General features: G+C 30.9%; 6 protein-coding genes, 1 non-coding gene and 1 pseudogene across 12 annotated transcripts in view; 6 read left to right on the forward strand and 2 right to left on the reverse strand.

Moving 5' to 3' along the window:
- Positions 1 to 5,684, forward strand: part of LOC129285620 (WAT1-related protein At1g25270-like) — a 7,409-nt gene extending 1,725 nt beyond the window's left edge. The window contains exons 3-9 of the mRNA XM_054921369.1: positions 3,032 to 3,082; positions 3,575 to 3,637; positions 3,782 to 3,898; positions 4,009 to 4,252; positions 4,350 to 4,508; positions 4,591 to 4,742; positions 5,525 to 5,684. Coding sequence (XP_054777344.1) covers positions 3,032 to 3,082; positions 3,575 to 3,637; positions 3,782 to 3,898; positions 4,009 to 4,252; positions 4,350 to 4,508; positions 4,591 to 4,742; positions 5,525 to 5,684 — 946 coding nt within the window. The remainder of the gene's footprint in view (positions 1 to 3,031; positions 3,083 to 3,574; positions 3,638 to 3,781; positions 3,899 to 4,008; positions 4,253 to 4,349; positions 4,509 to 4,590; positions 4,743 to 5,524) is intronic.
- Positions 5,685 to 11,385: 5,701 nt separating this feature from the next.
- LOC129285622 (WAT1-related protein At1g25270-like) lies at positions 11,386 to 31,242 on the forward strand (annotated as a pseudogene).
- On the forward strand, positions 21,181 to 21,253 carry TRNAV-CAC (transfer RNA valine (anticodon CAC)). The gene has a single exon. It is a non-coding gene; the product is annotated as a tRNA-Val (tRNA).
- On the forward strand, positions 30,701 to 34,822 carry LOC129286745 (tubby-like F-box protein 8). 2 transcript variants are annotated; one of them, XM_054922754.1, is made up of 6 exons: positions 30,701 to 30,926; positions 31,197 to 31,277; positions 31,846 to 32,279; positions 32,445 to 32,532; positions 33,168 to 33,300; positions 33,688 to 34,822. In XM_054922754.1, exons 3-6 carry the CDS (start codon positions 31,932 to 31,934, stop codon positions 34,403 to 34,405), a joined length of 1,287 nt encoding a protein of 428 aa, XP_054778729.1. In that variant the 5' UTR covers positions 30,701 to 30,926; positions 31,197 to 31,277; positions 31,846 to 31,931; the 3' UTR covers positions 34,406 to 34,822. The 2 variants fall into 2 exon arrangements, with proteins under 2 accessions (XP_054778729.1, XP_054778728.1); XM_054922753.1 differs by having other exon boundaries at positions 31,205 to 31,277.
- A 10,806-nt stretch (positions 34,823 to 45,628) lies between these two features.
- Positions 45,629 to 47,871, forward strand: LOC129285154 (protein ROH1-like). 3 transcript variants are annotated; one of them, XM_054920719.1, is made up of 3 exons: positions 45,630 to 45,864; positions 45,969 to 46,151; positions 46,367 to 47,871. In XM_054920719.1, exon 3 carries the CDS (start codon positions 46,409 to 46,411, stop codon positions 47,582 to 47,584), a length of 1,176 nt encoding a protein of 391 aa, XP_054776694.1. In that variant the 5' UTR covers positions 45,630 to 45,864; positions 45,969 to 46,151; positions 46,367 to 46,408; the 3' UTR covers positions 47,585 to 47,871. The 3 variants fall into 3 exon arrangements, with proteins under 3 accessions (XP_054776695.1, XP_054776694.1, XP_054776693.1); XM_054920718.1 differs by having other exon boundaries at positions 46,015 to 46,151; XM_054920720.1 differs by lacking the exon at positions 45,969 to 46,151 and having other exon boundaries at positions 45,629 to 45,864.
- A 689-nt stretch (positions 47,872 to 48,560) lies between these two features.
- On the reverse strand, positions 48,561 to 58,810 carry LOC129285863 (uncharacterized). Of its 3 annotated transcripts, none has more exons than XM_054921804.1 (15): positions 58,204 to 58,810; positions 58,018 to 58,103; positions 56,595 to 56,716; positions 55,913 to 55,974; positions 55,569 to 55,763; positions 55,380 to 55,434; positions 55,085 to 55,300; positions 54,874 to 54,962; positions 54,285 to 54,477; positions 54,082 to 54,141; positions 53,723 to 53,965; positions 50,933 to 51,191; positions 50,635 to 50,840; positions 50,286 to 50,336; positions 48,561 to 49,489 (listed from the first exon to the last, which is right to left on the reverse strand). In XM_054921804.1, exons 1-15 carry the CDS (start codon positions 58,386 to 58,388, stop codon positions 49,202 to 49,204), a joined length of 2,310 nt encoding a protein of 769 aa, XP_054777779.1. In that variant the 5' UTR covers positions 58,389 to 58,810; the 3' UTR covers positions 48,561 to 49,201. The 3 variants fall into 3 exon arrangements, with proteins under 3 accessions (XP_054777779.1, XP_054777778.1, XP_054777780.1); XM_054921803.1 differs by having other exon boundaries at positions 56,595 to 56,749; positions 58,204 to 58,801; XM_054921805.1 differs by having other exon boundaries at positions 56,595 to 56,749; positions 58,018 to 58,116; positions 58,204 to 58,313.
- A 4,112-nt stretch (positions 58,811 to 62,922) lies between these two features.
- On the forward strand, positions 62,923 to 63,663 carry LOC129285623 (putative F-box protein At1g67623). The gene has a single exon (XM_054921370.1). It carries the CDS (start codon positions 62,923 to 62,925, stop codon positions 63,661 to 63,663), a length of 741 nt encoding a protein of 246 aa, XP_054777345.1.
- A 602-nt stretch (positions 63,664 to 64,265) lies between these two features.
- LOC129286644 (bZIP transcription factor 12-like) lies at positions 64,266 to 68,945 on the reverse strand. Its single transcript, XM_054922618.1, has 4 exons — positions 67,992 to 68,945; positions 67,610 to 67,681; positions 67,122 to 67,151; positions 64,266 to 64,978 (listed from the first exon to the last, which is right to left on the reverse strand). The coding sequence occupies exons 1-4, from the start codon at positions 68,739 to 68,741 to the stop codon at positions 64,898 to 64,900; spliced, it is 933 nt and encodes a 310-aa protein (XP_054778593.1). The 5' UTR covers positions 68,742 to 68,945; the 3' UTR covers positions 64,266 to 64,897.
- Between the last annotated feature and the right edge of the window lie 3,144 nt (positions 68,946 to 72,089).

The raw sequence follows: 72,089 nt of genomic DNA on the forward strand, positions 1-72,089 counted from the left end.
GTCACCTTTCTTTCTCTTCTTGTTTTTTTAGCTCTCTTTGAATTTTGTTTATTTGAAGGTACTTTAAAAAAGACATTCTCAATAAATCAAGTTAATTATTAAGTAGGATTATACTCGTCTATTGTAAGAAAGTAATTAGTTGTTAGGAAGCTAATTAATTATTGTATATATAATAGGGATGTTTTTTGTTGTGAGTGGACTGTACATAATGTTATGGGGTAAAAGCAAAGAAGCAAACAAAGCATCGGAGCATTCAAGAGCTCTCTTCCATCTGAAGCCTTAACCCAGGATGATCAGTGAATATATTCAGTACTCTTCCAACATTATATTATTAATTTTATTACACACAAATAAATAAATCATAATCTCCATTATATTATCAAAACGTATTCTGACTTCTGTTGAAACGAAGATATATTATTACATTGACATCTCTTCATTATTTTATCTTCGAACGATTACTTTTGTTGCCCATCCTTGATTTCTAGCTTGTCTCATACAAGAGGGTATTGTTGAATCAATTCAATTTAATTTCGAGAAAATTAAAGTTGGCAAGAAATTCAACTTGTTTGAGAGTATTTAGGTCAATCCTCAGTCCTCATTCTAAACAAACTATCAATTATCATCGGACACTTGATTCAACTGATAACTGAATTGTATATATATCAGCTTGATCAAAGGTCTTGAATTCGAGCTATAAAAATACAATAATGTTGGTAATAAAGTTTCTACATACTCAAAAGGGTTCTATCCTGACTTAATTCGAATTAATCTGGATTCTCATGAAGCCCTACTCAACTTGATGTGGGATAGATCCAAGATGCAGGATACTTCACAAAAAATGTTTGATGTTCCTTCCAATTTTTAAAGGCACCACAAAATAATTGTTTGGCAAGTCTACTAGCTAAAACTAAATAATTTTCAACGTTGACTAGGGGAGAAAAGACTTTAATTTTTTAAAATCAATTGTTTAGGACAATTTAAATCGGTTTTTAGTCAACGGGATTTCAAGAAGTATACAAAGTTGAACCTTCTAGATCTCAGCCTTGTTATGGGAGACTAATTAAACATTTCTTTCTCATATTTTAATCATAATAACTGATATGTTATGCACAAGAAGCCGTTTTTCTTGGTATTTGATGCGATCAAAATATGTAATCATATAAATATATGACATATGTATGAACCGTAATTGTCAATATTAATTAGCAATTTATAATCTTAACGTAATATATTAATATAACAATATATATTAATTCTTACAGAGTTTCATCTAATATTTCAAATGGTCAATGTCATATTGTACTCTTGGGACAGAATTTTGTTGTCAAAACCGTAGCTTATAGAAATGATCTGATGTTCATATCTGATATATAAATTAAACGCAAAAACAAGGGGAAATCTGATTTAAACTTGCAATATTAATATATTTAACCCCACATCACATATTCATTTATGTCACTGTAAATAATCTTTTGGGGTCAAATATAATGCAGCAAAACAATGCGCTGTGTTGATATGTCAAAATTGATTGTGAACATTGAAAAAGCTCTTCAGCTCTGCCAATAAACTGTCAATCAATAAATTATTAATAACTAATGAAACATGGTTTCAACTTTCAATTAATGAGGTGAGCTTTTCTTCTTGGATTGGCTCATCTAAAACTCTTGAAGCACAAAGGATACATATGCTCATTTAAATTAATTATAGTATTTGATAAGGTCATCTATTAATCATTTTATTAGAGAGAATTTTAAGTCATCTTTATCTATGTTACACAAACCAAAACAAATAGTTTATGTCTTTAATTTAAAGAATTCCAATTTTTTTAGAATATCCCTTTATTATGATACATTTTACATTCTTAATTAAAAAAGAAAATTAATGGGGTCCAGTAATTTCTTTATTTAAGTTAAAGAAGCATGTTTGAGTGTTTGGGCTAAATATAAAACGTCGTTCAAATAAGTCATAGGGCTAGTTGGGCTAAATAATTGAAGCGTCAAGCCCAATATAAACAAAAGGGGCTGGCCTTCAGGCTCAATAAAGGCCACAATAAATAAACATGTTGAAATTCCATCAGCTACAAATATTAGACCATTGGCACAAAGATATGATCTTAAGTAATGTCGAAATCTACGCTCAAATATCTCGATAAAATGGGCTGGTTATCAAAATGAAGAGCATGGAATAAAGACCATGCCATGAGTTTCGTGAGATTCCTAATTCTTTGGCACAACCTCTAGTGGAATAATTAGTAAAATAGTGACGGTATTTGTTATTCACACACGAACATTGAAATAAACATAGTAATTATTCTTAACATTCCCTGAAATAACTTATGAAAGAGACATAAAATCCTTGTAAAAGATCACTTATATAATAGTAAACGCCTTAATGGTCGGATTATTATTATTCAATTTTTTTCGATGAAGGGGATTATTATGCAATTAATCAGATCCTTTTAACTTGATTTTCTCCTTTAAAAGATCTTGTCAGATATAACTATTAATTTGTGGATATTTTTATAGTTTAACTAATATTTTTTAATTGGTAGCTTAACTAAAAAAATAATATTAAGGGAGAGAAGAGAGAGAGAAAATGAAAGATATAAAGGATTAGAGAAGACAAAGCAAGCTTATACTATCTGCAAAAGTTAATTGATAACCATTTCTTCTTTTCAGTGGTAATGTTAAAAATTCAAGCCTTCCTGATAAACCAAAAGGACCCCAGTCAATATTTTTTATTCTTAAACAATTATGTACTTCCGCTGATTTCTATAGATATATATATATATATATATATAGCTAGTATATATTCATTGCCTACTTCTTCTTCTTCTTCATCTGATACAAGTGTGTGTGTGTGTGTGTACATATATGGATAGTTTAAGCCATGATAGATTTAAAGTGAGGGATGGTGTGAAGAGTGCAGTATTAATGGTGCTAGTTCAGATTATATATACTGGGACGAATGTATTGTATAAAATTGTGCAAAGTCATGGAATAAGCATGAGTGTTGTCGTTGCCTACAGATTTCTCTTTTCAACTTCCTTCATTGTTCCTCTTGCTCTCTTCTTTGAAAGGTAATCAATCACTCGCTTTCCTGCGCAACTGTCTCGTTTCTTGACTGTAATACTAGAATGTCTCTCCTTATATGTATATATATAGAAACTAATGATACAAAAGAAAAAACAAGCAAAATTGGGACAATGGTGTTGGGTCCGGAGAGCATCTTGAAGGGGGGAGAACACCAAACAGTTCTAAGAAGACGGAGTGAGTATACCATTATATTTTAACTCAACTTTAAAACATTAAATTTATGGGTTTTTTCACTTATATACCTTTTATCCAATCCCACTTTATTCCAAGTAGGACTTTTCTCTATATCTAGTCAACTTACACTTGACATTCCAAATAAATAGAGTATTGCAAGGGAAATTAGAGAGATTGGGCATTAATAAGGCTCTAAACCCTGCCTCATATAGATTTGGATATATATATGGATGAGAATTTTCTGAATCCTTTTTGTGGAATACTTCTATTATTTTGAATTCTAATGCTGCTGTTTTACACAGGGAAAGCCTCCAAGCAATTAATGGGACAGTTCTATTCCAAGTTTTCCTTTGTGGATTATTTGGGTATATATATCTTTGTTACACTTAACTATAACAAATGCTTTGGCTTGAATACATATTATAATTATTTGAGTAATTGATAACACATCGGTTCATTCATGTCTCTATAATTTCTAAACATTATTAAACATTGTCATTTCATTTTAGGGGATCCTTGCTACAAAATCTTTTTCTTCATTCCTTTTCCTTCGTATCAGTATCATATGCCACTGCTGTGATGAACGTCGTTCCTTTAGCTACCTACATCATAGCTGTCTTATTCAGGTAATTCCACTACTTAAACCGCATCTTTAATTCTCTCTCTAAATATGTATGTGTTGTATGATTGGATCACCAAAGTTGATATAAATTAATTAGCAATATTAATTTATCAGACTGGAGAGGATGAACTTAACAACAGCAGCAGGGAAGGCAAAGATATTAGGGACCCTCACAGGAATCAGTGGAGCCATGATACTTACTTTCTGCAAGGGCAAGAGAATCCAAATCTGGACAGCCCGTATTAATTTGACATGCCACGTGGCAGTATCGCATGCCACCTCCACTACTTCTAGCATTTGGGGCTGCATGATTGCTCTTGGTGCCTGCCTCAGTTACTCCTTGTGGTTGATAATCCAGGTCATTCCATTGGAAACACAAACTATTGGGGCTGCATTATAAATGATCATCTTCTTCATTGTAACATGTTGAGATGTTGGAAACCCAAACTAAACAGGCAAAGATGGCACAGAAATTTCCATGGCAATGCTCCAGCACAGCTTTAATGTCCATCATGAGCTCATTTCAAGGTGTCATATTTGCGTTTTGCATTGAGAGAGACTGGAATCAATGGAAGCTTGGCTGGGACCTTAGGCTTCTCACTGCAGTTTACACAGTAATTATATATATGATAGACCTAAAAATAAAGTTGATTGGTGGGTTTAATTAATTGATTTTGTGTTTTTTTACCCCTTTAGGGCATAATGTCATCTGGGGTGGCTTTTTCCATAGTAGCATGGTGTGTGATGAAGAAGGGACCTTTTTTTGTGGCCATTTTTAATCCTCTCATGCTCGCTCTGACCGTCCTTGCCGGCTCTTTACTACTTGATGAAACTCTATATATTGGAAGGTGAATCTCATATCGAAAATCTTTCTTCACTTATTCCATGTATTAGAGAATTATTAAAAGAAGCAAAAGAAGTGCTGATTATAATGAGATCTATCATCTATCTATACATAGATCTCAATCTATAAGCTTTGGATCTCTAATCCTCTTTGTAATGTTACAAAACCTTCTAATAATTTTTTCCTTTTTCTTTTGACCATAAAAATTAAATGACAAATATTTTGATAATTTATAGTAATGAAATGGTGCAGTTTCCATTTTTTTAACAATTTTCCAAAGAAAATAAATAAATAAATCCCAATTTTGGATATTTTTCTTTGAAAAATTGTTATAAATACTTTCCGTAATTTTCTATATATTTATATTCTACATAGATATAGATTGTTCATCTTAAAGCTTTTCTTGTAATATAGTAATCTCAATCACATACGTATATAAAAATTTTCATTTTTCCCAAAAAAAAATCATATATATCCTGTTGGAAATATGTTTATTATATGTTTTTGATTAATTCATCTTCCATCACAAATGTATATATAAATTGACCAAAACAATACTATTCTAATTAAAGTTAGGAATTGAACAATATAATGTGGTCCAATATTGAAGGCAGTGGAACAAGATCATGACCAGCGAAGATGCTTTTCTTTTCTTTTCCTTTTTTTAAAAAAGGACATTCTCAATTAATCAAATAAATTAATAATTAGGATTATTGTTAATTAAGTAAGTTCCAAGAGGTTAATTAATGTGTATATACTAATTGTTGCGGCCTGATGTGCATGCAGTCTGATAGGGATGATGTTGATTGTGAGTGGACTGTACATAGCGTTATGGGGTAAAAGTAAGGAAGCAAACAAAGCATCAGAGAATTCAAGAGCCTCTCTTCCATCTGAATCCTTTCAAATTTGTGAAACAAACTCAAGGCGGAGTCTTACAAAGGGATGATCACTCTTTCCAACTTTATAATATTATTCCTTCTTTTGCCCTTCTGGAGTGTTTTTCGGCCTGTGTAATATCCTTTACAAATATTATACATACGTGTGTGTGTGGGTGTATATATTAAATGATGGTAATATCAAATTGGGTCAAAGAAAATGTTGGATTATCCACCTTTAATAGATCAGGTCCAATGTAAGCTCATAGGGTTTTATCAGAATATAGGAAAGTCTGGGTCCATAAGTGTAACAAAACCAGGATCATAAGTGTAACATTCCCATTGTCATCTTGGAAATGAGTGGGAACAGTTTTTGGGTTGCATGCACGATCTCAATAACCATCGAGTGTGGTGGCATGTGAAATCAGTGTGGAAACAAGGATTTCTCTCTCTGCATTTCCCGATCGAAAACAGACTTCCTTTCTCTCTGTTCTCTTCTCTTAGTGTGTGCGCATTTGATGTAAACTTGAACCAAGTTTCTCTCGTGACTCCATTCCCACGTAATAGTAACTCATCCGATGTATGTTCTCCTCCTCCAATATACTCACATAAAATAATCTCCAAACCAACATTAACAGTTAACACTGACTGCTAGAAGGGGGGGGGGAGATAGTACTCTATCGATTTTAAAAGATTACATATTTCACTATTATTGCTCCAAACCAATTTTTAAAGGTGCTTGTAGCTTTTTTGAGAGTATTAACAGGATAAAAAGGCGCTTCAACCAATTTAATTTTGAAAAAATTACATCCAACCCCCTCCTAAAAAAATTAATCACAGAAAAGACCAATGGGAAATGGGTTGTTGTTAAAATAGAATCATGACTTGTTTGTTCTCGAATGGGACTTATTGTTAGTCCTTATCTATGATTAATTCTCTTGAGAAGGGGCTGGATGTGATTCTTCTTTTAATTTTCTACTAATATCTTACATTTTGAATGTGAACTTAATATTAATTTTATACATAGGGAATATATATGTGTGCATGCATATTTTGTTTATCATTTGTTATGTTAAATTTGTGTCTGACCCTTATGCACATGGGAATGACCATATTAATCAATTTACCGTTGTTAATGCATCACAATATGATTAAAATTTATGATATAATTAAATTGAAAATTTAAAAATACAAAATTTATAATGTATTTTTGAGAGAATGAAAATTTAGTCCCAAAAGAGATAATTAATGACACTTAGATCCCCGATAAATTTTTTTAAAAAATAAGTTATAAATATTGATTCAAATAATTATAAATTCAAAAGTTTCAACAACAAATAGGACATTTAAGTTCTAAATGCAATTATTTGTGTTAGTAGATTTTAACTAAACAGTGCTAGTAAATTTTAACAGTGTTACCCTTTTTTAAATAATAAGGACCAAATATTCCATAATTGAGGCAAGATTTTGGAACCAAATTGATAAATAAACTTTGGAGACCAAATTGATAATTAAGACAAATTTGAAGGACTAAAAGTTTCATTTCCCTAATGTTATATATTTTAACATTATAATTTTTTAGGGTTAAAGGGCAAAAATATTTCATAACTTTTTCTCCAAAGACACTAAGTATTTCAAATTTTTTGTGGGAATAATTTTGCTTAAAAACTTTAAAAGAGTAAGCAATTTTGTTCAACATTTAACCTAAAAAAATGTTAACCATTAAATTACCTAGTTTGACCAATAAATTAACACGTGGCATGTGACTCATACTCCACATTTATACCTACCTACGATTTTTGATCCCTTCCAACTCCAGACACTCCAAATCAGGATTTGCTTGCCGGAATTGTTCATCAAAGGTTACCATAGCCAACCCCCACTAGAGCAAATCCATCCATATTCAACTTATCATCCTCATCTTCAAGTGATTTAGCTTCCTACTCATCAAAATCCCAATAAAATTGATCTGTCTACCCCTCTTGGATTTCATGGAACTCATATTGCTTTCATCCAAAAACCCCCTTGTCGTCCCCATCATCTTTTTCAAATACACCCTTACCAAAGTTTTCAAGTTCACTATGAAGAACCGTAATAGAATAGCAGTGGAATCAATATGGTTGTTGGCGAGCAGGGAAAAAAAAAATGAAATCCAGAATCCAAACAAACACCCAAAACCTAGATAAGCTATAGCCACATCCACAGAGAAGAGATTGAAGAAATCAAAAAATTAAGCTAGGAAATCTCTTGATAAGTAAACCAACAAATGAAGAGAGAACAAAAATTTAAAAAAAAAAAAACAAATGAAGAAAGAACAAATATCAAGATCTGGCATATTCATCTTCTTTGCATGGCTATTGTCCACCAATAAACAAGCCCATTCCGCTATTGCATCCCTTCTCTGCCGACTTGAAGCGCTTTAATCTTCTCTCAAATGGATTTCTTCTCCTTTGCTTGGCCATCGTCCGTCTTCATATTATTCCCTTTAGGACACTGCAGCTCATGTTATTCAAGCCGACTTATGTGCCTTCCTTGTTCACAAATCAAGAACCCTTAAATTTTCTCTGATGTATTGATGCTTAGCAAAAGAAGAAAGCATACCAAATGAGAATTGATTATTACATATGGAGGGCAGATCGGAAGCGAGGAGGAAGAGGAGGGGTGCCTAAGCTCATGAGAGGAAGAGGAAGAAGAAGTAAAGGAGTTCTAGAGTGAAATGGCAGTGGAATTAGAGGAAAAAAGAGGTAGCATGTGGAGAAGAGAGGAGATTTGTTTTATATAATCACAGTGCACTAATGGTGAATTAAAATTGCTTACTTTTTTTAAAAGTTTTAAGAGTAAAATTATTCCAACAAAAAGTTAAGAATTACATACATTTTTGAAAAAAAAAATTAAAACATTTTTTCCCTTTAACATTTTTTTATTGCAGTTCATGTATTTCAATAGGAAATGTCATATTCTCCATTATTATGACAGGAATATTCTTGTCAAAACCTAAGCATAAAAAAAATGTCATATTCATCTTTGGCATGTAAATCACACAAAAAAAAGGAAGAAAATCTTATTTAAACTTTATCCATTCAATATTATATGACACTTTTAATTAAATTATATTTCTCTAGTTTTATTTATAGGATAGAGGAGGAGATTAATTTTGGTCCTATTTACAGGACAATTAATTATTTTATATATTCATCTTTACATTTTTACTCTCATTAACTGCTAGGAAAAATTATTAAAAATTATTGTTTTTGTCTTTATTAAAAGTAGAGATGAAACTTACTCCCTCTGTCCCTATATATAAATTGTCTTCCAGAATCTTTTTTGTCCTTAAATATAAGAGGTTGTTAGTATATTTTTTAATAAATAGACCATTATATTCTTATTAAATGAAAAAAATACTCTCAATAATTTATTTTGGAAGAAAAGATTCATTTTTTATTTACAATAATTATGGACAAATTTGGAATATTACTGTAGTTTTAATTAGATAACCAATTTTTATTGGTGTGTGTGATCTGGTTACAAACATCTTATATATAAGGATGGAGGGAGTCTTAAATTTTAAGATAAAGTTAATGAGATTTAAGGTTGTTTTTAGTTTCAATAAAATATACTGAAAATAATTTAAAATTGGATCAAAGGGTGTACATATATAAATTCAATGAATTAGTTAATTATTTTTAAAATTACACACTCTTTTTATATTTGCCCTTATTTAATAGGATATCTTAATTAGATAACCTTATCAATTACAATCTTAATTAAGGATATTTTTGGGAAAAAATTCATTAATTACACCTTAAAATCGACTTACATTTTTTAATATCTTATCTCATAAAAAATACCTTATATTTTGTAGTTAAGGCAGGGAGTATATTGATATTAATCTCTGCTTTGCCAGTGAATATTGAAAAAAAAAATTTGGTAAGATGAAAAGTTCTTTAACTATGTCAATAAAATGTTCACAAAAAAAAACTATGTCAATAAATTAATAACCAAAGAAACATGGCTTCAATTAGATAAGGAATTTTTTTAATTGCCTGATTTAAAAAAAAATTAAAATAATTTGAATATTTCATACGTTCATGTTTTAATTATTATATTGCAGAGAACGAGACCGGCAATAGTTAATCTTTTAATCAGTTCCTTTTTCATTTTGCTTCAGGATAAAAAACTCTTGTTGTATATAACTATTAATAATATTCCATTAAATATCTTCTATAATTTAATAATATTAGACCATTTTCATATGATTTCCTTTATAGCTAGGCAACTAACATTGCAATCAACCTCTTTTTTTATTATCAATTAATCCACTATCCTAGAAACTTATCATTGATTCATGTCAACTTGCAATACAATACGTTTTGAAAATAAATAAAAATAACAACATTAAAGAAATAGAATGAAAGAAAAGGATTATTGTATAAAGACAAAGGAAGCTTATACTAACTCCAAATGGTAAATACTCCCCCAAAAAACTTAAAGCCATTATATCTCCTTATCAGAGCTAAGGTTTCATATATATGCCTTCCCGATGAACCCAAAGGACCTTAACCATTTTTTTTCCTTCAACAATTATGTATAATTTCTACACTATTATTGTACATATAACAATATTTTTCGTTTGAGAAAAAAAAAACTTTGGAAGAATGATACAAAAGTTTCAAAAGAAAGAATTAATGACAATTAGGTCTTTGATAATTTTTTTTTTTAAAATGAGTTGTAAATATAATTTAAATAGTTGTAAACAAAAATCCCACTTATAAACTGAAAGTTACATTTAGAACTAAATATCTTATTTTTAATTGAAACTCCTAAACCATATTGGCAACTTATTTTTAAGAAAATTTTATCAAGGACCTAGGTATCATTAATTTTTTCTTTTGGTACTTAACTGTCATTTTCCCAAAATCTTAAGAAATATACACACTAGGGCTGTGCAAAAGTCTCCCAGTCCTGTCTGGTCCAGTCCAACCCGAGATGGTCTCAGTCTTGTTCGGTCTGTATAGTCACTGGTCCTTCAGGACCAAAAGGACTAAAAAGACCAGACTATTTTTTCGGGTTGGACTGGACAAGAGACCAGGCATCCGGACCACTTGGTCCAGTCCAGTCCTATTAATTTTTTTTATTATAATTATAATTAATTTATTTTTGACAAATGTTTAAAGTGTAATTGATGCTAAGGAGATGATTGCATAAAGATTTATTAAGTTTGTTTCTAAATTGTTATTGTAATATAGTGTTGTTGAATTTTTTGAGTACTGTTTTTATTAAAGTTTATAAATTTAAATAATTTAGACTATAACAAAAATATTTTTTTTCTTATTGTTAGAAATTATTATGGATTTATTATTATTATAAGTATTTTTACTATCTTAATTGAGTTTATTATGTTGGAATGGATTATTGCCTCTCATAGAATAAAAAGAGGGAAAAAAAGCTAAGTGAGTACTGGACTGACAGGACCAGTCTCCCAGTCCTATGGACCAAGTCCGGTCCTGTTAATCTTCGGGTTATTACTGGACAAGACTGGACTACGGGTTGCCTAACCCAGTCTTTTTCATGAAAGAGACCGGACTTCGGGTTAGGGTGAAGTCCAGTGCCGTCCAGTCTTTTGTGCAGCCCTAATACACACACATGTCAGAAGCAGAAGTTGAAGAGACAACATGAGAAGTTGAGGAGTTTTTCTCTCTATTCTATATATTGATCATTCCACCTTGATCTTAATCTTCTTCTTCTGGAATTCTTGTTGTTGGTGTTCTTGGTCCCCAAGTATAGTATGGATAGTTTAAGAGATAGAGATAAAGTGAGGGATGGTGTGAAGGGTACAGTGCTAATGGTGATAGTTCAGATTGTGTATGCTATGGCAAATATCTTGTTGAAGATGGCAGCAAATGATGGCATGAGCTTGACTGTTCTTGTTGCCTACAGATTCCTCTTTTTTACCTCCTTCATTGCTCCTCTTGCTCTCTTCTTTGAAAGGTCGATGCACATGCATGGTTCTACTTTTGAATGAATGAATATATATATATATATATATATATATGAATTGGAGATCAGATCAACTCTCTCTCTAGTTTTGAATTCTAAAGTTGGTGTTTTTGAACAGGGACAGCCTCCAAAAAGTTGATGGGATAGTTCTATTACAAGGTTTTCTTTGTGGGTTATTTGGGTAACTTTCTTCCATTACCCTTAACTCTTCTTAATTCATATATTTTATAAAGCATAACCAAATAATGTTGAAGAGAGATTCGATGTGTTTAGATCACAATGCACCAAAGTTATATGTCTGTGCTCTTGGACTTGAATACAGCATACTGAATTTCTGAATCTTGTTCTGATGATTCATTCTTAAACTTGCACATACTTAGCTTGGTGTGATGGCTCCAAACATTATGATTTTCGGGGGATCCTTAATGCATAATCTCTATGTTCAATCCTTGGCCTTAGTACCTGTAACATGTGTCACTGCTATGTTGAACCTTGTTCCTGCTATTACCTTCATCATGGCTGTCTTATTTAGGTAAGTCTCAATTCTCTCTCTCTCTCTCTCTCTCTCTCTACACCATTCGCTCACCAAAACTCATATTACCTACATCCAGTTAAGAAAAGATCTCCCTACACATACGTCAGATTTGGATCTCTCAGAATGCATTTTACCTTTCTCTATCTCTCTCTTCACTTCACACATGAAGTGCGCTTCAAGAAATTCATTTCCATGCATGTAATTTTTTTTTTTAAAATACAAGATCACGAAGAACTGAGCAAGAACACAAATCAGTTCATATCAGAATTCAAAAGTATTCTGTAACCTGTAGGTGGCTCCTCAAAACTATGTTGTCCAAATTATCAGTTGGCAACTTGGTGAGTGCGTGTGTTCTATCATTAATGACTCCCTAAATTAAGCATCATAATGAAAATCATGTGATCATAAAAAAAAAAAGTGGGGATTGTGTGTATATATATTAAATGATCAGGTTGGAGAGGATGAATTATAGAACAGCAAGAGGGAAGGCTAAGGTATTAGGAACCTTGATAGGAATCAGTGGGGCCATGATCTTTACTTTCTGCAAAGGCAAAAGAATCCAAATATGGACGACTCATATTGAATTGTCTCACCACGTGGCATCATCACATGGCTCCACTGCTTCTTCTTCTTCTTCTTCTAGCTTGTGGGGCTCTCTTCTTGCTCTTGGCACCTGCCTCAGTTACTCCTTGTGGCTGATAATCCAGGTAATAAGAATCTCGTACCTTAGATTTTTCTCTTGTTTCTTTTTCCTGGAATCTTCTTCATAGTACAAGATGTTGATATCTGCAAAACAAAAACATACATAACGGGCGAAGATGACGCAGAGATTTCCATGGCACCATTCAAGCACAGCTTTGATGTGCATAATGAGCTCGTTTCAATCTGTTGTGGCTGCACTGTGCATTGAGAGAGACTGGAATCAATGGAAGCTTGGCTGGAACATCAGGCTTCTCACTGCAGCTTTTACAGTAATGTCCTTAATTCTTGTCCCTGTTTGCTGCTAGAGATAAGACAACATGACTGAAAGAATTTAGGGGCAATGACATTATAGGACCAATATGTTAGTTTAATTTCATTTTGGGACTAAAAACTTTTAAAATTTCCATAAAGGACCTTTACTCCTTAGTAATCATATCAATTACATGATTATCCTTTCCCCTAAAATATTCCATGTTAAATTTTGAAACGTCACCAGTTTGCAAATTATTATAATCAATAGTAAATTATGAAAAATAAATGCCATGTTTGCAATAAACACTTTTAAAATTTTACATTGACTTTTCAAAATTTGACACTAATATGTGAAAAATTTGCAATTGATGTTTTAACTTTTAACATGGAAGATTATATATATATATATATATATATAATTAGTATGTGTTGATGTGATTTTATATATGTTTTTGTAGGGGATATTGACTTTTGGGGTGGCTTGTACCCTAATAGCTTGGTGTGTGATGAAGAAGGGACCATTGTTTGCAGCCATTTTCAATCCTCTCATGCTTGATGAGCCTTGGAGGTTCTTTTGTACTTGATGAGCCTCTTTACGTTGGAAGGTGAATTTGTTTAATCAATAACTAAATCAGGTTTTTAGATCTAATCAGTCATAAATAAAAAGATTAAAAAAAGATATTCAAAACAGATTTTGCCTAGAGAAATTGACAATTACATACTTTGTTAAGATATTAATGATAATTAAAGATCTAGAATTATTGAAATATCATGCAAGGACCATAGACTTTATTTAGAATTAAAAAATAAATAATTATTAAAATAATCAATGGAATATAACTCAAGAATTTAAATAAAATTAATTATAAATTTAAGTAATGTTACTTTTAAACCAATGAAAAATCAATTGTAAATGGACAGATAGTTTTATAAATTTATATATCATCACTTATAAATTCATAGTGCATTTAGATTAATAAGAATTTAGATTTGGATTTAGATTTCATCCAATTCTTCATTTGAATATATAAAAATTTTGATTTGGATTTTATTATATTTTTTTTATTACAATTCATTTGTAATTTTAAATTCCATCTTTACCCTAGTCATTTGAAATTAAATTCACTTCAAACATCTCATTCTTTTCATGTTTTACTATTGATATTTTTATAACTCTCCTATCTTTTATTATCTCTTATTCTCACCTCTCATCAATTAAAAATAGGAATAAACTCTTCATTTTTAATTTTTCATTTTCATCTCAAATCTCAATTCATCTATCTTCTTTATCTAAAATTTTTTAAACTACCCAAATAAAAATTCTAAATACATAAATTGTGAGCATTATATTTGAAATACAAGATTTCAAATATAAAATTAAAATTCAAACCTATCAATCCAAACACTACCTTAATAAATAGTCATTTGTGAATTTAGAAAGGTCACTAGTAAATTTACACAAATTTAACTATAAATGAATAGATGCTTTCATGAATTTATGCATTACTTGTGATTCAGAGATGAGCAATTATAAACTTAAGGAATGTCACTTATAAGTATATGGAATATAAATAGTCTTAATTGTAAGTCAAAGATTTAGGGACTTTTCATATTTCTAAATATCCTTTTACAACTGACTTTTCATAAATTAATAAATAACATTTTAAAAATTCATAAATGATTATTCTTAAATTCATAAGTAACGATATATATTTTCATAAAATTATTTATCCATTTATAATTAACTTTTCATATATATACAGGTGATCTTTCTTAAATTTACAAACAACTTTCCTTAAATTCACAAGTGGCCTTCTCTTAATTATTTTAATAATTAGAAGTACTTTAATTATAAATAAAGATCATAAGTTCTTCTCTGATGTTTCAATATTTCAAAGTCTTTAATTGTCGTTAATGTCTTTATAATGTCCCTAATTGTCATTTTCTCTTTTACATATTTTATAATCAATTTAAATTTTTGGATTTTGTTTTTTATGTATTTTTCCACATTTAACACCTTATATTGAATTAAGTGGAACAATAAAATAAAAAAAATGTGATTGTTGTTCAAATAAAATTAGATTGTAAACTCACAAAATATAAAGACTCTGAATCTAATAAAGTGTCAACTCTACATACATGTTTAGTTTTTTTTTTTTTTACTCTTTGGAATTTATTCCTTTGAAGTCAACCAAGGAAGTTCTGGTTCTCAGTCAATGGGATTATTATGGAAATATATAACTATTAATGTAAATAATTGTAAGATTAATTTAATTTTGCAGTGTTGTGGGGACAGTGTTGGTGGTGTGCGGACTGTACATGGTGTTGTGGGGCAAAAGAAAGGAAACAAACAAGGCATCCGAACAGCAAAGGTGTACTCTTCTTCCATGTGAGTCCTTCCAAATTGCCAACAATCTCATATCAATGCCATCCTCCCACAAAACAACACCTATTGATAAATTGTTATTTTCAATTTTAAAAATTGATAAATTTTTGGAAGAATAATAGCTAGGTCTCTAACAAATTTACTAAAATACACGACTAAAAAAATTAAAATTAGTGACAAAAATTTATTAACAAATCTTCATTCCATCACAAATTGTAGACATTAGTGAAAAAAAAAATTTGTGACAGATTTCTCACAAAAATTAATGATGGATATAGCATGTCATCACATTTTCAAATTTTATAAATTTAATGATAGATTTAAATTTGTCACTAATTTTTACCACTAAATTTTCATATTAATGATAGATTAGTGACTGGTATTTTTAAATAAAAAATTAGTAAAAGGTGCTTAAATATTTTATAAAAATAAAAATTGATAATATACATAGAGAGATTCACATAAAAAAATCTTCAAATTTACCAAAAATGATTTAGAAAAATAAAAAATAATTTTTATTTTATCATGTAAATTTAAATATAAAAATATTTTAATTACAACATATATAATATAAAATGATATGCAAAAATATTTATTTTTATAAATTAAATTAATTGAAGTTGAATAATATATTTATTAATGTTGACTTATATATTTATATGTGTTAATGCACATATACGATAATATTATTATCATCATATTTAAATAACAAGAACATATGAAATTTATAAAAATATATTAGGTTAATTATATGTACTCAATTAAGTAATATATATTAAATTTTTTATATTAAAATTAAAAAAAAAACGTTACAATTCAATTGACGAAAAGCACATACAAAAAAAGGGAGGTATTAAGTTCAAAAGGAGGCAATGTCCCTAGCAAAAAGAATTAAAATATATTGTTGATATGGCAGTGAAGTGGCATGGTAATTCAAGAGGCGATGATTTAGCAAGTGATAGGTGATATGTACTTAAGAGGTGACATGGCACACAAAAGTTTATCAGTTAGTGACATATTTTGTTAATTAGTGATTGATTAATTTTTTTTTTTTAGTAGTGAAATGAGCTGAGAAATCAATTCAAACATTTACAAATTTAAAATTTTCAGCTGCTGATAAGACATTTCAATTTTGAATGTAGCTATTATATCATAATTGAGATTTTGGTTTATAGTTATTTGAATTAATATTTACAATTTATTTTTTAAAAATATCAAGAATTTAATTGTTATTAATTCAAATTTTTAGAACTGGACTATCATTTTCTTTTAATTTTTAATTTAACATTTCAATCTGTATGATGCACAAACTTCGAGTCAATTTTGTCATTGGAAGTAATAATGGCATGATACTTTTTAAATTTTAAGAATTTATAGCTCTATCTTCCAAATTCATAATTTGGTCATCTTGAATGTATAACTTACTTTCTTAAAGAAAACAAAAATATTAATGATTAAATTAAAAAATAACATGTCATTATTTAAATACTTCCAAGAATTTACAACTTTTCCTCCCAAATTGTAATTTTATTTTGTTAAATTTGTAACTCATTTTTTCAATTTTAAAACTGAAAACAAATTGTATAATGGCTTCCATCATTAACTACACTTAACCATAACATCTAATCCAATTAAATAGATTAAGGAAGACACTAAAGGAAATTAGGATTCACCTTGATTATTTGAAAACTCCAAGGGTATAAATAGTATTTGAGAAAATGGGATCCTAAAATAATTCAGGTATGAAAACCATAAGTTAAAGCCCTTGAAACTATCAAAAGTCAGAGTACCCAAGGTTATGAAACTGTGAAAAATAGTTGAGTATTAAAAAAACTTAAACATGGGTAAAAGAATCTTTTTAGCATTACAAGACAATTTTGTCCCGACCAAGCACTTATTCGCCACAACTTGTGGCACAAAGGCCACTCATCGCAACCAATGTAGATGACAACATTAGTTTGTGGCCAATGAAGCATTTCAATGCGGCGCACCTATCAATACAATAAAAACAAACAGTTATTATAAATCTAAACTCCTACACACCTTACTATCAGCTCAAATTTTCAATTGAGGTTATCCCAGTATTCACACTTAGATAATTAAATACTTTAACTAATGGCTCCAATTTCATCTCTATCCGATACTAATGAGGATCCTTGAATACTTGGAACTATAACATACTAGACACCCTTACAACTTGTGAACCAAGTGTTTCCCTTTAAAACTAGCTACTAGCCAGCACGACCATAAATAAAAAAAATTACAATCAAACTGTGCATGCTTAACTTTTCAAATGACAATTCATTTGAAAATCACAATTTAATCACACAATTGCATGATTGCTTCCCCTTATAAAAAAGTAGTCGTGCCATGATAAGGATTGCCCAAGTTAACACGCTCATGCAATGCAATCGACCTCGTGACAATCACAAACCATAATGTTGGCAATAATAGATATTTAATTACACAAACTAAATAACTAGAGACTTTACTTATGGTTATGCATCTCTAGTCTTTACTACCTCCCCCTCAGCCTACACTTAGCGTTTCATGGAAAAATGTTGACAAACGAGAGTGAGATTTTACAGATGTTAGTAACCAAGGTATATAAATTTAAGTGCATAAAAGTGTGGCAAATACAAACATGCAAGGCGAAGATTCACATTTGACATTCCACAAAATAATCAACGTGTATCAAAATATTACTGCTATTAATCACATAACATGTATCTCAATGATAATAGTTATGTATAATCATATGCATTCCATCATTATTCCTCACCTTATATCTTCTGACTGAATTCATAAGCTATTTCAATATATAGGATTAACCTGTGTGACCAGGCTAAGCTCGCTCTCCAACTGTATACCTGGCCAAGATATCTGCTCCTCACCTTAGACCTAAATTTTCCCTTCTCGAATTACGGGGTGTCAAAATTGCTGACCTACACCATCCCTCATATCAAAAAATAATACTGATTTGACCCTCTAATTGAATTTAATTAATCCCATTTTAAATTTGGAATATTACAGATTGCATTATATAAAAATACCAATTAATGACTTAAGATACTTACTTTAAATTAAAACTCATTAGGATTTTACTTGAATAAAATCATCTCTTTGAAACTTAGAGAGTGCTAGTTGAGGGTATTGGAGGGGAGGGAGCCAAAATTTTCCCTCCCCTTATAATCACTCTATCATTGCTTATCCTTTCCTTTGTCAACCTGAGTTTGAATCCATGGGCTCTTCTATTCAAAAGGTTATGGCAAAATCTCAAATATTCCACCATTGCGGCAGCAACAATCAATGTTGTAACTAGGCACTTTCCCTCCGTTTAAATAGGAAGAAAAGTTAAGAGGAAAAAAAATAGGAACGAAAATGGGGAGAAAAGAAAATTAAAAGGAAAATGTTATCACTCCTCCTATTTGAGTGGATAGAAGAAAATGGAAACAAAAAAAATGAATATATATCATAGTGATTATATTGTCCTTATATTAAAATATATCATGTTTCATATAATTATTTTTGTAAAAATAAATTGAAATCCTTTCCTTTGTCAACCTGAGTTTGAATCCATGGGCTCTTCTATTCAAAAGGTTATGGCAATCTCAAATAATTTTCCACCATTGCGGCAGCAAAATCAATGTTGTAACTAGGCACTTTCCCCCTCCGTTTAAATAGGAAGAAAAGTTAAGAGGAAAAAAAATAGGACGAAAATGGGGGAGAAAGAAAATTAAGGAAATGTTATCCCTTCTCCGCCTATTTGAGTGGATAGAAGAAAATGGAAACAAACAAAATGAAATATATCATAGTGCATTATTCTTGTCCTTATATTTAAATATCATGTTTCATATAATTATTTTTGTAAAACTAAATTGAAAGCAAGAATTATAATAAAATTACCAGAGTCAAATTAATTTAAAAAATGTATATTCATATTATTATGTTTTAAATCAAATAATTTATATCATTACACTAAATTAATCACAATTACCAAACAATTAAAAAAACACTCACTTATTATCCCAAAAAAAAAAACACTCATTGAAATTACATGTAAACTACATCCACCACACATTGAATTCCTTCAAGGTTGACCCAATCACATCATGGGCGATCCCTTCAACGCAATATGGAAGCTAGATTGGCACTTGGACGCAAAGGCATTGGTTCTTGTTGGATGGAAATGGTGAAAGAGGAGAAAAGAGTGAAAGAGGAGGAGGAGGCGGCAATGAGAGAGAGGAGAAATGATGGCAAAAACAAGAAAGAATTGGAGCGACAGGGGAATGGGAAGAACTAACCTTGGAAGAAGAAGAAGAAGAACTGACAACGGAGAAGATGTAAGAAGAGTGCAACAAAGAACATGGCAAAAAGAAGAAAACACTCCTATTAACCATGATGCCGTTGCCTAGGGCCAAGAGTGGAGGATAGATGTTGGAATAATTTTCCTGCCAAAATCTCTTTAAATTTTAAAGAGAAAAGTTGGGAGGAAATATAATCGGTCTTACATTTCATTTTTTTTTTTCTTACTTTTGTTATTTTCACTATTTCTTCCTCATTCACATAGAAAAAAAAAATTATTTTCTTTCATTTTTTTCTTTTCGCCTATGCTTTTTTTTCTTTCAATCCAAATAGACATTACATAGAAGATGGGAGATCATTCAAAGCTCCTTAGACATTGGATGTGCCGAATAAAAAAAAAAAAAAAAAAAAGGCTCATCAAGATTGAATGTCACTTTGCTTTAAGAACCGTCTTTAGTGCCAATAATTTGCTTCAGGTTTAGGGTCGGCTTGGAAACCCAAATTATCAATTTTTTAAATTAAAAATAAATTTTAATAATTTAATTTTTTAATTTAAAATTATTTTTTATTTATAAAAAATATAAAATATATTTTTTAAAATACTTAAATGATGTAAAAGACTCAAAAAATTTTTAAAAAATATGTGAGTCCTAAAATTAAAAATCAATATTAAAATATATTTAAATATTATTTTCAAATATTTTAAAGATTAAAAATAATAAAAATATTTTTATTTTTAAAAACAATCTATAATAATGTATGGCGAATATATGGTATCTTAATATAAATGATATAACAGTTAAAATTTATTATATCTAATATATATATTATATAATATATAGATATATATTATATATTATATTTGGATATTTGGGTGAAGCTCGAATCTGACCAAGTTTGGTTTAAATTTTTTTGAAAACTATTCAAGCAAACATTAAAAAAGCATAATTTCATTAAGCTTGACTTTAAAATTTTTTTTAAGCTTATTCCCGTTGGCCTAAGTTATTGTTTCTAGTTCCAACCAAACAGTAAACAAACTATCCTTGTTCTTTGTTTTATTTGATTAATTAATATTGATATATAACGGTAATTACTATAAAATTATAATAAATTTTAAAAAAATAACATAACACCCCATTAAAATTATTTAATTAATTAGGTGAAAAATTACTTTATATAAGAAACAATTTTAAAAAATAAACTAATTTATAAAAATAAATGATAATAAATTATTATCTTCTTCTTCAAGCCAAAACCACAACCGCATCCTTTCCCCCAAATTAAATGGAGTTCTGCGTACTTTGGGTCGTGGTCGCAAATCGTGAAGCTAGCCAATGGAAGTAAGACTTATTAATTATCTATATTATATATTGTGGCTACATCAGCCAAAGTCTGGGTGGTGTAGTTGGTTATCACGCTAGTCTCACACACTAGAGGTCCCCGGTTCGAACCCGGCTCAGACAATTCTTTTTCATTGTTTTTAAATAACTCAACTTGTTATGTCAATTAATATTAATTAAAAAATGAGGAAATGACATAAAAATACTCCAAAATATGTCACAATTAGGCATCACAAAATATGATGATTATTTTCTAAAGAACTCAACTTGTTAGGTAAATAAATAATCAATTCAAAAATGAAATAACTCAACTTGTTATGTAAAGAATAAATAATTAAAAAAAAATGAGAAAATGACATAAAAATACTCCGAAATATCTAAATCACAATTAGGCATCACAAGATATGAAGATTACTTTCTAGTTCAATATCTTTTTTTTTTAATGACATATTGATCTGCACTTTGAAATTTAAAATGAAATAGTAAATAAAAATGAGTTATTACTTTAGAGAGATGATTATTAGAATGTAATAGCAAAATTAAAAGTTGCTCTGCACCAACACATTTATCAACGAAATTCAACAATTCAAAATTATTTATACTTTCTTTAGAAAATGCTTTTTTTTCTGAGAAATTGACTGGAACGGAATAACAAATTAAAAGTTTCTCTATGCAAATTCTTTTATTAGAAGTCCAACAGTTAAAATAAAATACTACTTTTTTAAAAAATAATTAGTTTAAAAAAAACAACTAGAAATGAATAATAAATTACAAATACTTTTTGCAAATTTTTTTAAAAAGGTATTTTCACATTTAAAAATAATTAACAAACAAGTCTCTAAAAATTATTAAAAAAATAATAATCACAATTTATGATATTTAATTGTTATTTGTATATTTTTGAAAGCATTCTCCATTAAATAATGTATCAATTGTCAATAACTTTTAATAAAAAAGTTTAAAATTGTTATTGTTGAACGTAATTGGTTGCTAAATTTATTTATATTGCAAAGGAGCACTGTACAGAGAGTAGGGAGGAGAGGAGCAGGGAATCATAGGCTCAGAAGTAGGAGTTTCTAAGAAGGTTCAACTGTTCAAGAATGAAGCCGGACGTGTCGTCAAAGTCAGACTCTGACACGCTTGAAGGCAGGCAGGTACCATGCCTGCAAACTTTGACTGTGTTAAGAAAATTTAATATTTACAATTATAATTATTGCAGAAGTAATTATCTAATTAAAGTCTTACCATTTCAGACATATCTATTCAATTGAATAAATGCATTCATGTGAACCATCTCAATAATTGTTGACATTTAATTGAAGCATGAAACTAAATAGTTTTCCTTTTAATGGATTGAGTAAATTATAAGTAATTAAATTTATTAAGTATATCACTTAGGCATATTAAAAGATAAACCTTGCCCCGCACTTAATTATCACCCAATGATAAGATTACTTTCTGTTTAACCTATTGTATATATAATTCTTTTCTTTTTTTTTTTGTTGTTGTATTGTATGATCTGAAATCTAATACTTTGTTAGTATATGTTGTTGGGCTTCTTAATTATTACTGTGAGTTAGTAGAGTTCACCTACTTGTCTAATTTCTAGTTTTTTTTAAAAAGTAAAATAGCTGTTTCTATTGCTTCATAACGAGAAATTCATAAATATATAGATGGATAGGTTAGGTACATAACATTATTATGTTAGTAAACTCATTATAACAACATTTTTCACGTTTTTTTGTAAATAAAAAAATATAAGAACGAGATCCTCTATATTTTGCAAAAGTAAAAATATAACTTTAGGTTCTGGAATTTGTTCACATTTTATTATTAATGTTTATACTTTTGTTAATATTTTTTATTTTTATATTTTTATTTTTATTATTTTAAATTCCTTCAAAATTTTAATACTTTATTTATGAAAAGACTTAAAATAATAAAAATTAAAAATATAAGAATCTACCGAAAGTTATCGCATTGTCAAGAATGGACCATATAAACTTACACGTTACCCCTTTTTTGGTGATTACTTGAACGTTTTTTTCTTTTAAATGGACCCAACACCCAAACGCACCTACACACACACGCACACACAGGCATGCCTTTCTAATCAAGAAGGTTGACTTTTTCTCGAAGAAAAATAGTAACACACTCACAATGCTCACACATCCATTCCTTTAAGGCCTTAACCACGAGATATCGAACCTGCAGCCTTAATCTTTTAAGGGAATGTGGGGTGTCAGTGAGTCATGAAGTTCTTGGCATTACTTAAACGTTATCTAATGTGCATGGTAAGGAGCAATAGAAATAAAATAAATAAATTTTTATAAATAAAAATGTTTAATATGATTTTAATAACAATAATAAGAACATTAGGAATCTCACTTTTTGATAAAACTAAAAAAATAGCTAAATGAACACCCACTTATTACTAGCATATGATTATTTTTCAATACTTAAATTGTTCCTTATTTATTTAGGACCAACACTTGTATTCCTAAATAAGCAAGCAACCTTTTAAATATTGGCATGTAACCATAGGTTAGTAATTGTTTAGTTGTGTTTTTCATTTAGTTAATAGAAGTAATCAGCTCTTTTCCCTGTAAATTTTATTTTCAGTCAAGTCTCAAGGAAGCAATGATATTTGAAAATTATAAGGTCCTTATTTACTATTAAAAAGCTACACAAGGTCCTTAGGTGATATTTTCCCTTTCAAAACCTAATCCAAAGGAGTGGTAATATTATTTCCTCATGTTTTACATTTTAATTTCAAAAATAAAAATAATCCAACAAAAAATATGCAACTGAAGAGGGAATCTAACATACACATACAAGATTAATACTTAGAAGTTTTATATTGACTAAAGTAAATTTTTAGTTCTTTAACTTTGCACAACTCAACAAGAAATGTAACAAACCCATATAAGACTTATACTTAAGAGTTTTATGTTGGGTTAAAGTACATATTTAGTTCTTTAACTTTGCATAATATTTTATTTTTTTAAAATTTTATAAAGTATTTTTTTTATTCTTTGAACTCTAGCAATGTTAGTTTTATCAACAAAAAATTCCTACATTAAACTTTTAAATATAGGTTAAAGGAAAAAAAATACCCATTAACCTTCTAAGCAAGGGCACCCAATATCTTTAAGTAAAAGACAGTGCAAAAGTACCTATAATATTGACTAAACAAGTGCAACTGTCCCCAAAATTGTTAAAGACCTAAGCATTGATTGTTTAACTGACATGTAAGTAAATGGTTGACTAATTTTGTTGACATGAAGTGAATAATCTAATCAAGCTTATCCTTGCTAGTGTTTATTTTGCTAAGTCACACTTTAAAACCCAACTTGCACCAACCAACTCTGAACCTCCTCTCTCTAAAGCCCAACTCCTACACCCCTCTCTTCCCACATTCCTTCTTGTGTTAGCCACCAACTTCACCAATTATCTGTAGATTAAAGTTTGGTTCCAAAATCACAGGTAAGGGAATGCTTACAAGAAGCCTTTGGAATTTTTTATTATGTTAGTGTAATGTCCTTTGACATTAACCATACAACTATCCAATCATTAACGTCAATTAAATACTTAAGAAGGTTACCAAAGGAAGATAGGATGAACATTAGCTATTAAAAATTCAAAAACTTAAATAAAAATACCTTTTAAGTAAGTGAGATCTCAAAATAAATGAAGTTTGAAAATTAGGAGTCAAGGCCCTTTGAAATATTTAAAATCAAAGTATAATTGGTTATCGAAACATAGAGAAACGTAGCATTGAAAAAAAAGTTTAACAAGGGTAAAAGAATCAATTCCATAAACCCAGAGCAATTAGCCACAACTAACATTAGAAACCGTTGTGGCCTATTGCATTAAGGCCATCTGCCATAGCCAATCTTACAATCCATTGTGGCTGACATTTACTATGTTATCTGCCGCATGTAAACAAGCAATTTATTATGGCCAATAAGCCATGTCAGCAACAACAATAATAGCTCCTAGTTATCAACTTTTGGGGTGCTTAGCATTCAGTTCGAACCTTCAATTAAGGCAATTTAAGCAACCACACATAGACAATTAAGTGAACTAGCTAAAGGCTCCAGTCTCACCTCAATCCAATATCATATGAGTGTTTTGAACGTTTAGGGCTAAAAACATACATGCTATACCTTTTTCCTAATCAACCTAGTACCATTACCAACTCTTAGCCATTAGCCATAACAATTATTAAATACCGTTTCACAAGATTAATTAAACATGTTATATATTTCCTCATGCATTAAATATCCAATCATCAGCCAGATAACACACATTTGCATGATTGGCCTCAATTATCAAAAAATATCATGAAGGCCATAATAAAAAATTTCCCAAGTCCACATTGGGCTCAAGCATATGACCTTGGTCTAAAAATAGAAAATTCTTTAATATTGGTAAATATGATTTTCATTTACACATAAGTAAAACTAACTAGAGACTATACAATATAGGCTATGCATCTCTAGATTTGGATGCTTCCCCATTGTTCTTGCCCTTAATGCCACCTGTTAAAGTATTAAACCACGGGGCTTGGGATATGAAATCTTAATAACCAAGCATATAAGCGCCTAAATGTATAGTATTAAAAACATGTAATACAAGATTCCACATCTGATAAATCCATCAATATTCAGGATATCACAAAACTACTATTCATAATTACATAATATTCATATCAATGATAACAAGTATGCATGATCATGCATATGACCTTATTTCTCTCCTTATATCTTCTAACTAAATTCATGAGTTACCTAATTATATAGATCTAACCCATGTGACTAAGTTAGACTTGCTCTCCAATTGTGATAAATTACCCGGTCAAAGGTTCTTGCTTTCACTCTCAAACCATGAATTCTCCCTTATTGAATTATTGGGATGTCATAATTGCTCGACCCATATTGTCCCCAATAGAAATTCAATGATATTAAGCATCGTACTTAACCTATGCCATTCCCAAAGGACAATGACAATACTAAGTGCATTTAATTAGTAATACTGCCAACCAATGTGTGCAAACTCAATGGGGGCTACACTAAGTGAATTTTCACAACACTTTTACTTACTCAGATGAACTCCCACCCATATATGATCATGCAATTTACTCATGCTAAATGGCATATCATCATCAGATATTTTAACAACATAATACGTGCACAAGATCATACTATCAAGCCATGTATTCTTACTTAATTCTTAGCATTGTTTCATAGCCATTCATTCACTTGATTGCATATTAATATCCTCATACACATGGTCATTAATTTATGGGCCCATAATTATGCTCTTCAAGATTACATTAGTCACAATTCCCTCATCATATCACACTTAACAATCACATTGAAATCCATTCAAGCATGCCATATAAACTTATTCTATCACCACATATTAACATCATACAATCACATAACTCAAATCAAATTAGCCATTACATTTCATAATCAAACAAGCTCATATTGTCAACAACAAACATATACTAGAATTTAACTCTCAATTACCTCAACTCTTAAGTTACCACCCTGAGAGTACCATTTAGATTCCAATAAAGTTTCTTAATAAGCACAACATGCTCTAAAGTAGCCAATATATCGAATTGGGATTAATAGACAATATTAATGATTAATCATCATTAATTAATCTCAATTATAGTTGAAGCCTTAATTCCTCATTGGGTGTCGCTAACTTAATTCATCCCCATTTCTCATTTTCACTAGTTTATTTAACTTTCATTAAACTTAATATACACTGCCAACCAACTTCATTAACTTAATCTAGCTTGATTAACATCAAGGTTAAGCTTAAATCTATTATTAATGACTCTAACTATTGCCATTATCATAAACTAAAGACTAGAGACTTAAACAATCCTTATTACTCCATTATAGTCAATATAATGGGTAAAACATGACTACCATTACACATAACAACTCCATACCAAAAATTCCCATGAAAAGCAAGAAGAAGAGAAAAGAATGGAAGATGAGTCTTACCCAAGGGCTTGATAGCTCTAAACAAGCCTATAAAGGTTGCCTATCAAGAATCCTGGTAAAGCCTCCTCACTCTCTCTTAGTTTCTCCCTCAAATCTCTCTTTTGGTTTTTTTTTATGCATCTCTTGAATTTTAAAATCTGACTCATCCACCATGATGAATGGTTCAGATTGGAAACCCTAACTTAAGCCCATTAATTTGGGCCCAAAATAGCCAATAGATCCTCCAGTCCTTTTCTAAGCTTCATATAGGGTCTAATGAACCCAATGGCCATCTAGGTACTTTAATTAATCCAATTAGAACCTAGGTCAATTCACCTTAACCTTTATTAATCTTAATTAATCTTATTCTTCTCAAAGAACTTTTCCTTTCACTTGCTTTCTTGTTCTTGTTGTCATTTTAGTTCACATTTGAACATGTTGTGCCTCTAAGTTCACACATAGAGTAAGATGCACTCTTTGACCTTAGATCGTCTCCAAGCTTGTGGAGCAAGGAATTATTGGGATCAATATTTATGGGTTTAGAAGAATCCATCATGGGAAGCTAAACCCACAATTTTTAGTCTAAGGCTTTAGCCAATTTTCTCTCTTGCAATCTTTCAAACCTCTAATTTTCTGCTTCCTAGTCATATTCCTAACAAGTTTGGCCTACAACTCTCATCTCTAAAAGTACTCTATCCTCGATCTTGCTCTGTGAATGGTGCTATTCCTCCCAGTCTAGGAAATTTAACAATGACAAGGGGCTTGTCTCTCCCAAAAATCATCTAACTCTTTGCCTCTCTCACTTTCCTTTGCTTCTTTGTATCCTTCAATGTACTAGTAGGCAAAAGCTGGCTTTTATTTTGCCGGATTCAACTTTTAGAATTAAAGTTTTGGGTTTTGGCTTGCTGGAATTCAAACGTCCAAGATTCAAGGGACACATGGTGATGAGTATGAAGGAATATAATGGACGTTGAGCTCTTTAACAATTTGATGATTGCATTCATTAAATCAACATTATTTGTGCTTTTGCACCATACTTCACTTAAGGATACTATGTATCCTTGGAAGACAAGCTTCAGGATAATTTTGGGGATGATTGCATTCATTATATCAACATTATTTGTGCTTTTGCACCATACTTCACTTAAGGATACTATGTATCCTTGTAAGACAAGTTTATGAATATTTTTACCCTTTAATTCTTTAAATATTGACAAAATATTTTTAATTGTTGATATAATAAGTTTAATTTTTTAAAATAATAATAATTGGTAAAAATATAATCATTAATATGATTCATAAGTTACAGAAGTGCAGTTCAATTACAATTGACTCGTGTTACTATTTTCTAGTTTTTTAATATAAAATAATAAAAAAACATAACAAAAAGGCGCTGGGAATATACACATTTTACCATGTGTGTGTACATACTCTACAAAGAAAATGATAGTTAAGTCCAAATAATTTTTTTAAAAAAAGTTGTAAATATAAATTCAACCAATAATAAACAAAAATTTTAATTGCAAGTTTAAAGTTATATTTAAAATTTAAATTTTTTATTTACAATTACAATTGGGAGCATGACATTTAAGGCTATTTTGAAAAAATTTATCGCAATAAAAGCCCATCAATTTTATATCCATCAATTTTATATCAAATATTACCTTATAAAAATATTTATATATTGTTATTAAAAGTTGAGCCTTAACTTCTATTTTTTGTTATAATTTTCTTAAAAATTTAACAAATTAAAGCTTGGCTTTTAACTTAACAATATAAACACGTTTTTATAAAATAATATTTGATGCAAAATTAATGGGTTATTATTGTGGTAAATTTTCTTAAAAAGGCCTTAAATGTTATTTTCCCACTACAATTCCTGAATTTTCTATTATTTAAATTGATATTCAAAAATTTTTTATCAGAAATTTAATTCTCATTAATTTATTATTTCGAGGCTTAAATGCCATTTTTACTTTATCGTAATATAACTTTAACGACTTAAAAATATATACTATTATTGTTGTTGTTAGCGGTGGAGGTGGAATTAAGTCACATTATTTATACGCAAAGAAGAGTGCAACCTATAAAATTAAAAGAATCAAAATCTAAATTATGAATTATTAACCAGTAGGCAACTCTTTTGTTAGAAATATACCAACTTAATTAGTGGCCTACGCTAGCCTCTATTTTACATTACATGAGTGAACAGTTAAGAATACGTAAAGATTTTTTTTTTCTTAAAGGTTGAAGTGTATTTTTATTCTTATATTTTTCTTTAAAAAGCGTTAGATACTTGTACTAATAACTATAATATCTTTTTAAATTAATTTTTAGAGGGGCAGAAATCCTGCTCTATTAAAAAATATACTTTAATCTAAAAGTAAATATTCGTGATTGTTTTAATTTAAACAATGACTACGTTGATATAGAGAAAAAGTTATAGTTACTTGTTATATTTTAATTACTATTAGAAAAAAAGTAATTATTATTTAAGTTAAAGTAGTTACTAACATTTACAATACTTAAATTTCAGTAAATAAAAACTCTGCACAAGAAAAATTATAATTAGTTGTTCCATTTTTGTCATTATTACAAGAAAAATATAGTCATTGATTAAATTAAATTAGTTACCAATGATTATTTTTTATTTTAAACTAAAAATATTTTAGTCATTTTATAAAAAATATTAATGTCTGAAAGATTTCTCAAGACTTGAGAAAAATTATAATATTTTATTAAATTTCATCATTATTTATATATTTTAAAAGGTTAAAGCATATTTTCTCCAATTCTCTCCTTCGAAATGGGTATATTGTGTTAATAAATAGGGCACTTCTTCTTCTAAACATTTTTCAAAGGGGCAAAATTTTCTTTCATATAAAAAAAATAAAAATAAAAAAACAGTTTAACTTTTTTTTTTTTATCATCCTTATGACTTTATTTCACTTGACTTGAATTAATTAAAATAATTAAAATTCAACTCAGGTTGAAGATATTAAATGTACTTGGAACAAAAAAGCAAATCTATCAAATCAAAATTAAAATTAAGGGCTTGTTTCACTAACCTAAAAGTATATTTAAATTATATTTAAAATATATTTTTATTAAATCTAATGAATAGGTGGAGTTTTTAAATAAATTTTTGCCAGATGTAAATTCAAAACCAAACATATCCTGGAATTAGAGAAGAGACCGAGAAAGAACTAATCCGTAGAAACAGATTATAATGGTGGGTGTTAGTCAGCGTGGACGGTGGTACAGTTTCATACCGCAATGTGTGTCTCTTCCTCTTGCAAACTTTGTGAGTCTGAGTCTGATATAATGGAGAAAAGTCAAACCCCATTTGGTCATCAGCGTTCATTTCCATGTGGGTATCTTAAATCAAATTCATTCATATACAAAAAAAAATAATAATAATCTTTTCAATGTTATCAAGGTAAACCCAAGGAATAAACACTCAAATAATGATCTTTGAATTAATAATTATTAATGATTAATAATAATAATAATAAATAATTCAACTTCTTAAATCATAGCTTTTCTCCCCCTGGTTTCGTGAACTAGATTTAATGCACCATTGGAGTCCGGGCATGAGAGAGAAAGACGAGGGAGAAAAGAGAAGAGAATGAGCTGAGGAGGGATCTGTCTCTGTGAAAGAAAATATATTTAAGAATTTTGACCAAAAGGCTCTTGAATCTCTCTCTTTTTCATTTGATCCCTGCTTTAGGTTTCATCTCTGCAACTGGTGATTGATTGTGCTTGAGCCGCAGATCTCTTCAGTCTGGGTATGTTCATCTTCCTAACCCAAGTTTCATTTTCTCTTTCTGTTCAACTCGAACAATCTTTACAGGTTTTTGCTTCGAATCTGAACCTTTTCTTCGAACTGGGCTTGTGTTGAGAATGCTCGGGGAGAATACTCGATTTTCAGTCTTGTGAATCCTGTTTATTTGAGAAGTGGGTTTGATAATGGAGGCAAATCTCGAATGGGATTGGGGGTTTTTGACCTAAAGAGAGCTTTTGAGGTTTGAGATTTCTGCTTCTGACATTTTCTTCAGATTTGCAGTTAAAGAGCGGCTTCTGGTCCTGCCATGGAGTTTTTAGCAGCTTAAGTTGCATTTTCACCTAGGTCTGGGGAGGTAGTCTCAGTTTCTCCTCATTCTTCTCTACTTGAGTTTTTTGGACTTCTTTTTGGCAAAAATAGCCAAGAATATAATATATGTGGAAAGTATTGTTGATCCGTGATTTGCTAAATTTAACTTGCGCGAAAGTAGCTCTCAAATGTTTCTTTTGGGGAAATAATTTGTGTACGCAACAACACATCCTACACAAAATCCTAACAGGAATTTACTTATAAGGTTGCATTTAAAGATAAAATAATAAGATAACAACATTCAACACTGCTACTTTTGTATTTGTTATTATCACCATGCTTATGTTTTATTGAAGTGCTTGATGGCATTTAGTAATCGCAATCCAGAGATTTTATTGACCTTTTATTTGATTTATCGATTTGAATATGTTAATTTTTAAACGGAGGTTCAAGGTATTAAACTATTGAGCAGATGAAGTGATGATAGTTAATCTGGATACTTAGTTTTAACTTCTAAGTGATTATTTTTTAGGAAAAGATGAATGATAGAGTAAGAAAAATAAGTATTATTATTCTTATGTTGTGTTGAACTGAGTTTCTCCTCTCTATGGCAGCCATATGTGTATGGTGCTCGGATATAGTCCACCAGAGATTCTTAGAATAGAGATATATAGTGCTCTTTCTGGGACTGTGTTGCAAGATGTCATTCCGAAGCATAGTCCGTGATGTAAGGGACAGTTTTGGGAGCTTATCTAGGCGGAGTTTTGATGTCAGGCTGACTGGTCACCACCGAGGAAAGTCTTATGGATCTTTTCAAGATTTGCATGATCAGCCTCTAGTTATTCAAAGTAGCCGGTGGGCAAGCTTACCCCCAGAATTGCTATATGATGTTATTAGAAGGCTTGAAGAGAGTGAGAGCACATGGCCTGCTCGAAAGCATGTTGTTGCATGTGCTGAAGTTTGCCGGTCTTGGAGGAACATGTGCAAGGAACTTGTGAAGAGCCCAGAATTCTGTGGGAAGCTTACTTTCCCTGTGTCGCTGAAGCAGGTTTGCTTCGTAAATCCTGCATAACTGATTGACCTGTTTTGGTTGACTTATCAGATACATTTCTTTGGAAGTAATACTGTTGGTTGAATATGACATGTAATTGTTATTGTTGCAATGCTTTTTGTTGAAGCAAAACCCTGATCCTTTGTTTATTTGACTTTTCAGCCTGGACCAAGAGATGGAATGATTCAGTGTTTTATCAAGAGAGATAAATCTAAATTAACATACCGCTTGTTCCTTTGTCTCAGCCCTGGTAAGCATTCCTTCTATACCTTGGATAATCTCTTCCATCAAAATGCAGTGACAACCATGCAGACTATGCTGTTTCTAAAGTAGTTATTCAACTGCTGTCCTCATTGTTTTTCAAACTTTTCAGCTTCATTTCTTTTGTAATGGCATCCTCAGAGATGCTTCCAGCATGACTATGCAGAATTTTCTGCTCTATTGTTACTAAATAGAGCAGAAAATTCTATCAAGGTTTGACATTTAGTCTTCTATCAGGGTTTGTGACTTTAGATATGATCATGACTTGCTTAGAAGCACATGCTTTTGGATGCTTCTGCTTGATAGCTAAAATGTTATAATCTGGTTTTTGAAGCAAATTTAAGTATCGGAGAGGAGTTTTTGGAATGATGTCTTTATTTATGTCATGTTTGAGTATCTATCACATTCTCCCCTTTATGCTTTCATTGGCGTTCCCTCATGTTACCAAACATGAGAATCGGAGTAGGCTTCAATATGTCTTCATGTAATGCCATATTAAATGGGAAGTAAAGTGGAATTTGATATTTCCTACCATATTCTAGTGTATGCTGAACTAATTACACATTCCTTTTCTTCTCCTTTTTTTTTTTTAAAAATATTTTTGTCTCTTATTCATCATTGCAGCTTTGTTAGTTGAAAATGGAAAGTTTCTCCTATCTGCCAAGAGGACAAGAAGAACAACTTACACAGAGTATGTCATTTCCATGGATGCTGATAACATCTCAAGATCAAGTAGCGCTTACATTGGAAAGCTGAGGTTAGTTCACTACTTTCAAGTGTTTAAATTGTCAGGCTATTTTCTGTTTAAAACTCTTTCCTTAACTTACATACATGGAACTGGAGAAATTCTCGTGGATTTAGGCTTTGACTCAAATCCTTGATCCCATAACATAAAACTGTTAACATTGAAAAATCTGCGATCATGACTTGCCAGTTATAACTGGAGAAAATGATCTTTCATTTGGCATGCCATCATGGTGTGTATAAATGGAAGCTTAGGGTATTTATTGTTGTTTTTGATAAATTCTTTGCTAATATTTCTTAGTTCGTTTTTTAAGCATGTTTATTAACTATTTGTTGTTCTAATTGAAAATCCTTGGCTGCTCACATGGATTGAAATATTTCTTCTACTTTCATTTATCAGATCAAATTTTCTCGGTACAAAATTCATAATATATGATACACAGCCACCATACACTTCTGCCCAAATACCCCCTCCGGGGACTGGGAGGACAAGCCGAAGGTTTTATTCCAAAAAGGTCTCACCAAAGGTCCCATCTGGCACTTACAACATAGCTCAGGTGACATATGAATTAAACGTGCTTGGGACACGAGGCCCAAGGAGGATGCACTGTATTATGCATTCAATTCCAGTCTCTGCGCTCGATACAGATGGCACAGTTCCTGGCCAACCAGAGCTGCTTCCTTGCACCCTTGAGGATTCATTCCGTAGCATTTCCTTCTCAAAGTCTCTTGATCACTCTATCGAGTTCAGCAGCGCACGCTTTTCTGACATCGGAGCGTCCTGCAGTAACGATGATGAGGATAACAAGATGAGACCCTTGATCCTGAAGAACAAACCTCCAAGATGGCATGAACAGCTTCAATGCTGGTGCCTCAACTTCCGTGGACGGGTGACAGTTGCTTCTGTCAAGAACTTCCAGTTGATCGCGGCCTCCCAGCCAGCTGCGGGTGCACCCACACCATCTCAGCCGGCCCCACCAGATCATGACAAGATAATTCTGCAGTTTGGCAAAGTTGGGAAAGATATGTTCACCATGGACTACCGATATCCTCTATCTGCTTTCCAGGCTTTTGCAATATGCTTGAGCAGCTTTGACACCAAACTGGCTTGTGAATAGACCAATCAATTTATGAAGCAAAGCCTGATAAGAGAGATGGTATCCCCCTCCCCCTCCCCCTTGTCTTTTGTCTTTTGTCTTTTTTCTATCTCTTTTTTTTTTTTCCTTGCTAGTTCCTACCATTGTCATTGTGATCAGAATAGGGCATTGTTGTCACCCTCAGTTGTATGATGTCTCCATTGTTGTTCTAGTAGTTCAGCCCTGGTCATGATATAGCAGGGTATTAGATCATTCTTAATTAACTCCAAAATGTTTCCTTCTTAATTTCTGTCTCTGCAAACAATGTATCAGAAATCGATTTTAGGTTGTGGTTGGTTCCTTCCTGATGTGAATGAACACTCCATGAATGTAGTAGGCTCGGCTTCTGACTCTCTAATCAGTGGGTCACACATAATTCAAATTTCCTTATAATATTAAGCTTTCATCTTCTCTTTTATTAGTAGTTAGTAGAGTCTTTTAACTTATTATGTGTCAGGAAGTTTCAAATTATGATCATACATGTAGTTTTAATTTTTTTGGTATGTTATAGTGGTCATTTTAGTTCAATATATATAATCTTATATATAAGCTTGGAAAGATGTAATTTTTGGTCCTGAATAGTGAATTTTTCCTAAATTATTGATTTCATTTCTGAATTTTGACTCAGAATATAGTTCCTATAGTTTTTCTTTTTTCTTTTTAACTCATAACCACTCAATTTTTAGTTGATTATTCTGTACAATTTAATTCATGTAATTTCTTGATTTAATAAATAAGAAATGAGTTATAAAGTTAAAGTTTGGAGTTAAATTGATAATTTGTACTATAAAATTTAAGAATTTGCCTTTTTAGTTTTTAGGGAATAGTATAAGTTGTTAATAGTCAAAAAAGTTACATATTACTATAGACTAAATTGATGGTTTAAAGATGAGTCAACCTTTATGAAGGGTGATGTTTTATAGGTGTTTTTTTTTTTCTTGGGTATAAGACGTTTTATAGATTTTATATTGCATGCAGGGTTCAATCTACTGTTTTTACAATTTAATGTCACTTGACATAATTTAGTTAAAATTTTTAAAAAATTATTGTAAGACTTCCTTTGCCTACAATATAAATTATTGTTAATTAATTTTCATTTCTAAAAAAATTAATTAAAATGTTATTTTTTTTAATATTTTGATATATTTTTAAACATACACTTAGAATAAATATAATAATGAATTTATTCAAGACATCCTCACTAATTGTTTGAGTGGAATATAATAAATTAAGGATATAATTAAAAAAATATGAACCTACCAAATATCTTATATATTGGATAAATGAGACTTCTAAAAAATACCTTATAATATTATCATCATAAGAAGATAGAGTTAAAAAAAAAAATCAATGAACAATCAATAGGATAATTATTGTATTAAAAGATCCAAGTCAGTCTCTATCAACAACACATGTTTGGATCATTTTTTTTTTATGTTTTAACATAGGAAAAAATATCTTTTATATATATATATATATATGAAAGGGAAAAAAAAAATCATAGTATCATAATACATGACTATATGTGAATATTTCTCCAACTTGGCTTTTCTAAATTGTCATTATCAAAGCTTCTAGAGAATGCAAATTAAGTTAGTTGACAAAGTCTCTTTTATTTTGTCCATCACACAATTTTCACATTTGAAATTGGAAGCACACGTTCATATATGATCCATTTGATTTGGATACAACTTTGACACAACCTTTCTTCTTCACGTAATTATCACCAAATTGTCAATTTATTAAAGTATGGTCTCTTAAGGCAATATGAATTATAAAAAATTTAAAAAATGCGTATAATTATTAAATAAAACATATTTAGATTCTAATTGGTGAAATTTTGTATACAACTAACACGAATCTCATGCTATGCACGTGCGATCAAGATTTAGATATGCAGAATTAAAATTAAAATCTTAATTTACGTATTTATGATATTTGATAGTAATGTATCTCACCTTTTTATCTATTAAATCTAAACATGATATACATGAGGTAAGAATTGAAGCATTCATCCATTTTTCCTTTCTTCCTTCTCTTTTTATATTAAATTAGTAACAATTCTTCCTCCATATTCAAAGCCCAAGTTATTAATTTCTGGAAGTGGAATCACATACACGAATACATAAATAGGTTATACTATTAATATTAATTAAGTTGGTAGTCTATATTTTATGAGCATGACTTGTCATAATAAAAATATACTACTCTCTCTGTTTAAAAATGTAAGACATTTTTAACTGAATCTCACCTTTTAATAAAATAGTTACCTATTTTTAAATTAACCTTATCTTTTCATATTTATCTTTATTAAACACCCTACATTAAATATAAAATTATTATCAATAGGGGCACTTTAAAAAAAAGTAATGATTACACCTCAAAAAACTAAAAATACCTTACATTTTTACATATTCAATTTTTTAAAAAATGTAAGACATTTTTTAATAAAAGGAGTATCTACAAGATAAGCATGTGATAATATATCTTGAAAAAAAGTAATATAAATCATTAAACATTTTAAAAAACTAATCAGGTCAAATTAATGAATTAATTATTAGACCTGCCCCATTTCTTGAATCAAGTCGGGTTTTACAAAATTTGAAAAAGAAATAGAATAGAATAGAATAAACAGATAGATTCACGTGAAATGTCAAGGAAAATTATCCTTTTTTTTTTTGGCAGAATGTCAAGGAAAATTATTCACAAGTATTCTATTCAATTTTTTAAATTTCTAAAAGTTTTATGTTAAATGCTTGTACGGACACTTATAAATGTTCGAAATCTTATTGTTCAATACTTGAATTTAATTCTCATAGGAACAAATATCTTTAAATTTGATACTTTCAAGTTGAAATATTTTGGGTTAAAAGCTATACTTGAAATGGCTTGGATGACTTTGTTTGAAGTATTTTAAAATTAGGAATTAAGAATATTTAAAATGACAACAATCAAAGAAAAAAGGGATCACAACCAAAAACCTAACCTAATCTACAAAATTATGAGTGGGTTGAGTTTCTTGGCTTTCAGCAAGTGGTAGGTGAGCAATAAAGAAAACACCTAAAATAATTCAATTCAAATGTTTAATAGGTTAAAAAAAAAAAAAATGTAACACTTTTTATTATATCCGTACAATATTTAATAATTTAATAGGCCCCACTTGCTTCTTCTTCTTTTTTTTTTTTGGCGAAAATTGAAGCTGACTCTTTGGACTACGATCTAATTGGAGAGAAACGAAGGCGAATTTGTGGAATGCACGTTTTCTTTTTCTTTTCCATTCTTCTTGTGCAGATATGTAATATATTTACTCCTCTGTTCTTATTTACTGTGTGCACAAAAAATGTATTTATTTTTATTGATACTTTCAATTATAATTATATTTTTTGATCTTTTTATTCTTATTAAATATTGAAAAGGTTATTCAATGCTAGAGCATTTTATTTTTAAAATATGTATATTTAATATGTGCAAAATTAAAAAATTGCTGAATTTTTAAATAGAATAAATGAAATTTAAAATTTTTCTTAATTTCAATAATAATATTAAAAGTGACTTATAAATAAAATAGAAGGGAGGATTTTCTTATTAATAGCAATAATATTCAAAACATAATCAAATATTTCTTTGATTTCATTGCTCAATATCATGAGGAATCTAAAGGTATTACCATCATTTATCTAAATTAAGTTGAACCAATATTTTGCATGATCCTTACTAAAAATGATGTTTTCATGGGTATTTTAAAAATACCTTTGATGTTTTTATTTAACTCAATTGTACATTTAAAATTATAACTTAAAATTATATGATAAATTAATTCAACTTTCTAAATCAGAAACAAGCACCTCTCGTGACATAATTGAATCCTATTGCACGGAGAAAAATATTTTCTTAAAAAAAAGAATTGAAAAAAGCAATCATCTCAATTTCTTTTTCGACGTGTTTCTCAATTTTTTTTTTTAAAAAGACACTTCTCTGCATATAAAAAATTACATAAATGCAAACATTTCTCTTGATAAAAATTTCGAACCTAAATTCGTTGTACCATCGAATCCTAGTATTTTTGCAAGACTCAAGCCATGGTTGTGCTACGTAGAGTTGGTAAATGGGCGGGCCGAGCTCATATGGGCCCGGCTCTTATGGGCCTAGGCCCTAAAGCTCGGTTATCTCAATTTTACCTTAAAATTGAAGCCCGGCCCTTATTTATAAGGCTCAGGGCCGGGCCCGTAAGCCCGAATAAAAATAAAATAAAATAAAATTTAACATTAAAATTTATTTAAAATATTTTAAAATTTAACATATATCAAACCAAAGTCTCACATAATCTAAAAAATGAACAAAAAAATTAACAGTCCAAATAAGATGAAGGCAAACATCATCATCAATCCTAATCAAGATCTCCCTCATTATCATCCATAAATAAAATATTAAAACCCTTAGATGTAGGTCTACTTGTGAAAGATGGAGGCGGAGACTCAATATTAATTATTTCTGTAGCTTCTTCATCATCACCTACAATAATTATTAATTAAATTGTTTTATTATCAAATATATATCTATATATATATCACAAGATAAAATATAAAAATTACTATAAAATGGCACAAAACAATTTAAACAATTGTTGGTACAAAATACAAATTAATGTTTGCACATTATCTGGAAAGAGGTAAAAAAAATACTTTGTGAACAGTAAAACGAGCTTGACGGGCCGCCCGGGCTCGAGTCCGTTTTTCTAGGGCTTAAAAGGGCCGGGCTTTGAAGCCCGGTTACCCTCAAAAATGTTAAATTTTTAAGCCCAAACCCTTATTAAAAAGGGTTTAAATGGGTGGCCCGTCAAGCCCGGCTCTTATTTCCGATTCTAGTGCTACGCTTACTCTCTCTTTCTCTCTAAATTTGGTTGTCCAAGTGAGAGAGAGAATACATATAATATTTAGATTTAAAAATGAGTATATTTAGATTAAAATAATGCTAATAAAATTAAATTTGAGTATTATTGAAATGAAATATCGATGGAAACTGGAGACAAGCTCATAATTGTTGTCTCTGAGTTGGGTTGATAGGTCAGGAGTTTGTGTCTGCCAGGTACTGGCCTGCATGATAGCAGCATCTTCCTCCTTCGTGGATAATGTTTCACGCAATCATTTTTTTTAATTAAAATAATTAAATTCCTTAAAAGTCGTGGCTCACGCATCTAGAAGAATTTTGCTTCCCCCTAATTTTATATTTTCAATAATAAAAATATAAGATATTTATTAATTACTTCTTCTACGACGGATTATAAAATATTTTTAAATAAAATTTTATATATCAATAAATTTTATTAAATATATTCAATAATTTTATTTTTTAAAATAAAAATATAAATTTTTAAAAATATCAATCATTAAATATATTAAAAAGAGAATGAACAGAAATTAATTAGAGAGAGAGGATAATATTAAAATTAATGCATTTAATGAAACCTTAATCTATTTAAAGTGTTTTATATTTTAAAATAAAAAAATTATTTTAAAAGTGCTTTATAATTTAGGATGGAGGGAGTATTACTCACTTTATATCAATATTTTCTTTCAACTAATTTTAATTTTAAATATAAAAAATTTAGCATACATAAAAATTATTTTTTATTTTATTCTTTGTATTCATTTATTTAAATTTTTGCGTAAAGTTATTTTACTCATCTTAAAGTGCATTGGTAATTAGTACTCCTTTCGTTTAAAAATGAAAGGCATTTGTAACCGAATCTCTCCCTTCAATAAAGTAATTACCTATTTTTAAATCAATCTTATTTTTTAATATTTATTCCTATTAAATATCCTATAATAAATATAAAGTCATTATCAATAGAGGCACTTTTTTTAAAAAAAGCAATGATTGCACTTTAAAAGATTAAAAATACTTTACATTTTTTAATATCTAACTCCTCAAAAAATACCTTACATTTTTAATGAAAAGAATATTAAAATAAAAATAAAATAATATATATTTTTACGAGAATGAGAATTTTATTGATATGAAAACTGTTTTAAAAAAATTATATTTTTAACCAAAATGAATATTTATTTATAGTTGTGTCATGTAATTTGACTTAATTTCTTTTCCGTATATTTTATATATTTTGTGTGCGCAACAAACATGACACAGCATACAACCAATTAAAATAGATAGTGAATTTTTTTCCCAATAAAAATAGATAGAAAAATAACGTATTATGTCAGATCTTTCCTGCTCATTTATGCCCATGATATTTATCGTACGGAGAGAATAAAGTATAAAACATATCAAGTTATCAACAACATTTGTATCAGTAGAAGAGACTATAGTTGTTTAAATACGATCTTGAATTTAAGTAGTGAATTTCTTTTATTTTGATGAAAAGAAAAATAGTGAAATGAGAAAAATTGATGAATTTTTTTTTAAATAGTAAATTTCCATCCAAACAAAGGGCGAAAGAGCTATCCCTAATTAATCCTCACAATGCTCAAATATAACTCAGTCAAATGCTTATATAATAATAATAATATAAAACATATAAACAAGTTAATAGTGGGAAAATCCCACTCAAGGACCTTGATAGAAATATATTTACACTTACAGACCTTGCCTTTAAGAAATTGCAACAAAGAACCTAAGCCTTAGCTGAGAAAAATATCCATTAGGACGAAAATACAATAATACATAACATCAAATTATAGAGTATGGACCACGTGTTTGTAAATTTCATAAAGTTAATTGCCAATTATGGACAATAAACTTGTAAATTACCAAAGTTTTAAATGATTTATTATAAAGTTTTCCTCACTTACAAGTGAGTTGAACATAATTCACAATTAATTTTTCATAACTTACAATTGCAATTACATCAGACATATCAAATTCGAGTTTTGATTGGTTTAGTATTCAGCTTCACCATAGAGTGAATTACACATAATTTACAATTAATATTTTTTCTTTTTCAGTATAATTGCATCAAACATGAAAAATTTTGGTTTGATCTCGATGATTTATTGTTGAGTTTTCATAATTTACAAGTAAATTATTTGCAATTAACAACTAAGTTTCCATACATTATCAATGATTTACAATTAATTTAATATATGAGAGAAAAACAAAAATGCCCCAAAGTATACAAATAATAAAGAAGTACCACGAAATATGATAATTATTATGTCGCCTATAGGGAGTTGTATGTCATATTGGTTTTTGATGAAATATTAAATTTACTTCCGATTTAAAATTTGAAATGAAATATATGGTTGATACTTGACAGTGACCAAAAATAGGGAATGATATTTTTTCTCGGGCAAATGATTAAAACTTGATAGGAAATTACAAGTATATTACTACTATTTTTTCCGTTTTTCATTAGGCTTTAGTCATTTGCTCAAGAAAAGTTGTTACTCTGTGTTCTTAAGTAGCCATTGTCTCCATATGTTGCATTTTATTGATTAAAAACATAACAAAAAGAAACTTGTAATTGCTTTTATGTTTTAGTGATTTATCTAAGAGAATTTGTCACTTCCTATTCTTAAATAATCGCTATACTTCACATGTTACATTTGACTAATAAAAAATTGGGAGAAAGGTACTTGTAATTTATTATTAGCTTTTAGTTATTTGTCCAAGAAAAATTGCCATTCTCTATTCCGAAATAATTACTGTCTTCCATATTTTATTTCAAATTTTATATTGGAGGCAAATGGTCATTTTGCCAAAAACCAATATGCCATACAAGTTCTTATATGAGACTACACGATGCTTGTCACATTTTGTATTATTTCTTTATCTTCTGCAGGAATTTTTTTTTTGGTTATTCTCCCTTATATATATATATATATATATAGAGAGAGAGAGAGAGAGAAGAGCTTCTGTAATTTACAAGTGCAATTTCTTGAATTCAGATTTCATAGTGTGACTTGGCCATTAATTATACATAGAATCAACGTAAAATAATGTCTACAAAAATAAGTATGGACATTATGATCATAATAATTCAATGTTTCTTCTTCCTTTTTCTCCTTGATATTATGACATGTTATGTGTGTGATCTCATTTTTTGGTAGGGCTGATTTTTAAATAATAAATAGATTATGTTTCAATGGTCAATGACGTTCCATCCCTGCTGCTTCATCTTTCTTATTATTATGCCCATTTTCCATCTAATAATAATAATAATAATATTATTATTATTATTATTAAAAGATGGTATCCCTGGGACAACTTCTCATGTTTCCATTTATTTTTAATTTTTTCAATATAAAATGCAGTCATGAATTCTCCTAATCAAAAAGTTAAATAATATATATACAAGGGTTTGATTTAGGTATAATTTATACCTCACATTTTCATATAAGAAAATTAATGTTGTAGATATATTTTTTAAACAAGAGTACTTATTTTTAAAGGGTATAGGCCGCCCTAATGCTCTGCCCTTCTAATACCCTTTGTATAAAATCATTACCTTTACTTTCATTCGTTTTTTCTTTGATAATTAGATTCCATATTAAATAAAAGACGTTTTAATATTTTACGGGTGATAATGTGCAATTTTACATTTTTTTAACTATTTTTCAAAATTTTAGATAAAATCTGTTAATCAAAAGAAAAAATAATTTTTTTTACCAACAAAAAAAATAATTGAAAAGTTGAAACATTATATTAGAGGGGGATATTAGAGGCCCAATCCCATTTTCAAAAAAGAAAAGAGTCATGTAATTTGAATATCTTTTGACAAGGAATAATTTACTCAAAATAAAACAACACTTTTTTTGTCCATAAAAATAAAACTACACATACAATTAAAAGAAGATTAAATTTTTTATTCACATTTTTATTAGGTACATTTTTTTTTTACCAAAAGTATCCTTGCTGATAACTGAGATTAATCTCCTTTGAAGGATTTGAATTTGGGACACAACTCATCTCTTTTTATTCTTATCACCTCACTGAATTGGTTCTAAATGACTATTGGTTTAATGTAAATAATCCATGGTATTAACTTATGGATCAAAGATCTCTCATACATACATCAAATTAATGCATAATAACTTGATCAGGTCTTTAAAATATTATCTCACACTTTCATTTAGGAGTGACCATCGATTCGGTTTGCCGTCAACTAAAACCGATCAACTAAATTACACATGAAATTTGAATTGAATCGAAACAAAATACATGATCAAATCATATTAAAACTGAATTAAATTATAACAATTTGGTCCAATTTGTCTATTCAGTTAGTGAGCTTTGATTTGGATTCATAAAGTTTAATTGTTTGCACATTTTTTTAGTCCTTTTTTCCCTTCTCTACTGTTAAAGGTCCAAAAAATAGTCATTCTATTCCACAATTCATAAGAAAACTAATACAAGCTATCACTACTAAATAAAAATAAATAAATTATAGAAATTAAAAATGAAACCACACAAAACAAAACAAAAAAATACTACTACTAATACTAATAATGGAGAGCAGAAAACGGAAAATGGAAAAGCAAACAATGAAAAAAAATGCAAAGATGTTTTTTACTTTGCCTTAGATAAGAGCTTGAATAGATGGAGAGGAAAAATTAGAGGTGAGGCAGGTTAGGTTGCTTTTCCTGATTTATTAAATTGGTAGTAAAAAAATAATTTATTAAATTTTAAAAAAATATAAATATGTATTATATAAATAGTACATTGAGTTTGATCTATTTATTTTAACAATTCTTAGACCAAACTAAATTGATCGATTAAAATTTTTATTTCAAAAAAAGTGAATCAAACCATATAATTAAATAGATTGTATTAAATATATCAAATTCAATTTAAGTCAATAAGATCTTCTATTTCAATTTGGTTGGCTTACTTTCATTATAGCCTTTGCTTGTGCTATTTATTTATCTCATCTACATGCTTGTCCACCAAAAGACATTCAGGGGTAAATATTGACCCATATTGTACTTGTGATTTGTCTAGTTGACCTAACTAGATTATATTAACATAGTAAAGGTTTCGTGTTGCATAAAATTTGAGAAATTAATCATGTTATTTCAGATTGATGAATTATATAATTTGTTAAAATTTATATTTATATTTATATATAAATTATAAATTATAAAGTGATTTATAAAAAATCTATGGTAAAATATAATTGTTTATGCATGTTTGGTGTTTGGATTGTAAATGAGCATTATTGGCTTGTAAAAGGAATTATCCCTAAGCTATATTTTCTATTTATAAGATTCTAAGGGGAAATTCAATTTTTCTTATGAAGTAATTAAATTATATTTTGCTTTTGGAAGAAATTAAAAATTAATTTTTTTATGATCTAATTTTTTTTAAATTAATTGGGTCGGACCAAGTTGAGTTGAGTTAGTTGGCCGGCTCAAATTGATCACATGACATATGGCCCAATTTACTAGTTTACAAAATGTATTACTAAAGACATGACAATATATGCTAAAATGCACTTTTAATTTTTTAACTTTCATAAAGTTTCATTTTGATTCTTTAATTATATAAATTTTTTTAATTATTTAACTCGAATGTAATTAATTTTATAAATAAAAATTCATATATTAAGCTTTTAAATATTTAACGAAACACTTATTGTTGAGATATTAAATTTAAATTTTTAAAATAACAATGATTAAAATGAAAAAAATAATTATTTAAAATTAATGATATTAGGATTAGATGATTAAAAATATATTTTATAAAATTAAGAGGTTAAATTAAAATATTTAAAACATAGCTTATCAAACATTTTACTAGTAACATTCATTCCATCCAAACTGATCCTGGACTTTCTGCAAAGAATTTTTATTCCATCTCTGTCAGCAGTGTACCGTTTTTTTTAAAAATATTTTAATATTCATAATATTATAAATTAAAAAACTGCAACAGACTTTTTAAATTAAAAAATTGATTGAAAGTTTTTTGAAATAAAAATATATGTGCTACTGATACCCAATTATTTTATATTGATTTATCAACTAGAACAGCATCATCCTGTTTCACAGAATGTTTAAATTCAAAGTTCACATGTTCTTCAAAAGGAAAAAAAAAATAGTGCTCAGGAACTGTTTTTTCATAAGTTGATGATTTTTTTTTGTCCCAAAAAAAAAAGTTGATGATTTTATTTTTATAATTTATATTGTATTGATGGTTTTGTTGAAAAAAATAATAATAAATTAAAAATGTTAGTGTTTTCAGTTTTCACATTATTTTCCTTTCGTGACATCAGTTCCTTCAACCGGCGACAACCAAAGCGAGGGCTTAGGTCCTTCGCTAGGGTTTGCGAATCCGCCATTGCCCATTGCTATATGTTTATGCTTGTTACAACTACTTTTTGCTTCTACAAGCTTCAAAGTTCTTACTTTTGTGCTTTCCCTTTGAACTCGATCCTTTTGAAAGACTCATGTTCCATGTGTTCTCGGTACCTGATTCGAAGTTCAAAGGTACTCCCTTTATTCTCCACCTGTAGATTTTCTTTATCTGTGTGTTCTTGCTCTTTTTAGTTTCCTTACATGGTGTTTTAGAAAAATCGTTCATTTATTTGAAGCTTGCTTGAATTTGCATCTGGGTGTTGACAATTCTGAAGCTTTCAGGGGAAAGATTTGATTGTTTGTTGAGATTGTTTTTGCCCCAAAATAAAGTCAATTACGAAGAAATTATTTGATCTCGAGCAAGGTTTTGCAAATTCTTATGTTCGAGTTTGAAGTGATGGAGGGCATATGATTGGAAGGTAAGATGCTTTTGTGATTTGGGTTTGGGGATTGGAATTCGATCGATCTGTTGATCAGATCCACTTTCAAGTCAATGAATTTGACACTGGATATTGCATGTTTTAATTATGATGAACTTTAAACCCATTTAGATGCCTTAGCATCAGATACATTCCAATGAAAAAAAAAAAGAGGTTTATGATGGGTTTCTTGTGATCCGGTGGTTTTGGTGTAGAACACTGAGGATCCTGAGGGGGTTCTTCTCTGAAGTTTTACAATGTCGTCTGCGGATAGTCAGGGCCCCTCAACACCTTTTTCCTCCATTGGCCGCTCATTATTTGGTATCCGGCGGGAGCAGGTTCATTCTGTGGAAGTGAGTCATGAATCCAGATCCCATGATACAGGGCTTGAATCATTCCAGAAGCAGGTTACAGATAGATTCCATGAACTTTGTGGGGTCAGTGATGATGAAGTGCTCTCTATCCAATGGATGCTGAAGCTCCTGGATGCATTTGTCTGCTGCCAAGAGGAATTCAGAGCTATTCTGCTGAATAAGAAAGAGCAGGTCTCAAAACCCCCTCTTGATCGGATAATTTCTGACTTATTTGAGAATTCAGTAAAGGCACTTGATATTTGTAATGCAAGTCGTGAGGGGATTGAGAAGATTCGTGTGTGGCAAAAACAAGTGGAGATTGTCATGTCTGCCTTGGATTCTAAAAAGAGAGCATTAAGTGAAGGCATGTTTCGGAGAGCAAGAAAGGCACTGATGGATTTGGTACTGGCAATGCTTGATGAGAAAGACACTGGATCTGCCTTTTCACAACGCAACCGATCCTTTGGGCGTCATAACACAAGCAAAGATAAGCATCATCACTCAGGGCATTCTCGATCTCATTCTTGGAGTGTATCTCGCTCCTGGTCTGCAGCCAAGCAACTGCAATCCATTGCAAATAACTTGGTGCCTCCTCGTGCAAATGAGATTGCTGCAACAAACGGTCTTGCTATTCCTGTGTTTACAATGTACTCTGTTCTTCTGTTTGTTATGTGGTCTCTAGTTGCAGCGATTCCTTGTCAGGATAGGGGTCTGAATGTCCATTTCTCAATCCCCCGGCAGTTCTCATGGAGCACTCCCTTAATCTCACTTCACGAACGAATCTTGGAGGAGTCTAAGAAGCGTGAACGCCGGAACTCAAATGGCTTGTTGAGGGAGATATATCAAGTGGAGAAATGCACCCAACACTTGACAGACTTGGTGGATTCAGTCCAGTTTCCATTGACAGAGGAGCAGAAATTGGAAGTTGAACAGCTTACAGAGGAGTTAAACTTGATTTATGAATCTTTTAAAAATGGTTTGGATCCGCTGGAGTGCCATGTGAGGGAAGTTTTCCGGAAGATCATGACTTGCAGAACTGAGGGGCTTGAATACTTGAGTATGTCAGGCTATAGAGAGTAAAGAAATTGGTGAACGGTTACAGAGGAGGATCAACTGTACAAATTTGTGAAGCGTACACATTTTGTATCTTGCTTTTTGGAAGGAGGAAGAGATACCAATGCGTTTAGAGTATAAACTATTTAGCTGCCTTGTATTTATCTCAGTACTTGTGTGAAAGAACATAATGTTCCTGAATTTCTCATGCCTTATTTTCTCATATGGTTTATGTCTTACACTTGCACTGGACTTGGTATATTTGTAATACAGTAAATTTACAATGAGAAAAAAGAAAATATATTTATGGCCTTTATGCCATCTTTTGGTGGTGATACTGCTGCTAGCAAGTATTACTACTCTGTCTACGTCTTTTTATTGCTGAGAAAAGACGAAATGTATTCCTGCATTTTGGTGACAGAAAATGCCATCCTCAATAGTTTGATTGTGCTTGATACAATCAAATGAGATTACAGGTGTCAGGTGACACTCACGGTGCCTAAGCAACATTATTTTAACTTCCATTGCTTATCCAAACGGGCATGAAGAGATTGCAATCAGGATTTGGGGCCCTGTTTAGTTACGTTCACGGTGACGCACTCTTTAAAACGAGTTGTTAATGACTCGACAATGAGATCATTCATGTCTAATGATTTGCATCTGATGACATACAAACAATAAGCAATAGCAAATTCCCACCGTAACATTGAGAATTTATTTGGGACATTGAATGAATATTTTAAGAAACTGAGGGTTTTGGAGTTTTAAAAGTTGCCACCAAATGCAGAACCGTCAAGTACTTGGTGAAAGTGTTTGCTCACTTTACTGTACAAAAAGATTCTACAAGTGTTCAATCCGGATTAGTCTGGATCCTGTTTAATCTCTTCAGCTTGAGTCAAACGAGCTCAAGATACCTGGTGCAATATTAAAAAAAAAAAATCTTCAAGAAATTTCCAACCTGACTTTGCATTTGTAATAGGCTGAACATGCTAGTCTTGAGGAGTTGATCTATAATGATAGCTTTCTCATTCACCAGTCAGAATATTTCAGCAGTGTTGTCTAAATAAAATAAACAGTAACTTTATTGAAATTTCTTCGAATCCCAACTGAGAATGTACAACAATTTTTTCTAGGTTCTAAGCCTACTGATCTAACAACTTCTAAAAACTTTCAACAGTTATTATACACCTATGCTTCTGTTACTTGTACACCAAGTAATACAAATAGCCTGACTAGGCAACACTGCAAGCCCATAATCAGGTCCTTTGGCAGAGCCCAGTAGAGACTACTAGCAAAAAAGGTGCATCCCTATCTTGGACAATGAACAATAAAATATAAAAAACAGAACAGCAAGTAATTCACAGGCCAAGGTCCCACAAAAATTCAATGGCTCTAGACACTATGCCCCTGTGAAAGAAAAATGGAGCAAAATTTGGACAAGGTAGGAAAGGATCTACCGTTTTTTGTCCAACTATACCCAACTGAAGTAGTTTTGACCTTCAAAGGACTTTAACATGGCACCTATGAACTGTTGTGATTCCAATGCAGGGATCAGTTACACAGGTCCAGAAATCTTGTGCCAAAAACCTTTGCCATTTTTAAAATCGACTGAGTCGGCTGACTTCTGTGTAGACGTCTGCATGATTAAGTGAAGAGCTCGGGAAACGACCACATTATGAACTTAGCAAAAACGTCAGACTCCAAGAACTCAATATGAGCAGCCCGCCCTATGAGTGTGTTTAAGTTCTTGCCATATAAGGATGTATTGAAGTTGATGTCACAGCGCATGACCATGCCATGGTCGGCGAGAGCATTAATTTGGTGCAAGCAATTATTTAGCATCTCATGGAAGACTTTCCCTTTTTTGGAGTAATCCAAAGAAGCTGATGGACAATGTTCAATTCTGGCAGAATGATATGGAACATAACCATCCTGAAATCAAATGAAGAGGAAGCGCAATGAAATGCTTATACAAATAATAAAGAAAGGTAATCAATCAAGTATTTATTAAAACGGAGCTATTTAATTATCAATTTTACACAAAAGCATATCAACAGAAGTCAGAACAAGTTGATACCTGTAACAAAACCAACACAAATGTGTAGCAACCATATAAATAAGGCATCAAATGGAAATATTTTCAAGTAAAGGACCATTGCAGAAATGTTGAGGGAGTTGCAACTATGCATTATTTTACAGGTCCTATGGAAGTGAGCTTTCATTTGGGGGGGGGGGATATATGCATATATATAGAAGATAGCTTTCCACTATATTTCTTTTAATTAATTATTGCTGTTTTTTCTTCTTGATACATTAGTTTCAGACATATAATCTCTTTTCACCATTTCAGAAATGACCAAATAGCCGAATGTAAGATGTTGGAGTGGGCTACCATCTTGGACCCACAACAAAACAGCCCTAATTTACCATGTATTAGTAGGTATATATTTGTATTTATTTTATATGATCTGATTATTCTCTTTAAGATTTTAGGATTATCATTTTTTATGTTTTTCTTATTTTGGAGAGATTGCATCCGATCTCATGCTCTCTATTCCCTTATATGTATTCTGTTTCTCTGATTCAATGAGAATAAGAATCCTGCCGCTTGCCTACTAAATTACACCAAACCTTGGGATAGAATTCAGAAAAAAATATTTGCCAATGTAGGTACTTTCTGAATTTCAAGCTATGGAAATTATCATCATAAGCACTCCAAAAAGGTTACCTGAGGTGAGGATAAAAGTATTATGTTCCTGAAGTTCACCAGTGTCTTCTTCTGCAGTACAAGAATAATGATGTTTAACTTCAGCAGCTAAAACTAACAAAATAGCACTTCTTTCCCTTTGTTCCCTTCATCAAAATATGCAAACCAAATTGAAAAGCATCGAAAAATATGCTGTAAAGATTCAAAAGAATAAATAAGCTACGAGACTCATAAAGTCCAAAACTTCAACGCAAACGGCTCCTTTGCAGCCAAATTTCCAATAATTACTGCTTTCCTCATTCCACAACCCTCAAATGTCTTATATTCACCATATAAAAGAGAAAATAAGCATACATTCACTATTCAATACCTTGGAAAGATTGTAGATGAAGGTGTTTTCAAGATCAGGATCATCTGTGAATGTCAGCTGATGGATGCATCGCATATCCTTCAGCTTTTTCAAGAGCCACAACCCTGAATTGAATACTGAGTTTGAACTATACATATAACCCAGGTGAGGACCCGATATTGAAACATAAGTATACAAGTATCTTAGATATGGCTCCATGATGCTCTCTGCAATTCAAAACCCAAAAAAAAAAAAAATCTTTTAATAAATATTTAATTGTGATAGGCACTATTTTTTATGATTTAAGCATGCATACAACCTGCTAAAGCAGTTCTGATAATGAGATTTCCAATGGAATGGCCAACAAAACTAAGCTTGATATCTTTCAGGCGCCCACTTCTTGAAAATTTATCCATCTTCCTTTTGATGAAGGAGATCAACTCCTCTGCAAGTCGTAAACCCATCTCTCTGAAGTCCCCAGATGTTTTGTCTTCATTAGCCTCTGACATAAGGAATTGTATCTTGGGGTCTATCAGCAGCCATTGGTTCCGAACAAGCCGTAAATCCAAATGATGACCCTGTAAATGTTTAAGTGATGTGAGGAATAGAATCAAATAATCTACTAATAGAACAATAAGGGGGACAAAACAGAATCTAAACTTGCCAATGAAATGAATTCACTATAACTATAAAGTAGGAATGCCATCAACTAAAATATAACAGATAACGGTCAGTAAAAGCCACAAGCATCTTTTGAGAACAAACATAATTGAGATAATAAGAAATGCAATAATATGTCAGTAAAAGGGCAAGCAAGAATATTGCAACAAATAAACCAGAGTGGAAACTACATTGCAAACAACATTGCCAATTACTCATTGATTTGGGCGACTGATTGGCCTATACTTGAAACCTGTATAATAAACCAAAGCCACCCTATAATTTTAGACATATTCCATAGAACACCAATAGGTGGGGCATGACTTCAGCAAACAAAAAGACCTAAAGAGAAATGAAAATAATTTAATACTGTTTAGAGAAAGCAGCTTACATGTGTAGAAGACAAACGCATGACTATGACTGTCTCGATTAAAAATGAGGTTTAGTGCACATATAAAAGAAATTAGGATGGACGATTCCCGTATGTATTAATAACTTTCTCAATGAAAAAAAAGCTTCTGGCAAGATGAATTCAATGTTAAGCTTCTATCAGGACAGTAAAACTCTTTTGTAGTTCAATTAACAAAGAAGCAAAGTTTCTTGAAGCAATCATGCTTACTTTTTTACAACCATCTCAAACTCCAAATAAAAGAATACATCCAACCCTAATATCGCATGGCTATAGTGGCTAGAACCAATCACTAAGATAAGAAAATAAATTATATTTAGTAACTGGAATTTATCAACCGGTATTATTCAATGAGATGTATTAACATGTATGCAAATAAGTTACTCATTTCAAGATGAAAAGGAAGTAGCTTCCTATTATAATGTTTATACAATGTATAATAATGTGCTTCCAAGCCTATTGCTGATCATGTCAAAAAAAAAAAGGCCTATTACTGATGGTTGACGTGAGTGATCTGATACAACAACAACAATAACAATAAGCCTTTATCCCACTAGGTGAGTGATCTGATAGTTTGTCTTTATATACTACAGGCTCACTGTTGTACGAAAGGGTTCATAGAAGTGATTAGACCTCAAAATTTTTAGGACTAACCAAATCTGTAGTTGTGTAACAAGTCATTTGAATAGTGTATTACATGGTATGGCATTATATGGACTGTAATTCCTCCCACGAGCTAGCTTTTGGAGTATGAGTTTCTAAAAGGTCCATATCAATGGTATCAAGGACTTGAACTATCCTCTACCCTCTACTTCTCTCCCTCATTCTATTTTTCTCGCCTCTTCTCCTCTCCTATCCTCTTGCCTGTATGTTGATGTCCAGGTAAAAGTCTCTCCCACTTGCCAGGCATGGGCGCTAGGTTGTGGAGAATGGTGGAATGATGAAACCTATTACAAGGCATGGGACTTGAGACTCACTTGATGGACTTTGGAGTTTTTAACCCCATGACCTAGCTTCTATCGTGACTCTCTTGAAGGTTTATATCAGTGGCAAATTGGTATAAGAGCCTTCTACAGCCCTCTATTTCCATTTTCTCTCCCATAGATACTCTTCTCCTGTTCTCTCCTTTTCCTCTTGCCTCTGTATTAAAGTCAAGTTTTGGAGGTCTCTTTTCTCTTCACCTCACCTGTGTGTGGAGGTCATGTGGTGGACGGTGGTGAAATGATAAGACCAATTGCAAAGTATGAGACTTGAGTCCCCCATCAGAAGTATGGAATTCTGACATGTGGTTTATATGGACCTTAGGCTCTTCAATCTCATGATCTAGCTTTTGAGATATGGCTCTCTGAACACAGAAGCTACCTTTTTGGCTATGGCTTTCCTAAAGAATGGATTCTTTTTTAGATATGGCTCTCTGAACACAGAAGCTACCTTTAGAGATATCACGCAGCAAAGTGAATGGATTAGCTTACAAATGAATAAGTTTTCACAGCCACACAATTTGAATTCACAGCTGCAAAGGTATCTCAAAATTGACATTGAGCTCAAGTCAATACATAAAGCCAACTTAGTAATATTGTAGCTGGAAAATTCTATTAGTTATGAGAGTGAAAATTATCCAATTCTAAAATTTCCAACAGATGCTGCTTTTCTGCCCCCAGTCCCCAGCAGCTATAGCAAGAAAAACCTCAGGAATGATGAACCGACAGGATTCAAAAAAGATGTATCACTAAGCCGTGGTAATCTAGAGGAAGGAGGTAAACCCCTCGTTTTAACCAAGAATTTGGAAACATCATAGACATGCTTCAAATATGGATACAAAATTTAATGTTTTTAACGAAAAAGTAATCCTTCAGGTCTATCATGAGTGGTTTTTTGTACTTGAAACCACGTGAAGATAATTCAGAGATCTTTCATTTTCAGTTTTATCCTGGATGAGATATACTCCCAAACAAATGAAGGTACAAAGTAGCAAGAAATATAAGTAGAAAATCCCAAGCAACTATGGGAAAGAAGGAAACCACAAGAACTGAAACATGCCTGAAATCCATGCACAAAAACAACTACTCTCAAAACTTGCCCATTTTGTTGTGGGCTACTCCCAGACTTGTTTGTGGTTCTAGATCCATTTTCCAAGCTAAGATTTGCTTTTGCCTCCAAAGGTTTGAAGTATAAATTTAAACTTCGAGAACGGTCCATATTTGCCATCCGTTCTATAATAATAATAGGAATGCGCAAAGGATCCTCGAATATATACATGTCTTGAAGTGACCGATTATTGATCTGCATGAAATTCATATGTCACAACCTTTTTAGATAAGAGAAGCATATACAACAGTTTCCATTCAGTAGGGAAAGGAAAGATTACAATACATTATAGATCAAAAGCAATGACTCACCCTCATTTGTGCTATACCTCGTCTATGAAGTTCCGCACGCATTGTTGCAGTCTGAGCAGGCTAAACAGAAAAGAGAGACACCAGATTCAAAGGAATTGATTTAGTTAAGCAGATTCTCATGCAGCAATTTAATGACAAATCTCTAACATAGCAGAAGACAATCAAGTTTATGATTTTTGTACAATAACATGTTAGATATTTACATCATCAGTTAACTTCCTTGAATTTAAGGATCTTCCATGCATGCCCCAGCGTGTTAGTGTTCCTTCAACTTGATTGCTCACATTCTGATGGGGCATCTCAACTATGGAGTGCACCATCCAAATTGACCATTCAGATCTTCGATCAATAGCCCATGAATGACGTAGAAATTCAAGTATCTTTGTTTTGTTTTCCCTGGGTTAAAAAAATAAAGGGAGGGGAAACAAAATCAAGTAATTGCATCGATTTAATCTAATGCTAAAATTATTAAAGTGCCTCTTGTGTCACAAGAAACATTCATGCTAAGACTTTATTTTACTAATAAAAGCATCATAATATGTATAAACAAAAAAGAAGCTTCATTCAGAAGAAGCTAAAACTCTCTTAGCCTGTAGATTAGGCTTGAGCTTGGCTGATAAAATAAGGAAATATCTGCCTTGACATCAGGAAAAAAATTGAGGAACTAACTTTTCCAGATATAATAAAGATCATAATAGGTGCAGGAACATAGAATTAGAACTATGGGCAACTATCAAGTTGCCACTCTTAGATAATTAATGGACATGTAATTACTTTAGTAATATATGTTACCTATGGAATTTTAGAAATGTATTCCACAGCTGTAAGAGCTGATTCCCCATAGACTGATAAGAATTTAACAGATCGTCCCAAGATAAAGACTGAAAAATTTGTCAGTATGAATATCAATATAGTCAGTAGCCTTCTGTTGAAGGAAAAGTTGAACTACTACATAAGAAATAAGTTATAAATGACAAAGCATCCACACTGGCAGATCTTCTACCTCAGCACTGCCTTCTGAACTGTTAGATGGTTGCTGTGACAACCTACTATCAGTACTGTCCAAATGTACCAGTGGAGAAGAATTAGATAATTTTGTATGGTCAATTGTGGAAGTCATTCCAGTAAGATCGATAGCTTGGTTGATTCCTTTGCTAATTCTTCTCAGATCTTCAAGGAGGATATCATGCGCAGCCATTAATGCTTTGATGAGCTTGACCTGATTTGATATTTTCCCATCAGTATAACTTACTAAGGCAATAAAAAGGATTTCAAGAGAAAAAATGTATAAAACATGCCTTGTTTGACTTCATAGAATCTTCATCATGAGCGCCTTCAGAAGACCCATAATCACTGGCATAATACAAGTAATCAATTATTAGAGCTGCAAAGTATGTAAAACAGTAAATGGAAGACTCTAAATTATTAGGATGCAACAGTGACCAGGATTATGATGCAAACTTCCAAAAGCTAAAACTCTGACAAACCTGGGTACCTTCAGTCGGCTTGTGTGATAGCTAGCTTTTTGTAGACTGACATGAACACTTGTATCGACAAGAACAGCATGTGAAACATCAAAATGGACAGGACAATAAGAATGCAACCCCAGAAGGGCTTTAGGGGGAATTCTATACTCATGAATTGAAGCAGAGTAAGCATTTGGAAAAGCCTGCATCTCAGCTCTGCACAATGATGCAAGAAGTTCCAAGGTTCACATCTTCAAAGTGACAATAATTATAATAAGAAAATAAACTCAAATTCAATAGATATCCATGTTCTAAATTTCATTTGTTTAATATGCCAAGGAGCAGGAATGGCATCATTGACTAACCCAATATCAGATGTAAGGGCCTGCATAAGCTCAAACTTCAGGATAACAGCAGAGGATTTTGCCTGAAAAAATAAAATCAATCATGAGCCAACATATTTACAAACTAGAGGGAAAGAGTCATCTCCATACATTCAGCAGTTTTAAAGAAACATCAGCGAGCATAATTGAAATTGATAGACTTCTATAAATTGATTTTGACACATAATCATGGTATACTTACATTATTGCTTGTCTATTGTCTGAGCTCATGTTTTTCTGATTTGTTTTCTTTCCCAAGTTCTTTACTTTGTTCATTATTTATGTTTCCATTTCATAGTACATGCTGAGGGAACTTTCCACTTCTTTCAAGAACTTCAGTATTCATTTCACGTGAAACTATATTTATCAAATTTACAATAATATGTCAGGACATTTTTGGGGCATTCAGTTGGCCACATTGGAAAACCTCAAAAGGCCAAGCTAACACCAAACCATCACATGAAGCCTCAAAGATATCCTTATTTTTTACTTTTTTGTAAGACAAAAATATCATGCTTTTGACAAGCTTTTCTCCATTTATCCCTTTTTTGGTGTCAGCTACCTTGTTTATCTGTTCAGCATAAAGAAACCATCCCAACTACCTTACCTGCATATATATAATATAGGTCATATCAAACCACCACGGGATAAGACAATTACTGACCTCATGTCCAGCAAAAGATAGGTAGAATGAGATCATGATAGAAAGAACCACATCCTGCCTTGCGTATTTGATTCGAAATGGTGGTGTTGAAAAACTGTTGTCTGCATCATCTATTTTCCAAACTGTACACATATTGTCATAACCAACTTCAGGAGCTGCAGCAAGAGATCAAGGCGGATTCTCAGATTTTACTCTATATTAATTGCAGACAAGAAATAGAAAACCATCTGATGGGCCAAGGCACTTCAAATCAAACATATTAGCGTTACTGCCTTATCAAAAGCATATAGTAGTTATAAACAGTAGGATTTAAGAGCTTGAAGAAGTTTGAAAACATGAAGGGTAAACAATAATAGAAAACCATTCTTTTTTGGGTTTTTTCTTTTCTTTTTCTTTTTTGGCAGAGCAACATATTTTGACTCGTTAAAATCAGATTATGAGAATTACAAGTCCTTCATAAACGGACAGTGCAAATTTATTCCCAAAAAAAAAAAAAAAAAAAGCTGATAATAAAAGAAAACATTGGAAAATAAGCTCTAAAACGTTCTACACTTCCTAAGCTCGAAGTGATATGGCAATGGCTGGATGAAACTCCATCGATCTTTTATACAGAGAATTGTGAGACTTTGGCATCAGGCCATATAAAATTGGCAAAAGTCAATATCATTGCACGGTCCATGATCTGGTTTAGTCAGAATAGAAGAAAAAGGGATGAAAAAGAAACAGCATTATGATGATCACATCATGACTAATGATTCAAGTTTGTCTTCTAAGACCCTGAAATTAAGGTGTCGTGCCCTTTGTTTCCACAGTCCATCTTTTCACAGAACAACCAACACACACACACACACACACACACACACACACACACACACACACACAGGAATATCAAACAGGCCATTTATACAACTCCTATTAAATCAGACAAAACATTGATACCTTGTTGAGGAAGGAAGTCTAAGTAACTACTAACACAAAGAAGCATGATCATTCTAGAAAACTAACTGAAGTTGCAGAGAGTAGAAATAATAAATGAATATATGTTTTGCATACAATATTTTAAAGGCTTGATTAATGACCTATTCAGCATCATATAAAAAATTTTATAGGGCGCCTGCATTGGGTGAATTGAAAAAGCAGAACTATTTGAGCCTCGTCTGTTAAGAAAAATTGATTGGCAAGCTCATTGTAAGCTTGCAGCTACCTATGTGAAAATAAAAAGAATTGACTTGTTCATCATATGCCGCACCGAAGACCAAACTTGCATGGAAATCACATATACTCGCACAAACACACTAATCAAACAGGCACAAGCTCTCAGTGAACCTGAATTTGTAGCTCTATGAATTAATTACTATGTCTAACTACAGAGAAGCAGATGCAGTGAATCACTAATGTCTCAAAAGAATGTAAATATATTCACCTTCATACTGAACTACCCTTGCCGGAATCCCAGGATAGTAATCTTCGTCATCCTCCCATCTCAAAGTAACCTTGATTTTGTACCACCTACATTACATGACTATCCTTTAAAAATCAAAAGAAATACAGAAAGTATTTGAAACAACATTCACCAGAACTCATCAATTCTGCTAAAACTTGAGCGTACCCTTGTTCGAAAAGGTCTAGATTATGAAACCTGTGAATGTAAATGGCGACTTCATGAACAGCATCCATCATAGAGAATAGATTTGCCCCTGCAGGACCCCGTTGCCCGACATTCAGCAACCTTTTGGTCGACATATTTCTCTGATTCAGACCCATAAACCATCGGAGTCTCCGAATCCCAAACATGAGTGGCACTGGCAGATACTGTGATACTGATATTCAATTCCCAAATAATCATCCCTAGTTGTTCCAGTAGAAGTTGAGGAAGACCCACAAGTCCTGAACCAAAATAAACCCCACCTTCTCATACCCCTTAGTTTCTATGCTTACTAAACCCATCAAGAACCTTTCCCTCTTCAAATATATATAGCTTTAATGTCAACTTGCAGAGCACATCTGTAATGTAGGTTTTGAGTTGAAGCAATTGATGGAAGAGAGTTAGGAAAAGTTGGGATGAAAATGGAGGAAAGGCAGAAGGAAGGTATGGAAAGAACTAAGAATGAAGACGGACTTCTTCGTGTAATCATTCGTGTACCTTGTTGGCACATAGCAGGGCTGTTAAAAAATAAAAAAATAAAAAACAAGAAAGAAAGAAAGAAAGCAAAGAAAAAGGCATCATTTTTTTTTGTCAAACCCTACAGGAGCAGGTGATGATGATGGCATTAATGATTGTTTTTTTTTCTTTTGTTTTTCTATTAAAGTCCCCGAAAAGATAAAAATGGGAACTTTGAAAAGTGCACCACGAGGTGGAAGAGCATGTCGTGTCGGTATAGCGTAGTCACGCGGCCTTGTTCAGCTCACATTACACTCCTGACGTTTTAGCTGTGGGGATCGAAAATCACGGGTCGTGATCTTGTCTGGAAATGTTTGAGTGAAAACTGAAATGCATTGATAGTCGAACAAGAAAGAACCTAACAACAGATTGCAAAAAGAAAGCCAAAAAATCAATTCATCATCCATCCCTTCAGCTAACAGTGGATGATCAAAGGTGTAAAAGGAGTTCACAGTAAAGTGAGCTTTTTTGGCTAATCTACGAGCAAGGCTAACAACATTCCTGTAAACAAAATTAATGGTGATAAACCAGTTTCGGTTTCAAATGCGAACAGCATGAGAAATAATATCTTGGAAATTTTGGTCGGCTTCATTATTCATCTGATCATCCGTTGTCCGTTGATAGATAGATCTCTTAAGTCATAAGTCTTATCTATTAAGTCATAAAAGTAAGCTTCTTTTAGAAAATTGGCTCAAGATGAATGTCCAGTCCTACTTGCGGATTTTACCAATTTTTCCAGAGAAAAGCAATTTTTTTTTTCCTTCTCTTCTCTTTTCTTTTATTTTCTTAGCAAAAAAAACCTTTTTATTCTCTTTAGCAACACATGAAAAGGAGGCTTTTAAAGTAATAATTTTGTTTTGAGAAAATTAATTATTTAATTCCTATAATTTTAATTTAAAGGTACACATGACTGAGGGTTCAAGTTCCCCTAGCTTTAAATAGAACAATGAGATAATATTAATAATGTTAAATATATTGATTTATGACTAAAGTTGTTAATTTGTGTTAAGGTGAAATTATGATTCAACATATTAAAATATGAAAAACAAAATGGAGTGGACAATGCTATTAATTTACTTAATCATAACCCCACTTTAGCACAAATTAACAACGTTAGTTATATGTCAACATATTAAACACATTATTGCCATCTCATCATCTTTACGGACATATTAAAAAAAAATAAAATAAAGAGACCAACGTGGTAAACAAGAAAAATTAGAGGGACCTATAGTAACAAAAAGACTTTAAAAACTTATATCAGCACACGTTAAAATTATATGTATTAATACTTCTTAATTCAACTAAAACTCGTTTCCTGACCATTGAATTGATGAAACTCAAGATATATCAAATGTTTCAAACACTAGCTTATAAAATTCATCCATTAACAATAATTTCGTTAGGGGAGATCCTAAATGCTAAAAATTTGATAAAACTATACTTGATTTTCAGTTTACTTCTAAAAAACATAGTTAATGTTTTTAATTTATTGTTTCTCCATAAAATTCGGCTCTTTCACTTTATTATGTATCATGTCTTTTTTATTTGCTCGACTTGACCTGACTATGCCCAATAAACACGTCAATAGGGTTCGGTCTAATTGTCACTACAAATTAAAGCCATATGAAAAGATAATTGACTTGGTAACAAGTTAACAAATTTGATCAAATAAAAAGTCTTAATAATAAAAAAACATTTCTTGAACTTCAATTCATCTATTTTTCTATAAAAAATAATATTTATATGAACTTCTAAATAAGTCCTTAATATTATCAATTCTTTTGTCTGTATGCATGGCATAGCCCAATAGTTGGTGGGGAATCATCTTGGATTGGAATTAGTCGGTAATATCATGTATACGGGATAGTTATAAAAATAATAATAATTGGGTTAAATTTTATATATTATTTTAGAGATAATGAAACTTTCAATCCTTAAATTTATCTTAGTTATTAATTTGATCCTTCAAATTTAATTTTTATCAATTTATTCGTTTATATTTTCTTAAATTATCAAATAAATCTTTTAAATTTTAAAATAAAAATTAACTATTAAAATATTTTAGTGCGTAAAGTATATTGATAATATTGAGAACAAATTAACTTGCATATTAATTTAATTTTTATTAATATAATCCCTTACTTTTTATTGTCTTTTTTTTTAAATTGTGAAGTATGTTTTTTCCCAGCTAAATACTTGCTCCCTCTGTTCAAAAATATAAAATATTTTTTGAGGAGTTGAATGTAAAAAAATGTAAGGTATTTTTAATTTTTTGAGATATTATCATTGCTTTTTTTTAAAAGTGCCCCTATTGATAATAACTTTATATTTATTGTAGGGTGTTTAATAGGGATAAATATGAAAAGATAGAATTAGTTGAAAAGTAGATAACTATTTTATTAAAGGGTAAGATTCGATTAAAAATGCCTTATATTTTTGAACGGAGGGAGTACATTTTTTTAAGGAAAAATGACAATAAAATTCCACTAAATTATGTATATAATAATTAGGTTCATCAAAATGTCATATTCCTTCTAAAGTCTCTAAATACTTTGCTAACATTAACAATTTTAGGTTAGACTAAATTTTCTCTTGTTTAAAATAAAAAATAATAATAAGTTCACGTGAGAAGTTGTAATTTCTTATTCAATTTTTATAATTTATATAATAAAAGTTGTGATTATTTAAATAAAAGTTGTAATTGATTATTTTTAAAATTTGCACTTCAATGATAAAAAAAAATTTCACATGAAAAGTTATGATTTTTTGTTCAATTATTATAAGTTACAAAATAAAAGTTGTGATTGCTTAAATCCATCATTTTTATTTTAAATAAAGGATAATTTAGTCATTTAACTAAAAATCATTAACGTTAGAATGGTATCTAGGAACTTTGGAAGAATTATGACATTTTTGAGGGACTTGATTGTCATTTATATATTTCAGAAAAATTTTATTGCCATTTTCCCCTTTTTTATTAATTTACATAGTTTTCATCAATATTTTGCTATTTATGTCAGCAAATTCTAATAATGTTACCTCCTTTTTAAACAATAATAACCAAATTGATAATTGAGATAAGTTTAAAAAACTAAATCAATAAAAATTAAACTTGAGGGATCAAATCAATAATTAGGATAAATTTTAAGGATTAAAAATTGCATTACCCCTTTTATTTTTTTTATATATCTTTCTCATGTTAAATTCCAAGTATTGTCAAGATTAGGATAGCTTCCTAAAAGTATTTTTTATATTTATATGGACTTGAATTTGAGATCTTAAGTTTAAGTAATCACAACTCATAAATACTATCATTGTTCTAGCAACACTTCAAACTATGGTTAACTGTGTTTAAAAAAAAAAAATCAAGGGATGTATAATTCAATTAGCCAAGAAAGTTGAGGCGGTTTGTTTCCGAATCTCAAGTTGTGAGTCATGAGGTGATGAAATTTTTTTTTTAAAAAAATTCATTTTATTGTTGTCGGCCAAAAAAATTGAGTTAGTTAGTTTCCTATGTTGAAAAATAACTTACTTCCATCCTTCATCTGGGTAAAAATCATCATAGCTGTCACGGGGAAAAATTACTGAACTGAAATATGTAATTATATGTAAAATTTAATTGTCCCTAAAATTTATATATATATATATATATATATTTCGGCCAAAAAAATCAAATATATATTTAAATTACAAAAGATAAACTAAAAAGATAAGTGAAATTATATGAATTAAAAGTGTATCCTCTAACCAAAACCTTATTACTAATTATACATTTATAGTAAATCCTCAAGTAAGTATATATATATTATTATGGTATGAATCTCGTTATCTCTTACTAGCTAAGATTTACTGCAATTTTTTCAAAGAATCAAGGTCATGTATTAAGCACATAGATCTCTTAAATAAATTAAATAATTAACAATCAATATCTAAAACTATTAGGATTTTGATCCCTAATCCTACAAGAAATTAAACTAATGGTTATTGTATTAATGACTACTGACTAGAATTCAATTTTCCTAAAACAACCCAGTTTCCTAAAGCATTCTAAGAAGAAGGAAAACCACTCTTATATATAGTAACGTTATCAATTAACTCGACATTCATATTCAGCTTCAAAACCAAACCTCACTACTCTAATCTTAATTCTTATATCGTCAATCAATGGCGTCCCATGATGCCAGCAACACCAATGTTGAGTCTCTTCCATCACATGTGTTATCTGAAATTTTCGCCACAGTCGCATCTTCTTCCGTGGCTGATCTCTACGCGCTCAAGACCTGCTCTAGGTCCTTTCAGAATCTCATTGAAGAAGACGACTACATCTACAAGCACGTGTGCATGCAGAAGATTCCTTACATTCCATGGTTCATCACGCCCCAGGAATCTTCCTTCTTGACTCGTTGCAAACAGAGCGGGAACCCAGAAAGCTTGTTCAGAGAAGGAATGGTGAAGTTCTTCAAAGAGGTGAAGACGGACTCGGGTCTCGAAAGATTGAAGGAGGCTTCACAGAAGGGCCATACAGAAGCAAGATATGTGTGGGGCATGATTCTGCTGTGCAGTGAGGAAGAAGATGAGAGGAAACAAGGCGTTGAGTTGCTGCGTTATCTGGGAAAGTTGAGGTGTGTGAAGACATGTAGGAAGAAGGTAAAGGAATTTTTAGGGATGATGTGGATAATTAATCGTACGTTGTTCGGGAATAATAATAATAATAATAATGGTCGTGATTATCATCATCAGCGTTTGTTGTGTGGTTCCAAGATGTGCCGTGGGTTGCAAGAAATCGCAAGATTGGAAAGAGGATGGCCGCGGGTGATTGGTGAAGAAGATGAAGACGAGGATATTTCATGTGAGTTATGCAAATGGGATTACGAGTTGCGTCAGTTTTATAAGATATATCGTTGATCGATGAATCAAATTTTGATTTGCCACTTTTTGATGGTGATAAGTAATATTATTTTTTGAGCTTTGAATATGGTTCTAGGTGATTGGGGTAGTTTAAATATGTTTATCTTTTGCAAAAGAAAAGGAAAGAAACTCTAGTTCGTGTGATTGTTACTTTTAATAGTTTGAATTTCCCTTTAAGTGGGTTGGATTTCAATTTTTCTACTAGTTCATGATCTCGAAAAATCAAGAACTATTCAGTGATGACGATGTGTACAAAATAAAAAGTAAACAAACAGGTTCATAATCTAGCCCTTTTAGTAATCTCAAACCTAATAATGAAGGATGAGTTTTCACACAAAAATAGTCACATGTTCTGATTTCAATCAAAGAATACATGTGCATACGTAAAGTTACTCTAATTAAACCTGACAATAATTAAATCCGACTCAAATTAAAAGGTAATCATGTCAGGGGGAAAAAAACTATATATTAATGTTTGTCTTTCTAAGCTTGGTCAAACCAAGGACAGAGCATTCGGCCGTCAAGAAAGAGACCAAATAACTGCTGCTCAGCCAGAGTGTCTACAGTACAGAGGAAGAATTCAGAAGGATAAAGAGACATGGAGAAAATTGCAAAAGAATATAATTATTAATTATGAATTACAAGTAGAATCTACAGATCACTAAATAAGCAGCAATATCATTTCAGAATTCAGATCAAGGCTCTGAGGGTAAAGATTCTATAAACTCCTGCAGTACTGGTTAAAAAAAATAAAAAAAGAAGAAGAAAGTAAAAAGAACCCAAAATTTAAATTAATAATTAAAAAAAAAGGAGGCTAGTACAGATAAATCAGCCTCCCCTTCCCCTTTCACTCAATATCAAGAAGTAGGAGATACATTGCACTTGCAGGACCATCAGCGTAATACAATAACCTCTCTTATTCCACCATAACCATGGATATTCCACAAGCAATGAATCAAATGACCTTAACCTTTTTATCCATTTACTTGCATTATTTGACTTGCAGCTACTTTCTCTATACAAGGTAAGCTCCAATTGCTTCTGGAGGATAACCAGCAATGGTATGTATGGACTAAAAACCTGAATCTATTTCCCCATTTTCCCTAAAATCATCTTCTTGCTCCGTTTGATTACCTATCTACAGGCCACTAAATCCAATCCATCGGATCACAAACTGCATATTGAAATCACTACTGGACCAACTTCACTCTCGCAAGGCCAGCTTATCAGATCACCACTGGGCTGAATTCACCCTTCGAAGCTTTCGTTGTGGTTTACGCTTCTCCACCACTGGAATAAGGTTTTCCATGAGCTGCAGGGAAAATTACAGGAGATTCAGACTAGATTCATTGTCAAGATTAAAAAGGCAACATATTTCTAAAATTGAAAGCAAAAATCAGAACCCCATGACTCTAGTCCCACTTGATTGTAAATGCTGCTTCTAACCCTAGTCTCTGGATGTCCTGGTAAAATTGTAAGAGTGTGAGGCTTAATTTCCCTAAACCCCCTTGGCATGACGAGTTTGCCATTACTCAGGTATGAGACGAACAGTTTTATAATGCGTTATAAAGTCGATTTCAGTCAGAGTTGGAGAATTAAAAATGAAAAACTCAGTTGACAAAACCAAAGGCGTGTAGACAAGAGCTTATATTATCTGATTATCTCCCAAATATATAAACACAATGTTCAGTATATTAAAATACTGATACACACAAATACAATCATGTGGATCCTTTTCCAAAGAATATGGAAATTATAATCCTAATTTCCAATTCAATAACTAATAATCATACTGAGGCATTGATGCAATCAAAGATAAATATAAATCTCTGTATCTCCGAAAAGGGTTACACAGATATCATAAAACGAAGAAAAGGTTAATTCAATTGATACACAGATCTCGACATGCTGTTGAAGAGTAGAATGAATTTCAACATCAACAAGACCTATATCTTGGGAATTGTTAAAAACTAGAGAAATATGCTCTGTATATCAGAACTTGCATTTCCTCAAAAATTAATAGCAAGACCTTCAATTAAAAAAAAAAAAAGTCTTCTGCTCATGGCTAATGCAGTTGAATATACAGACTTGCTCCAAACATTCTAATTTTTTAACCTCTGGTCATTTTTCCAGGCAATAGTATATCAATACCCAATAACTTGGTTTAGCTAGAATTACATCTATTTTACGCTTCCATCTCAACCCTTAGCTTCTGACAACCATTGAATCCTTTTTTTTTTTTTAATAATAACAGCAGTAATAATTATTCAATAAATTTTAGAAGTATCAAATCATATGTTCCAATTTCCAATCTAACACGCATGTTATCTATCAGCCATCAAATTCAATAGAAGGAAAGATTAAGCAACCCAATGAAGACATATATTGATAAAAAAGAACAAACACAAACCTACCAAGATCATGCATCTACATTGCAAATTTCAGAATCTGTGACCAACACTAGATGCCTAAGTGAAACAGTAACTGAAACTGGATGGGTATTCCCGTACTGAATACAGCAGTTTGCTTTCTTGCTAGTTCAACGATTACATCATTAATTGTATCACTTACACCAGTTATTCTATAAGAATTAAAGTTAAGAAAAATATAATTGAACTTTTCATTGATTAATAGTTCAAATAAAGTAGTAACAATGTGCTTTTCAGGCGTCCAATTCCAAATATGCACTAAAGGCAGATTACATTGGCCACAAACAAATTATGAATGCTCAATAACCTAACAGTACGATAAAAGATAAAAAGAATATAATCCCTGGAAAACAATCCCAGTCATCGTATTCAAAAGTGCTCAAGTGAGGCACTACTCAAGGCTCGCACCAGAGGTGCTGCCTTCAACCAGACATTGCTAGGCAACTGGCAAGTGCCTTTGGCACCCTTTTCAACTTTCAGGGAGAGCACCTTAGGCACTTTCGTGTGTTTGAAAGCAAAAAAGGAAAAGTTAATTCATTAGCCCTATCCAAAAAATCTAAGAAACAGATACGATAAAACCGGAAACTTCAAAATCTCTCAATCTTAAGCCTAGCCCAGTACTCAGAGATTTAAGAATAGTTATTCTTATTTTTAAGGGTTTTGTGAACGGCACCCCCAAGAGACCATAGCCACACACATGCACTATTGACAACCAATAGAACACAGCATGATTGACATATGGCTAAAATAATAACTTAAAAGCACATGTGATATCGTTATGAGATTTTTATGCTTGAGTAGTGATATTTGTGACAAAAGAAATGCATTTGATACTTAACATGATTTATGACTTGGTGATTATTATGTTTGAATAGTTACTTTATATGTCAAATGTTATTCCAAATTTACATTTATTTATCTATTCTTTGTACGCCCTTTACCTTTGACTACTTCGATCCTAGTCCTTGATCCACATGTTATAAACATTTTGTGTAGTACAAGCAAAGAAGTAGATAATCTACATACCTGGTTGAACCTCTGCTTCTTCTTTTCAGCCTGCATTCAAATGCCAATATTTCAATTACTCTTGAAGAAATCAGATTCCAGGCAAACCAACAAGACTAGTCTTTTTAAGAGGGAAAAAGACACAATCAACCAGGAGATAAGCCATAGAGAAACTTGAAAACATCATTTATAGTTGTCTTTAACTTAAAAGGTTGAAAAATTCATCACGCAAAGGCTACCAAAGAGCCATCTTTATAGGCTTAAGTGTATTTGAAAAAATGTGCGGAGCAACTTGAACATGACCATGTTAAAAAATATGAAACTTTAGTGATGCGTAATCATGGATGCAAAATACGCATTTAGTGAAGTGCCACTCTTCTTAAAAACTGTGTGCTTAATTCTCAAGAGCAAGATAGCAAAGCAACGCTTGAAGCTGCAGAGTTTATGGACATGGTCTGAAACTACACAAGACACTTGAATATGAAAGCATTTCAACTTTATAATCTTACCATTTCCCTCAACAGTTGTGCATTCGCTGCCTCGAGTTGTGTTACCATATTCTCTAGTTCAACTGTATATGCCTGTAAAGAACGTTAAACTGATCAGCTTTTGCAAATCAATTACCACTTGGGAAAAAATCTGAATAAACGGGGAAAATGGAAGTTAAAACTCACAAAATCGAGAAAACACAAAATGCTCAATAACCCATCCTCTATTGATTAAAGATAGAGCTAGCTCCCCGATATTATACGACTTACCAAAATTTTCAATCAAATCATCTTACCAAGCGAAACTGATTGACTAACAGCATACAATTGGAACAAATTAATTAATTTATAGAAGAATTATGTTATATAAGAAAAGAGAGGTAAAAATAGAAGGTGAAGTAACCTGCTTGCGTTCTCTGGACCTAGCTGCAGACTCTCTGTTTTTGATCATCCTTCTCTGCTTCTGAAGCGTAGCCTTATCAACGGGTTCCTCCACAACCCTCCTCTTCCCTCTTCCCGCTGATGCTGCAACTCCAACAACTGTCCCGTCAATCCCATTTCCAAAAACCTCCATGGATGGCCCCTCCTTACCCTGTACCGGCGGCGTCATCTGGAACTGAGCGCCACCGTTGATGGCAGCCGCCGCCCCCGCATCCACGCGGAAACTCGCATGTCCAGGTACTACGGTAGGAACTCCCCTCACATCCTCCTCTCTTACAGCCCCCGCCTTGGCCAAGAAATCCTCCAAAGTCATGGCCTCCAAACCCTCCCCTGCTGCACCCATCCGCCTCTGATCACCACCCTCCACCATCTCCTGCCACACCTCCTCCGCCGTCCGGTTGCCCAATTCCGCCGCAGCCGCAGCCGGGTGGAAATTGGGGTCCGGCGGGAGGTGACCCGGGTTGGGATTGTTATTAGGATCGGACGAAGAAGAAGAGTAAATGGACTTAAGGAGATCATCCATGCTCATAGAACCCAAGGCCTTGGAAGGGTCGTCGGCGCAGTTGGGGTCGTTGTGGTTGCTGGTGTTATTGATGTTGGTGTTGGTGTTGTTAGTGTTGTTCTGGAGATCAGCGAGCATAGAAGAAAGGGAACATATAGAAGATTGGCGTGGCAGATCCGTATTCGTCGTGACCAACTTCGACGACGCCATGCCGGTGCCGGATTTTTAGGGAATCCTTGGGAGATAACTCCAGGGATTTCTCTCAAGGTAAGTCCCACTCTCAGTGTATGAGGCTGTGAGAGAGTGAAATCGCTGCTATTTCGGGGTCGGGCTACAGAGTGAGAATGAGATATATAGCTCAGAGAAGACGACTCAGAAAAAAACAACTTCGAAAATACTATGCGAGGAGAAGAGATTGGAAGTTGAAGCAAAGAATGCACCCATATTTATAGAGACAAAAGAAAAGAGAAAGTTATGTATGCTGACAAAGTTAAATAAATATACAAATGAAAATTAAGTAATGCAATAACATTATTATTTAATTTTTGTAAATTTGTCTGATATTTTCATTTTTAATAAAGTGAAATATTTTCCAATTATTATATGTTAAAAATGATTATTTTAATTGAGTTATTAATTAAAATAAAATGAAAAATTAGTACTATTTTTAGAATCATCGCAGTTTAATATATTTAATTGTTATTTATATATTTTGGAGTATTTTTGTCATTCTTTCTTTTCAATATCTATTTTTGTTAGTTTTAAAGTGAAATATTTATTACTTTAAAGCTATAAATTAGATTTTAAAAAAATATAATATTTAGTCCCTATAGTTTTATCAAATATTATTTTTAATCTTTGTAATTTTTTCAATATTTTCAATTCTTATAAAAATAAAAAACACTGAAAAATTAAAAATTATAGAGACCTAAAAAATAAATATTATCTAATTTTGTTAAAATTATAAGGATTGAAACACTATAAAAAAATACAAAAACTAAAAATAATATCTAATAAAATTATGAGATCGATTATTGTGTTTTCCCTTTAAAAAAAACCAGAGGAAAGAAATCAATAGATAAATGACAGTTTTTGGTAAGTCCCAAAGCTTTTCAGTAAATTAGTTAAAGAACTTTTTTAAAAAAAAGTAAATTAGTTAAAAAAAATGTTTCTTTTTCTTAGCTAAAGAGAAAAATAGAATCTTCAAAAATATTGGCACCAAAATGAAATCTGAAGAATTAAATTAGATTTATGGGGTTGAAAATTTTTTATTAAATGAAAAAATAATGTATTTTAAAATAAATAATTATCATTTAGTAATTGATGATAATCAATTGGTTTAGAAAATTTTTGGCCCAAAATTGATTTAGAAAATGTTATTCATAATCAAAAATAAAAATGTCTTTAATATATTTAAGTGTTATAAATTTATAATTAAAAATAAAATTTAATAAGAAAACATCAATTTTTTTTTAAAATTCATAACTGAAAGAATCTTGGACATATTTTTTATCTGATTAATTTTTTTAGATATTTTAAAATATATTAGGAAAAGTGATAATAAAATCTCTCTATAATATATAAATAATAATTTAATCTCTCAAAATATTATAATTTTCTTAAAATTTTTAAAAACTTTCTATTATTAATAAATTTATATAAATTATCAAATTGTCCTTGTTGAAAAAAATAATTTACAACTTTCTTTCTTATGTTCATAACTTTCTTTTTCAAATTTATAACAATGCAACAGCAATCATAATTTTACATGTCAAATTTCTTATTTGTTATTGTATTGTTGTGAATATAAGAAAGAAAATTATGAATATAAAAAAAAGGTGTAAATTATTTATTTTCAATAAGAATAATTTAATAATTTTTATAAATTTATTAATGACAAAAAAATTTTAAAAACTTTTAAAAATTATAATATTTAGAGAAATTTAATTATCATTTATACATTTTAAGAAATTTTATTATTATTTTTCAATATATTATGAACTTTCGTAAAACACAAACATCCTTATCCGCCATATCTGTTTCTTGCATATGCCATTTGTCAAGACTGTACCTTTGTTTCAAAAATCAAGACTTGCCACTCCAATTTAATCTGGCATAATCTGTAATAAATTACTGATGAAAACTTTTTTTTTATAATCAAGTACTGATAAAAACTTACTATTCTTTTTATTTACCAGAATAAAAATTACTATTCAAGGAAACAATTTTGGTGACGGGATTTATTTTAAAGAAAAATATGAATTATTGTTTTGAAGGTTAAGTGATAATTTTGCTCTTAAATTATAGATTTACGAGCATTTAAAAATTTAAACTTATTTTTAATATCATAATTTTTTTAACTTTTAAAAATAATACAATATTGCCCTAGTGTTAATAAATATTAATTTTTACTATTAGTTGATAATCAAATTACAAAAACTGGGTTAAAAATTAGAGAAAAAATAAAAAAATTTCTCAGTCATTTTCTATAATTTTTTTAAGTCCTTGTCTATAATTTTTAAATCATTTCCAGTTATTTTTTATTCTTTTTTATAATTTTTGAAGTTGTTTTCTATAATTTTTAAGTTAATTAATGTAACATCTCGAATTTCTAATCATGCATTAATGAATAATTACAGAATAAATTAGTAACTTAATGTGAGATTAGGATTATGAATATTGAAGTGTTATTTTAACTCATTGAGATGTTATATGAGCAAATATGAGTAGAAGAAAGAAGTTACGAAGCAAAGTGTGTGAGCATAATAAGAATTTTTCTTACTATGCCATGCGCTGCAGCTGAGGATGGGTGCATCGCGGTGCATGGTGTAAAACTTTGATAAATGACTTTGTGTCTGCTCATGAAGAATAGAAGGAGAGATAGAGTTAGAGGGGTCAGGCATGGAGAAAGAACTAGGCTTTACTAGGGCAAGCGATTCCAGGAGAAAGTATGACGTTTCTGACCTATTACTTATCAGGTAAGTCTCGTATTACCTTAACCTCCGATTCTACCCTATTTTCTCTTAGGTTTAACTATTGAGAAATTGAATTTAAAAGTTTTAAGGAGATGATTTCTTATCCTATAATAATAGAAAGGTTTTTCGAAATTAAACTGGTATTTTGTGACTGGTTTGAGTCAGAATGATAAAATTTTGAAGTTGTAAGTACAATTTGCCCTAATATAGAGGGAAAGTAGTAAGAGAAAATTTGATTGTGAGAAAGTTAATACATGTTGTGAGTGAAGATTGGCTATAGCAAGTGTGTGTGAATACAATGAAAGTGATTAGGTGCTTGATTATTGTAATTGGCACTTTTTGTCAATAGTAGAATTGACTTTAGATGCCCAATTGTGTAGATTATCTTGTGTGTGATGTGTTGAAATTTACGAAACAGAGTAAAATAAGGTTTTGGGTACACGGGTAACCCTTTCTTGCGTACAGAAAGGGTTGAGGTAATAATTTAATTTATTATGTTTATTAATTATTATAACCGTATAAGAGTAAGAAATTGTTATTTTATGAGTTGTATGCATAATTGAGCATTTCAAATTATTTTAGC

Source organism: Prosopis cineraria, unplaced genomic scaffold, assembly GCF_029017545.1.
Source record: "Prosopis cineraria cultivar Desert tree isolate PC_DT_omini unplaced genomic scaffold, ASM2901754v1 PC11, whole genome shotgun sequence".
Classification (NCBI taxonomy): Eukaryota; Viridiplantae; Streptophyta; class Magnoliopsida; order Fabales; family Fabaceae; genus Prosopis; species Prosopis cineraria.

Bases quoted from the DNA above. Each gene is read 5' to 3' on its own strand.
- LOC129285623 (XM_054921370.1), top strand. From the start codon at position 62,923: ATGGCGTCCCATGATGCCAGCAACACCAATGTTGAGTCTCTTCCATCA.
- LOC129285154 (XM_054920720.1), top strand. From the start codon at position 46,409: ATGTCGTCTGCGGATAGTCAGGGCCCCTCAACACCTTTTTCCTCCATT.
- LOC129286745 (XM_054922754.1), top strand. From the start codon at position 31,932: ATGTCATTCCGAAGCATAGTCCGTGATGTAAGGGACAGTTTTGGGAGC. The intron at 32,533-33,167 runs GTAAGCATTCCT...TCATCATTGCAG, and splicing joins GTTCCTTTGTCTCAGCCCTG to CTTTGTTAGTTGAAAATGGA. The intron at 33,301-33,687 runs GTTAGTTCACTA...TTCATTTATCAG, and splicing joins GCTTACATTGGAAAGCTGAG to ATCAAATTTTCTCGGTACAA.
- LOC129285863 (XM_054921803.1), bottom strand. From the start codon at position 58,388: ATGTTTGGGATTCGGAGACTCCGATGGTTTATGGGTCTGAATCAGAGA. The intron at 55,975-56,594 runs GTCAGTAATTGT...TTATTTTTTCAG, and splicing joins TATCTTTTGCTGGACATGAG to GCAAAATCCTCTGCTGTTAT. The intron at 50,841-50,932 runs GTTGTATGCATG...TTTGAATTGCAG, and splicing joins TATCAGAACTGCTTTAGCAG to AGAGCATCATGGAGCCATAT.
- LOC129286644 (XM_054922618.1), bottom strand. From the start codon at position 68,741: ATGGCGTCGTCGAAGTTGGTCACGACGAATACGGATCTGCCACGCCAA. The intron at 67,682-67,991 runs GTTACTTCACCT...CGTTCTTTACAG, and splicing joins GGTCCAGAGAACGCAAGCAG to GCATATACAGTTGAACTAGA. The intron at 67,152-67,609 runs GTAAGATTATAA...ATTTGAATGCAG, and splicing joins CACAACTGTTGAGGGAAATG to GCTGAAAAGAAGAAGCAGAG.